Here is a 72,089-nt window from a genome sequence, read left to right on the forward strand (position 1 = left end):
TTGAGACTTGAAGAAGTAATTAGCTGTCAAGAGTAGAAGCAACAAGACTAAGAATATAAACTATGACACGTGACAGTCCTTAGTCTGGGAAGACAACATGGTCAGAGAACAGTGAGCAATATGATACATTGCTTTCAAGTCGACCACAGGTGATTGGATCACTTGAATCAAAATGTGTTGACTGGGTGTTCTCTTCAGTGAGTTTAGGCTCTGAAGGTGAACTCATGTAGACCAGAATGCACTGTCACATCCTTGTGTAAACCTCTGAGATATATCTACAGAGGAAGAATCAAAACAAATTTGACAAAGGAGCAGTCTAGAGATGGCTATACTCTGACATCCCCAACGACAGGAGTAACTGCCCTTTGACCTTTAATTTTAATTTAATTCTCATTTTCTCCTTGATAACAAGACATGAAATCATTTGTTTTTCAAGGGCTCAGATTCATGGTATAAGGCAGACATGAATATAAGTCCTCTATGACAAAACCTCTCCACGATCAGCAGCAATGTTGACCACAATAGTAAGGAAAGTTACACACATTGACTATTGTGTCCTGCTTAGGTACTAAAAGTGTATACACAACCCATTAGGTTTACACTCTTTGAAGAGAAACTAAAATATAAAGAAGTGAAGTTAGCTATTAAGAGCAGAAGCAACAAGACTAAGAATATAAACTGCCCAGGACATGTGACAGTCCTTAGTCTGGGAAGACAACGTGGTCAGAGAACAGTGAGCAATATGATACTTTGCATGAAATCAATCGAAGAAGGACGTAGTGAGTAAGCAGAAAAGCCCAGGCCTGAACTGTGGTCATCTGACTGAACACTTACCCAACTGTTTTCAACCAGTCGCAGTTGCTATAAATCTCTGAGGTTCTGCAGTCACCACTGTTCCTGTCAGACAATGACAAATTCACACTCCAGCCTTTTCTGAGACTCAAACTCCTCATCTCATATAGTGGAAATGGAAACCCAAGGGCTGTGTGTGTGTGTGTGTGTGTGTGTGTGTGTGTGTGTGTGTGTGTGTGTGTGTGATATTTCTGGAGTCACAATATTTGAACAGGAAAGCCTGGAGGTGACACATATGGGAATATTTACTAGGTATGGATGCCTCAGAGTTCCCATTGGTGAGCAGAGAGACCAACTGTCTCTGAATCCCTAAGGAGAGGAAGCATACTGTCAAGAGGGATTTCTATTTCATTTATAGGTTGTCAAAGAAGTTTTCTTGATGATTACACTTACTCGTGGGTGTTAGGACAAATGTTTATAGATTGTTGTTAGGGATTATATTGGTTTAGTAAATTAGTGATTGTAGATTCTCTTCCAATATCTATGACTTCACTAGAACTGAGTAGTTAGCTATGTTTCCAGCTGAAAGAGGGAGAAATAGTCTTACCCAGAAGAGCACACTAATTGCTTATCCACTTCCAAATAGTCATCCCTGAAAATATGCTTATACAGACTAAGGAGGTTGTATTTACAAATACATATTCATATACACATACACACACATGCATGCAATAACAATGAAAAAGGGGCCATAAATTCAAAAGAGAACATGGAGGGGTATGTGAGAGGGGAAAGGAAATGTAACAGAGTAATGTTACAATTATAGTACAGTCTCAAAAAAGTAATAAAATTTTGGTTAGGGAAAATAATATTAATGGCATTCCAGAGGATTTTTATAATTTATGCTTTCATTTGTAGTAAAAGAGAGTTTTGGCAGTTCTAAATACTCAACAAGATTTATATTGTTAGACTTTTAAATTTTATTCATTTAATTTTTGTGGTGCTGGGGGTGGAACCCAGGGCATACTATGTAAGCATTTTGCCACTGTGCTACACCCAGCTCCTCATCTTTTGAGTATGTTGCAGTGTCTCATAGTGTTTTAAATTAATATTTCTTTGTTATAAATTGAGTTTGAACATCTGTTGTGTCATATGGTTAGTGAGATAGCTCCCTGTATAGATTAGATATTCAAATCATTATCTTGTTTTGTTGCATTTTCTCAATTTTTCATTAATTTGAATTGTGCTTATATAGTCTGATTTGATTTCTGAGATAGATGATAAACAGACAGGAATATAGGCAGATAGATAGGTATGTAGATTGGTGATTTCTAGATAGATGATAGATAGATAGATAGATAGATAGATAGATAGATAGATAGATAGATGGAACCTTTTGTAAGATGCTATTTCACTATCTATGTAGTTAGATGAATAATGAGCTTTAAATTTATGTTAGTCTAATGTATGTTTTTTGTCTTATGTGCTGTTCTTGTATTGTTTTTTGTTTTTTAATTTTGATTTTCATTTTTGTTTTGTTTTTTATGAGAGAGAGAAAAGGAACATGAAGTTGGATGGGTACAAAGGTAGGGAGGACATGAGAGGTGTTGGGGGGAGAATGAATATATTCACGATGTATCAACATGAAAGAGAAGAGAAAGGAAAGGGAAAATCTGTTTAGACAAATGTGGACATGCTTCCCCACATTTTTGTCTGGAAGTTTCATGTTTCCCATTTGAGTTTTTGATCTCTTTTGGGTTGTTTTATATAAACAAGAGATAGAGATCTAATTTCTTTCTTCTACTTGTGGCATATGAACATCCAAACTTTTGCTTTTAGGTATCACCTCTCTCTAATATGTTTCTTTACTTTTTGTTTGTTATAATGGGTTATCATTCTGCATCCTAGGCTGGTCTGGAACTTACTCTTATAGCCCAGGCTGTTCCAGGACTCACAGCCCTCCTGCATCAACCTCCTGAGCCTTGGTATTATAGATGTGTGTCATCATACCTGGATCTGTTAAAAAAAATAGTTGAGTATAAATACACACCATTAATCCTGACTTCTCTGTTAAATGAATCAGGTCATGGGTAAAATACATAATTATATACTATCAGAAAAACTTACATTATCTAAGGGTAGTGATAACCTTTTAGATAAGTTCTAAACACACAATCCAGAAAAGCAGGGATTGACAAGCTATGTTCCTTCACTGCTGGTGGGAGTGCAAACTTGTACAGCCACTTTGAAAATTAGAAAATTGGGACTCAATCTACCTCAAGACCCAGAAATACCACTCTTGGGCATATACCCAAAGGATGCTCAATCAAACCACAAGAACATTCCCTCAGCTATGTTCATAGCAGCATTGTTCATAACAGCCAGAATCTGGAAACCTAGATGCCCCTCAACCAAAGAATGGATAAGGAAAGTGTGGTACATTTACACAATGGAGTATTACTCAGTGGTTAAAAAAATGACATCATGAAATTTGTAGGTAAATGCTACAGGCTGCAGGTATATATCATAAGAACTCAGCTGGTTATGGCAAAGTCACTACCTGGAGGGATCAGGGAATTCCTCCAGAGAAAGCCAAATTCCAAGGAGTTTTTGGTGTTACTTGGCTTGTTATATATCAGCTATATTCTGTTGTGAAAATCATGTGTGCCTTCATAGTTTTTCCAATTGACTTTTCCCTAAGAAGAGCTATCAGTGTGAACTGATCAATGTCTGGACATACACATTCCAGGACTTTGGAGAACAGCCTCAGGAAAGGCTTTCTCTAGAATTAGATATCTCTCTTAGCCACTTTTAAGGACTAACAGGATACACTGCCTAGGTTGATGCCCAACTTTCAAGGACCAACAGTGGTAACAGCCCACATGCAAGTCTCCTGACTTAAGGTAAATTCCACAAGGAGACACCACCTAGGTGAGGTGGATGTTAAGTAATAGCTTTACAGAATTTAGCTCAGACCCTCCCTTTTATACCTGGACTTCCAGGGCATGGGGGACAGAGAAGAGAAAAGAGAATGGAAGAACTAGATGGGTAAGAAATTGAGAGGAACAAACTGAGATGGGGAAGAACTAGATTGAAGGGCTAGAAGAGAGTACTAGAGGAACAAGATGGGAGATGAGGAAGAGCCAGATGGGGAAGAACAAGATGAGGAAGAGCAAGATGAGAGAGAAGGAGATAGGAGAGGAGCTGATAAGGGAAAGAACTAGATGGATGAGAACCTAGAAGAGACAGAACTAGATGGAGGAAATAAAATAGAACCTAGAGGGAACAGTAGTTAAGTATAGAGAGAAATCAGGCAAGAAAGGAGCTAGACATGAGAGCAGAATAGAAGCTATGTAGAGAGAAAGCTATCACAGAATAATAAAGTGTAAAATTAGTTATTTGGCACTCTTAACCCACAAGGAACATGTCCCGAAACATGACAAATCCACAGAAGAGTTTTTATTAAGATAGGAGAGAAAGAGACAGACATGAACAGGCCTGTGGGAAACACACGTGGTCAAGAGGAAAGTGAGAGAGGCCAGTGCAAAATGGCGCTGGCTTATAAAGGGTGGGATGGCCGTGCATACAGGAACTCATGTGGCTACTCCACACATGCATGTAGACCATGCAAAGCCACAGGGTCCTAGTCATGCAAGATGTTTTGACCCAGAAATGGCTATTTTGAACTGGAAATAATTAGGCGGAAGTGTCTAGGTCCTCCGGACATGCCCAACCATGGGGGCACGTTGTGAATTCATATCATCCCTGACTTGTTTTTCTCTAAAAAAAGAAAAAAACATGGATGAGTGGGTATGGGGCATCGATTCTCTCAAAGACTGCTTCAGGCTGAATGGTGGGTGTCGGTTGGCTCTTGGGAGAAATGGGGAGGGCTGGCTCCTGAAGTCCTGGGATGAAGTTCTGTTGTCTCTTGTCTTGCAACTGTCCATCCTTTATGGTGTGGCTGGGAACCTTCTGTCTGACAAGATACTTTTAGCTGTTACAGTTTCTTACTTGATGATCTTTGGACTCCGGTTCTGTGATGGTCCTGCATCATTGGCTGAACAGTAACTTAGAACAGGAAACTGGGAAGAGAAAAGCTGTGGTGCACGAGAATTTATTTTTTGAATTAGGGACATGGCAAAGATCATGGCCCTGTCTGTATGCACATGATAAACACAGGCGGTAACTTTAAAGTGAGACAATGAGCTCTTATCTTAATTGGAAATCTTTTTCACTAAGTAACTCTGAAAGTGCAATTAAATCTGGTGATGTAAGTAAGGCTGTCCTCTGTACCCAACAATAGAAAGGAGAAGTGATATCCTAAAACTCCCTGGACTGAGTCAGTGGCTCTGGTGACCAGAAGGAAAGAAACAGATCGCTTCCCTGCTGTGTTATGGGTTCCCTGCCATGTCTGTAGCCAAGCCTAGGTCTGCTGGAGGTCTTAGCTTGGTGTACCCATGCGTCTTGGCGCCTGGGGGCAGGCAGCTGATTGGTTATCTTTCTAGGCAGCATCTTTACAAAGGCTGTTGATGGCCTGGCAGGGCATTTGCTAGCCCATGGCCTTTTTTCACTTAAAACAGGGACCCAACAGCTTTCAGGAGTCAGTGAGTGCCAGCACTTGGCAATTTTATTTTTGGGCTTTTATCTCTTCCCTAGCACACCTTAAATGCCACAGATGACTCTTTTGCCCATAGGGTCAAAAGGAGCCTTGCCCTCCAGATACTTAAGTTTTAGCTGGGAACAAGAGACAGATTTTACTCCATGTCCTGAATTTTTTTCCTGATGATTGGTGGCTTAAGGACAACTTTTTGAAGATCTGCCAGTAGGCAGACAATAAACCGATCCTTTTGGAAGACTTGTCTGAAGCTATACGCTGATTTTTTTTTTTTTTTTTTTGGCTTAGGAGCCATCCTGACTACTGTAAACTTAATTGTATGGATCTTAGCTGTTTTCAGACCTGTCTGTGTTTCTTAAGGCAGATTGAGAATGAGTGGGTGGAGTTAAGGTGAGTTAGGGCAAGAGTCTTTTTTTTTATTATTATATTTGTGTTTTTATTTTACACATCAGTCATGGGTTCCCCTGTCCTCCCCCCTCCCGCACCCACCCCCACATTTCCCCATCCCCTCCCCTCTATTCCCATCTCCTCCAGGGCCAAGACTCCCCTGGGGATTCATTTAAACCTGGTGGATTCAGTACAGGCAGGTCCAGTCCCCTCCCTTCCAGGTTGAGCAAAGTGTCCCTGTGTAAGCCCAAGGTTCCAAACAGCTAGCTCATGCACTAAGGACAGGTCCTGGTCCAACAGCCTGGATGCCTCCCAAACAGTCCAAGCCACTCAACTGTCTCACTGATCCAGTGGCCTGATCCAGCTGGGGGCTCCACAGCCTTTGGTTCACACTTCATGTGCTTCCATTCGTCTGGCTACTCGTCCCCATGCTTTTTCCAATCCTGGGCTCAACAATTCATACTCCCACAGTCCCTCCTCCTTCTCGACACCTGGACACACAGAGCTCCACCTGGGGCCTGGCTGAGGATCTCTGCATCCACTTCCATCAGTCACTGGATTAGAGTTCCAGCCCGACCGTCAGGGTGTTTGGCCATCTGATCACCAGACTAGGTCAGATGATGGCATGTACCTCTTAAACTCTATGGTAGGCAGAGTCCCAAGTTCCATGGACAATGTTTGTTTCTAGTTGCAAAACCTCATCCTTTCATTAAAACATTTCTTTTTGGTAAAGCCAATTGGGAAACACAGATCATCCATGTTCTTCCTCTCAACCCAGCACTGAAAAATCTTCCCAACATTCAGTGAACTTGGATTCAGATGGCATCATTACTAAGGGTATTAAATAACCATGAATAATTGCTGTGGGATGTTCTGTATGTTAAATGTGTTGCTCTGATTAGTTAATAAATAAAACACTGATTGGCCACTAGCCAGGCAGGAAGTATAGGCAGAACAAGGAGAGAGGAGAATTCTGGGAAGTGGAAGGCTGAGGCAGAGAGACACTGCCAGCCGCTGCCATGGTAAGCGAGATGTAAGGTACCAGTAAGCCACAAGCCATGTGGCAACTTATAGACTAATAGAAATGGGTTAATTAAAGATATAAGAACAGTTAGCAAAAGGCCTGCCATGGCCATGCAGTTTGCAAGCAATATAAGTCTCTGTGTGTTTACTTGGTTGGGTTTGAGCAGCTGTGGGCCTGGTGGGTAAGAGAGATTTGTCCTGACTGTGGGCCAGGCAGGACTGGGGAAAACTCTAGCTACAAATAAAGTCTTCCTTGTCTATTTGCAGTTGCCTTGTGTCATTTCTGTTTTGAAGTCCTTTGGGGATTTGTCCTTCTTTATCTCTAAGGCCATAACTCTATGCCTGACTTGTTAGTCCTAGTTGAGTCCCACCACGGGAGGCATTTTCCACTAGTTAAACTTGTTTGTGATGGTGAGCATTCATTTTTGCATTGAATTTGAGTTCTTCAAAAATGTACTAAAAAGACCTGGGCTTTACCTCTGAAGTACCATTTACAAATTACAGTGCTTCCCCAAGCCAACCAGTTTCCTCAGAGCTCTCTTCATGTCCTTGTTCTGCAAGCTACAGATAAAAGGGTTGAGCGTGGGGTGACCATTGTGTAAACAATGGATGCCACTATTCCAGTGTCTGCAGAGTAGGAGGATGATGGCTGGAAACACACCAGAAAGATAGTTCCATAGAATAGAGTGAGTACTGTCAGGTGTGAACCACAGGTAGAGCAGACTTTGTGCTTTCCTTCAGCAGGGGGATCCTGAGGATGGTGTGCATGATGTGGCCATAAGAGACCAGGACACAGATGAGAGGCCCACACCTGAGAGGGCAGCTCCAGCAAACATCATGAGCTGAAAGGTCTGGGTGTCTGAGCGAGCTTGAGGACTGGGAGTAGATCACAGAAGTGTGGGATGGAGTGGGAGGCACAGGAGACATGAACCATCTGGAGTGTGGGCAAAAAGGCCAGGAGGTTGGAGCAGAGCCAGCATGTGGTCACCAGAAACAGGCATCTTTGGGAACACATGATAGTGGTATAGTGTAGAGGAAGGCAAATGGCCACATAGTGATCATAGGCAATCACAGCCAATAGGAAGTCATCCAGCAGGGCCAGGACCATGAAGAAATACATCTGCAGAAGGCACCCAGTGTGGGAAATGGTGTGAAGCTGGGTTTGGATGTTGGCCAATACTTTGGGGACAATGGTGCTGGTGCAGCAGGTATTGATGAAGGACAGGTTGGCCAGGAAGAAGTACATGGATGTGTGAAGGTGTGGGTCAGAGCCAATGGCCAGGATGATAAGCAGATTCCCCAAAAGGGTGATCAGGTACATTGCCAAGAAGAGTGTGAACAGGAGAGGCTGCTGCTCTGGGTCCTCAGAAAAGCCCATAAGCAGGAAGTCAGAGATGACCGTTTGGTTTCTAGTTTCCTTCTAAGGCAGATAAATTAGTAAGGGGTTAAATAATCTGGTCTTTTAAAAAAGTCACAGATTCCAAAGACTTTGTAGCCCCTTGTTCCTTACTAAGGCCACTAAAAATGACTAGTTCTTAAAACTTTTCATGTGTAAATATGTATGACTATTAGGAGTGTGCCTGGTTATGATGAAACAGTCAGAAGGGAGGTCATTGGCTTCGTCATCACTGTATTGCATCAAGTTCTCTCTGAAGACTGAACTGCAGTTTTTCTCATCTACATCCCATCCCCCTCTGTGCGTGTATGAGTGTTCTGCCAGCCTACATGCATGTATGTCTACCATGTGTATGCCCAGTGCCCAAAGAGGCCAGAAAAGGGCACTGGACACCCTGAAACTGGAGCTACTGTGTGAGTGCTGGGCACTGAATTGGATCCCCTATAAGCACATCTAGTGCTTTGAATTGCTGAGCTGCCACTCCAGTCCCCAAACTGGAATTCATACCTCTTCAATCTTGGCTCCTTTATAAAGACACTTAATAATACAGTTTCATCCTCAGTCCCTTAGATCAGAGTTCATATAAGGTCATTTATTTCTAAAACTTAATAGAGAGTACAAAAGATTCTCCTTCTTTCTCCCTTCCTCAGACCCTTCCTCTGTCCCTCTCTTTCTCAGTCTTTTTTTCTCTACATGTATTTTAAGGCAGACAGAAGCAAAATAATTTCTTCACAGAGAAGCTAGCTGAGATAGACATGCTGGCATGCTCTAGCCCCTTGCTTCTGATCACCACTGTAGTGAGTTAATGCAGTGTGAATCTGAAAATACATCATTTCCACTTCATCCTCACCTCACCATCAATACTTTCCACTTTAGGATTAGGATTCCCTAGAGATCAGAAAAGAATCCTCTCTGTCCTCATTTGCAGGCTGACTGTGTGGGCTAGTTTCCTCTCTGAGTCACTTTTCATCCGCATGTATGACTTCTTCACACTGTGCTGTCATTATTGAGACAAGCACCGGATAATTAGGGATGGTGAGCAATTCCTTAAATGTCTTTCAGCCATTTGAACTTCCTCTGTTGAGAATTCTCTGTTTAGTTCTATAGCCCATTTCTTAATTGGTCTGTTGGGCATTTTGATGTCTAATTTCTTGAGTTCTTTATATATTCTGGATATCAGCCCTCTGTCAGATGTGGGGTTGATGAAGACCTTTTCCCATTCTGTAGGCTGCCACTTTGTGCCTGGGATCCATGCTTGTCCTTGGGGATGCCTGGGGTCTAGGCTCCAGATCACATTTGTTTTTTAATTTTATTTTTCTGCCTCTCCACTGCAGACATGGGAAATAAGGCTTCCAACCCAATCAGTCCTTCCTCTCCCTTAGGCTGTCTTCTTGAAGCTTTACTTAAAGATTCCTAAGCTTATCCATCTCTACTGAGAGATGGCCCAAATATGCTTTAGAAAATAACAAAAAATCCTGACATTTCATGGGAGTTATCTAATTTCAGCCAGCAAACAGGCAAATGGAAAGAGTTGCTCTATATCATCGCTTTCTTCTTTCTCACTGTTAAACTGTCTTTTCTGGATTCCTTCTCTCCTATTCATGTGCTCCTAGCTATGCCTAAACTGGAAGATTCTCTGACTCTGGAATCTCTGACTCTAGATGCTGCTATCCGACCTCCGGCTCCCACCCCTATTCCTAAGCCAGTTGTGGTGGCGCACGCTGGTAGGATTTGCTAAGGAGGTGGAGGCAGGAGGATCACGAGTTCAATGCCAGCCTGGGCTACACAGGGCTCTCTTTGTGTCCCTTTCCTCCCTTCCTCCTTCCCCCTTCTCTCTCCCCTCTCCCCTCTGTGTGGTCTCAGTCCCTCTCTCTGTCCCTTTCTTTCTTTCCTTCTTTCTTTCCTTCCTTCCTTCCTTCCTTCCTTCCTTCCTTCCTTCCTTCCTCCTTTCTTTCTTTCTTTCCAAGCAAGAATCCAGTAATTGTACAGTCCACAAGGCTAGGTTTCTCAGCTGGTCTTCCATATACACCAGAATCCAGTAGAAGTAGGCTCTAAGGCTAGTGAAGGAATGGACTTAACAGTGACAGTGAGGGCAAGCAGGCAGAGAGAGAGCTTCCTTCTTCCATGTCTCAATATAGGTTTCCAGTATAAGGTGTGGCCAGATTATAGGTGGATCTGACCACATCAAAGATTTGGATTAAAAGTGGATCTTTCCATTTCAAATGACTTACGAAAAGAATATATCACAGGTGTCTCCAGCCATTTGGGTTTCAGTAAATTCCAGATGCAGCCAAGTTGACAACCAAGAACAGCTATCACAATCTGGAAAGCACTGTACTAAGTAAAGTCACCCAGACCCAGAAAGCTCAAAATTGTATGTTCTGTCTCCCATGTGAATCCTATCTTATGAGCCCCATGTGGGGATGTAAGTGGAGTTGAGTGTGAATGCAGGCCAAGAGACTAGAAAGGAGCCATGAGAGGGTGAGCATGTAAAGGGGCTCCAAAGCAGCTTGACCACACAGCTTCCATGACAGGCCCAGGCACCCAGATCCAGGAAAAGCCATAAGCTGACCCCACCAGGGATCTACCTAGGGATGAGGAAGTACCTGACATCCTAAACATTCCAACCTTTAGATAAAAGGTGCCCAGAAGTCCCTGAGTTTAACACACACCTTGTAGCTGGAGTTTTCTCCTGTCCCGCCAAGCCCCTACTGGCAGGCCACTTAGAAAATAAACACACAGATGTTTATATTATTTATAAACTGTATGGCCATGACAAGCTTATTGCTATCTAGTTCTTATATCTTAAATTAACCCATTTTTATTAATCTATACCTTGTCACGTGGCTCATGGCTTACCGGTATCTTAACATCTTCCCATGGCAGCAGCTGGCAGTGTCACTTTGCCTCAGCCTTCCACTTCCCAGAATTCTCTTCTCTGCTTGTCATGCCTATACTTCCTGCCTGACTACTGGGCAACCAGCATTTTATTTATACAGAGCGATATCCACAGCACTTCCCCTTTTCTTTTTTTTTCAAAAGAAGGTTTTAACTTTCACACAGTAAAGTTACATAAAACAAAACAATTATCAAGCAAGAATTATAGTTACAATATCTAGTCTATTTATAATAACTAGTCTATTTGTATTTGGTAAAATTAAAGAAGATATCCTATCTTATATTTGTGAGTCTAAGGTTTTATATCTAACTTGTCTTTTATCATAACTAAAGAAAATTATAACTATCTAGTCTTCAACTACACCAAAGACCTCAGAAGGAGACATATCCTGAGAAACAGGCAAAGGATGCAAGCACCTTTTCAGAATCTTGTGAGAGTAGACAGGGACAGCTGGCAGCCTGGATAGTCATCCAAAGTTTCTTTGTAAAGTTGGAGCATCTGTCTTCAGCCCACAGGCCTAGAGTCTCTAAGTCACTTTTCTCAGTGTCCTGTATAATGTCTGGCAGTTTCCTCTGCGAAGCAGGAACCTGAAGGACCATTTCACCAATCAAAGTTCAGTAGTCACCTTTCTATGGGTCCTGCATGTCCAGTTGATCAAGCAGTCCAGGGAAGAACAGTTTCTTGCCCAAATGGCTATTTTTGCCAACGTGAAGATAAACTTTATATAGAGTGTCTTTGATGCCCATCCTCCTCTCTTAAGTAAGTTGGTGCTGCCAGGAGCAGACAAGTCTCACTGTCCAGAAAGTCTAAGTTTTTAAAAGTATTTTAAATGCCATATTCTGTAAGTCTTTGAAGTGTTTGAAGATTACCTGTCTATCTGAAATATATTTATATATACCTAGAAAACTTAACTAACATGCTACAAGTTTAACTATCATAGAAGACTAATTATTAATCTGTATTTCTTAATTATCCATTACAATCTAAATGAGTTACATAAACATAGTATCTCAAATGAGAATACAGTATAACAAAATTAAGTTTAAACTTGTATCAATAAACTAAAATCCATAGCAATGTAAAACATTTCAAACAAGTTATTGCTCTTTAAAAGTAGGTTCAATAATCTCCCCTTTCATCCTATCATATCTAAACTATCCCCTTTTCTTCTTTAGAAAGAGATTGCATTTATAATCAACCTGATTTAAATAAAAATATTGGTTTTTCTTTGTCCCCTACCAGAGGGCTTTTCTGATAAGGGACAAAAGAATCTCTCAACCTTGTTTTTTTGTTTTTTTGTTTTGTTTGGTTTTTTTTGTTTGTTTTGTTTTGAAAATGCTTGTGTTTAGAGAAGGAATGAGCCAATTCCATCTCCAAAGCCAGCTTGGTACATTTGGGAATCTGGGTGTAGCTTCTCTTACTACTTCCTGCTGAAGGGTGGTGCTGTATTTTATGGGACAGAAAGAAAATTTTAGGATTATGAAGTAGTCCTTGAGGGTGTATCATCTGAGCCAGTTTCCTTGTAACCATTCTGGATGTTGGGTCATCTGGGCCATGGTGTCATTGGAGACCTTTCAGGGGGTCTTGGCTGATCAAACCTGATGTATCTTAATCTAGAACAAATACATAGCCTCTGGATTTCTGTGGAAACAAAAGCAGAGCCTCCTTTCCAAAGCAACATATCCTTAGGTCCAAATTTTGAAGACAAGGTATCTTTTAAATATACATACACACAGCTTTTATGAACAAATGTTTTTCCGCAGTTAAAAATCCCAAAGACAACACAATCTAGATTCTCTGTGTAATATCCATCTTTATGTGGCTTATTTTTTATACTACCTTTACTGTCTCTTTAAAGACTTTATTTTTAAAAACTATCTATTTCTTTATATAACTGTATATGTTTCTTTTTCTCTCTCTTTCAAGCCTATGTATATTTTTACACACATTGAAAAACATTTAAAGTCTTGTTACATCTGAATCTGTTCTCTTGTGAACCTATTGATTTAAACTGCAGCATTTCTAAGCCTGTGGCTGGTGACTCTACCTACTTCTGCTTCCCAACATGGCAGTGGTACAGTTTACCGCCAGCTCTGGGAGCCATCAACTCTTAGAAACAGCGGGTCTATGCTTTTATCAAAGTAGCGTGTAGCCCAGAAACCTCTGTGTGTGTGTGTGTGTGTGTGTGTGTGTGTGTGTGTGTGTGTGTGTTTAACTAGCAAAAACTATATCCAACACACAGTATAGTGCGCAGTTTGGAGATACCTCTGTAACATAGTGTAGGTCAAGCCCGCACACATGAACACCAGGAACCTGCCATAGAGTAGCTCAAATCTGCAGGCTGCTGCTAACTTGATATGGCACAAAAGAATTTCTTAACCTTCTTGTTTTTTTTTTTCTCTTTTAGCAACATGTTTGGGTTGCCAGCCACCACCAACCTGAGAGAGACAACTAGAAAGCTGTTTTTAGCTTCATTTTAGAATCTTTTTTCTCAAGTTTTAGGTAGAAACTCTTGCCCCACTTTGGCCGCCATTTGTAGCTGGAGTTTTCTCTCTGGTCCCACCAAGCTCCGGTAGTCAGACAGCCCACTTAGAAAATAAACACACAAATGCTTATATTATTTATAAGCTGTATGGCCATGGCAGGCTTATTGCTATCTAGTTCTTATATCTTAAATTAACCCATTTTTATTAATCTATACCTTGCCACATAGCTCATGGTTTACCAGTATCTTAACATCTTCCCATTGCAGCAGCTGGCAGCATCTCTCTGCCTCAGCCTTCCACTTCCCAGAATTCTCTTCTCTGCTTGTCATGCCTATACTTCCTACCTGGCTACTGGCCAATCAGCATTTTATTTATATAGAGCAATATCCACAGCAACACCTATTTTAGTTTTAGAGATAAACCTAGACAAATGTCAGCCAATCAGGGTCCTGAGCACTGGAAATCCCCTCAAACCAAACTCTGCTATGATAAAAACCCCATCCTGCCCAAGCTCAGGGCTCTGCTCCCACTGCTGCATTGGACAGACAGAGAGACCAAGCCCATAGCTTGCAGGTAATAAAGGATCCTTGCTTTTACTTGAGAGATTCGGTCTCTGTGGTGGTCTTTTAGGGGTCCCTGTGATCTAGGCATAACAATAGGGAAAAAAAGGTTCTGGGGAAGTGGAATAGGGGACAAATAGGACACACGTGCCATGAAGGTGGAAGGGAGGGATTGTAGAATACAGAGACAAGGATTTTAGCAGACTTATGTACTGATAATTTTAAATTCTATGAACAACAGTTTTATTTGAGCAAATTTAAGCATTATGAATGGATCTGAGAAAGTGGAAGTACCCTGCCTTGTCCTCCCCAACACTTCACCTCTTACCCAGGCTCTATACACTTGTATTTTTATTTTGTTCCACATCTTCTCCTCTTTTTTGAGGCAGGGTCTCACTATATATCCCAGGCTGGCCTCAAACTCACAGAGATCCATCTGTCTCTGTCTCCTGGGTGCTGGCATTAGAGATGTGCACCACCATGCCCTGCTTTGTTCCACATCTTGATCTTCCTCCTCAATGGCTTTTCAAGGCAGCAATAAAAATATATTTGATTCTTTGAATGTAAAGTATATGATAGTACTATATAGAATTAACCACATCTTTATTTCTTAATTAGTAGTATTGCAAATTGCTGTTATTTTTCCTGTTTGAAACAGATTACTGGAACATCTTTGACTATATCCAAACATATTCTAATATCAGTACATACTTACAGCAGTATTAGTCAGTATACATTTAATATACTCTCTAACAGCTTATAGAGAAGTTTGAGCAACCAAGAATATAGTATACTTATATTTAAATATCCCAGTTGATTTTTTTAGCCTTTTATTTTGCTGTAGGATTGGTTGGATGCTTGAATAGTGTTTCAATAAATGTGAGTCCTCAAATGTTTGAAAACATTATTCTCTGCATATTTCACTCCAAATTAAAAGTTTTCATAGAAACATTGTTTTCTTTGGGAAGAAATTAATATATCACCCACTGTAGTAGGACAGGCCCATAGGATCGAGGAAACTGTCTCAGACCAGTAGCCAAAGCATGTACATAACATACTCTTTTTTTTGCCAGAGCTGAGGATCAAACCCAGGGCCTTTTGCTTGCTAGGCAAGTTGCTCTACCACTGAGCTAAATACCCAACCCCAACATACTCTTTAAGAGCCAACCTGGAGCCTGCCTGAGGGCCTAGCAACAGGAGCTGTCAGAGTTCCTAGTCAATATCAGAGTTTCTGATCATGCTGAGTCTGCTTGAGAACCTAGCAACAATCACTGTCAGAGTTCCTGATCATGCCCAGCCAGTGAAGGATGACCACATAGACTGCATAGACTGGGCACTGGGAGGAGAGTATATAAGGCCTACCTTGTTATTAAATAAATGAGTTCGTTATTTGCTTTCAACAGACTCCCAGTGTCTGAGTCATTGATGCTGTGCCTTCTCACCCCCTCCCCTGAGCAACAACCTACAAATACAAGAAAGACAAAATAAATAAAAGAAGTAAACACTCTAACTCATGACAAATGTGCCTAATGTACTTTTAATAAATAAGAGTCTATGAAGTGAGTGAACAATTGAGTATCTAGAAAGGCCACCTTGTAGAGTTCCCTGGAGGACATGTTCAGATATTAATTTTTTATTCTTTGATAGTTTCATAGGTATATAAAATGAAATATGATAATATGTACTCCCCATTTACGCCTCCAGCTCTCCCCATATTACCCTCCTGAGTTTAAAAAAAAATTATGTGTATAGGTATTTTGTCTGCATATAGGTCTATTACCACATGCATGCCTGGTACCCTACCCCTGCCCCAGAGGCCAGGAGAAAACATTGAAACTGGAGTTACAAATGGTTGTAAGCATCAGGTGGGTGCTGAGAATTGGACCTGGGTCCTCTGGAAGAACAGTAAATGATCTTAACCACTGAGCCATCTCTCCAGACACTCCACCCTAACATTCTTAAAGTTTTACTTTAAATAGAGAAATACACACACACACACACACACACACACACACACACACACACATACACACACACAGGGAGGGGGAGAGAGAGAGAGAGAGAGAGAGAGAGAGAGAGAGAGAGAGAGAGAGAGAGAGAGAGAGATCTTCTAAAAAATAAATGGTTTCAACTATCTGACTACAAGGAAGTGGTTTAAAACAGGATGCATGAACTGTTAATATAAACAACCTGGCCAAATACTTAGAGAATAATACTAAATGAGAAAAAGTCAACACTCTAAAACTTATGTACTATGTGACTCCATTCATAGAAGATTCTTGAAATTAAATTACATAAATGGGGAAGAGTTTGGTGACTAAGGTTGAAGGCGAAAGCCAGAAAGCAATGGATATGGCTGTAAGTAGGCAGTGTAAGAGAACCTAGAGGCTGGATAGATGTTCTGTATGCTGACTGCACAAATGTCAGGAAAATAGTTGTGATAGTAATTTTGAAAGGTTATCTTTGGACAGAAACTCCCTAAACAATAAATGAGATCTCTCTATATTATTTAGTATAATTGCATATATATGTATAATTATATGTGTAATATATATCTTTAAGCCTTCTGCCACCAGCACCTCATTTCCCCATTCCCCACCTCCTCGTTTGAACCTTTCATCCCTCAGTATCCTCCATCTTTAGTTTCACTTTACCTGCATTTTATTTTCCTCCTCCTTTTAGGTGTCTACCTCCAGTGGCCCAATTCTATTTTCCCAGCTCTCACATGTACTACAGGTTACACATACAGAACAAAAGATTCAAAGATAGAATCTGCACATGAAAAAAACATACAATGTTTGTCTTTCTGAGCCTTGGAGACCTCACTCTGTTTCATTTTTTTCAGTTCTATTCATTTACTTGCAAATTTTATTTTTTCTTTATAGTTAAGTAATATTCCATTGTGTATATGTAGCAAATTTTCCTTGTCCATTTATTAGTTGGTGGATATATTGGTTGATTCCACTTCCTAACTATGAATTGAGCTTCAATGAACATGGACGTCAAGTATCTCGGTAGTACTTATAAAAAGCTTTTTTTATATATACCCCAAAATGATATAGCTGAATCACATGACACTTCTATTTTTGGTTTTGTTGAGAAACCACTACAGTGATTTCCACGGAGACTGCGCTAGTCTACATTCCCACCAGCAGTGTATGAGGTTTTCTCCCTTTGCCACATCCATGCCAGTGTTTACTGTCATTTGTATTCCTCATCTTGGCTTATCTAACTGTGAGGAGATGGATCCACTAAAAATATAAATGGGAGCTTCTGATCTCTCAAACAAAAAAAATCAATGAGGGGACTGTAGAACATGGGTAACAGGAAAAGAGAAGGATGTTATAATGGATTAGGTGGAAATAGGGGACTTGAGAAGAGAAGAGGGTAGGAGGGCACAAAAACCAAGAATGTGTGAAGAAGCCTTATAAAACCCCACTAGTTTACAAACTAATTAAAAATGTAACATATACACACATATATTTTAAGAGGAATTTGAATGAAAATAATCTGCATGAGTGGCAGTGCTGCTCAAAGAAAGCACAGGTTATTAAATAAAAAATATATAATCAGGTATAATATATCTCCCTATGAGTTATTGATCGAAGAATCTGGAGAGGCACCCCTCCCTCCCAAAAACAACACAGGCTATTGTTATTACTCTCAGTAGACCACCATAACTAGAGGGTAAGACCCTATTGCTAAAGATGGTTAGTACTTTGGATGAAGGACATAGAGACATCAACCTCAACTGGCCAGGAAATTCTCTCCCTGCTGGCTTGCTCACATAGTATGGAAAGGTGGTATATAAGCTGTAAGGTGAGAAAAGAAATCAGTGGTCTTACACAGCTCTGAGTCCTATATGCTACAACATTGGCCTGCTGACAAGATGTGTACACTGGTACAATAGTGGCATGATGGTTATGGGGGCAACTAACCACTTTTTTAATTGGGTATGAGGCCTGCTCCACAGGAAGGATTACATGCTTGGTTCTGTAAACATGGCCAGAAGCCTATGAGTGGGGAGATCACAGGCCTTGGGTGGAGGTAGCAGCTACTGTTATTGTTTTGCTAAATCATCACATTGTCAAATATCCTTATCAATATTTATGCTTATATTTGTAGATTTATGTTGTTTCCAACTTTGGTCATAAAAAGTTCTTTTTGTAATGGGTAGTGACCAATGCAGAGACTTATCACTGGCCAAAGTACTGAATATAAATAACTCTGAGTGCTTACATGTGTATGGGTCAACATTATCAACCTCCCACCATCAGAGGCTCAGGGAACTTCATGGATAAGGACACAGGAAGAATATTGAAAGTCAGTGAATGGGAGAAGAGCAGTGAAATATTGACTTATTGAGATTACACAGCTGTTGCATGCATCAATTCACAGAAGCATGCTACTTGCAAAAGATCAAGCTAGTCAAAATTCCAGTGCATATGAAGGAGGGGCCCCCATGGTCCCTAAAGGAGACCCTTTTGATGGCTCATGGATGTCGAGAGAGGATTATTGTTCTTTGGGGAATGTGTCCAGTGGTAGACTGTTCATTCCCCAGTGGATGGCCAAATAGCATGTGCATATTGGCAATATTAATTCAACTAATGGATTTGTCAATAACAAAATAATGAAAGAGGACATGAACCTGGGAGGGAGATGTGCTATGGGATGTCTTTCTGTATTCTGTGAATATGGGAAGGCAGCTTAGAGGCAGGCAGGAAATACAAGCAGATTGATAAGAAGAGAAAGGCAGAGTATGGAAGGAGACACTAGCCAGCTGCCCAAGGAGCAAGAGCCAACAAACCAGTAAAGCCACAGAACACATAGCAAAATATAGATTATAGAAATGGGTTAAGTTATAAGAGCTAGCTAGTGAGAAGCCTGCCATAGGCCATGCAATTGGTAATTAATATAAGCCTCTGAATGACTATTTTATATGTGGCTGAAGGACCATGGAGCCAGACAGGACTGGAGAAACCTTCCTACTAGAGAGATGGGATGGAGGACTAGGGGGAATCAGAGAGATGATGGTAGGTGGATATGACTAATATACATGGAGAAGGGAACAAACGAGAAGGAAAAAGCAAAGTAAAAAGAAAGCATGCTATCTGGGAAGAAAGACAAGAAAAGGTTGAAATTAATGGCCAGTGTACCATGACTATACAAGTCTTTAAAATTTTACTGTAAAAATGGACTATTACAGTAAAGAGACATCCATATAAAATACAGATTTGCTTAACTGAGTCTAGATAATTTGAACCAATTTTCTGAATGAGGATAAGTAAAATATTGGTATGAAATGCTTTTAAATACACTCTTGAGAGCACTGCAATCATTAAATAATGAATAATTATAAACACTGTAGAAAGTGTGAACTCAAAACCCAACCAGAATTTGAAGCTGCTCTATCCAGGAAGGCATTTTTCAAACCTTGGGAAATGAGTCATAGGTAACTCCATCCAGATGGATTAGCAAGAAGCACCCTTTGATTTTAAACATACGTTTAGAAAAATGTAAATTCAATAAACCAAGCTTTCACCTGAGAAAACAGGAGAAGAAGTAGCAACAGTTAGAGCAGAAATCCAAGAAGCTGAAAAGGAGACATCACGAGAGAGGGATAACAACACCAAAGGTTGATTCTTTGCAAAAATCAGCAAAATGCACATTTTTTGGAGACAGGGTTTTGTTATGCAGCCCAGTTGTCCTTGAGCTGAGGATCCTGCAGCTTTTACCTCCCAAGGGCTGGGGTTTGAGGCATGAGCCACTACAAGTCAGTGCAAAAATCTATAAAAATGATGTCTCCAATAGGAAAGCTAGACAGAGAGAAGACAGATGAACAAAAGGGGCAGGAAGGACAGGGGCTGGGGAAGGAGAGAAACTGAAACCAAAAGTGGTTAAGAGGCTCAGTACAGACCCATGGGTAACGAAACAAGTAACACAGGGACATTAAAGGAAACTTCTCACCTACACATTGGCTAGCCTAAATGAAATAGACCAATTCCCTGAAAGTCACATTTGCTTAGGCCCACACAAGAGGAAATGGACAAAGTCAACAGATCTGTAGCTATTACATAAATAATGTAACCTTTAATGACTTTACCAAACAGCAGGCATCAGGCCTCAACAGTTTCACTGATAAATTCTACCAAACTTTTAAGTAAAAATTGATACCAGGTCTCTATAATCTCATCTAGAAAATAGAAGCTGAGGGAGTGTAAAGCTATCATCAACACAATACTAAAAACTTGAAAAAGATGACATAAGAAAGGAAAACTACTGTCATCTCTCATGTATTTTGATGCAAAATCCTCCATAAAAAACTAAATAAGTTAAATGCAACACTGAAGCTAGCAGAATTATACACCCTGAGAAAGTGATATTTATCCCAGTTGTCAAAATTACTTAAAATTAGAACAATTATTGTAAATTATCACACCAACAAGCTAAATAATAAAAAAGTCACACAATATATATGAAAAAGTATTAGACAAAATTGGAAATACAAGGAAACCACCTCAATTGGATAATCAATATCTCTGAAAAACCTTAAGATAACATCATACTTAGTGGCCAGTAACTAGCACCTTTCCCACTAATACTAGAAACAGGCATAAAGATTCCCTTTCACCAGTGTTTTTAGTACTGTTCTGGAAAACTTAGTTAATACAATAGGATAAGAAAAGGAAATAAAACATGTACAGATTGGGAAGAAAGAAACAAAACTGTCTTTCTTTGCAGATAACATAATTTGTGAAGAAATTGCTAAGAAACTCATAGAAACATTAAGAAATTATACTAAGATTTATAAAAGGTAATATACAGAAGTTCATTTATTCCTTTTACTGTTTTTTGACATTGTTTTGAACTTGATGTAGCTCATGGTAATTCTTCTTCCTTGGTTTACTGAGTGCTAGGATTGCAGGCATGTGCCCAGGCCATTAATTTCTTTGTTATATGTCAAGAGTGAACAAATGTTATTCAAAATTAAAAACAAATTAGAATTTACATTAATGCAAATCCAAAATGATAGATGTGCACATGTAATAAAATATATAAAAGCTTTTTATGAAAGCTTCATAATTTACAAATAAAAAAGGCAACCATGGTTAAGCTTGGTGAATTTTTATAATCCTAATTGCTATCAGACTAGTTTTAACATAATTATTATTCTCAAAATTTTCAGCACACTTGATTTTCTTCTAATTTTAAGAAACATTTCATGTAAAACACCATAGAATGAATCATGTATAATCAAATACAAAACTGGCACATTGTAGGCACTTAAGAAATGTTGTTTTCTTTGAAAATATCCATTATAATAACAAAAAGTAAATAAATGAACAATGAGAACATAGCATAACATGTATTACTTTGGTGTTTGTCTAAATGGTCATCACTCAATAATATCCTTAGGTTGGTCTTCCAAAATCTTCCTTTACATGGTCAGCACAGTGTGACAAAATGGAAGTCACAGGCCCTGGAATCTCTACCTTGTTTTGGTAATTTATTTATGCCCTAAGTTATAGTTTCACACCTCTCCTTCAAAAGACCTGATGTGTTTAACAATGTGTGATGGTGTAGAGAGCCAACAAATGTTTGTTTCCTTGTTCCTTTGTCTCAATGCTTGTCTCAATGGCTGCAGGATGGGCAGCATACAACTCAGTCCATTGTGGTTGATATGCTGGTTTTAAAAACGAGGATCGAGGCTGGGCAGTGGTGGTGCACACCTCCTTTAATCCCAGCACTCGGGAGGCAGAGCCAAGCGGATCTCTGTGAGTTTGAGGGCAGCCTGGTCTCCAAAGCGAGTTCCAGGAAAGGCACAAAGCTACACAGAGAAACCCTGTCTTGAAAAACCAAAATAATTATAATAATAATAATAATAATAATAATAATAATAATAATAATAGGATTGAGGATGATATTCTATTGTCAGGATGAGTGTTATACTAAGGTCAAGAAAGAGCAAAGCATAAGACCTCATTTCATATCATAGCCTAGAGGAGGTAAATACTCTTATTGTTCTATTCTGAACTCAGAATCACTGACATGATGGAAGGCAGGATTTTGATAACAGTAGTAGGATTAAGCATTAGAGTTATAATTAGAAGACTGCTTTTGCACCACCAAAAAGTTTGCCCAATGCCTTTTTCATGTCTCTATTCCTCAAGCTAAAGATGAATGGGTTTAGCATGGGAATCACAATCATGTACAGAATGGCAGCCCTGCTTTCCCTCTCTGCAGAGTGAGTTGATGGGGGAAGTAAATACACCCCCATCAGAGATCCATAGAAGAGCAGAACAACTGTAAGATGAGAACCACAGGTAGAGAAGGCTTTCCATTGCCCTCCAGGAGAAGGGTGCCCAACACAGCCCCGGAAATGTAGACATAGGAGAAGACAATCAACATGAGAGGAATAGCGAGAAACACCAAACCCATAGTAATGATCATCAGCTCATTAATGCGGGTGTCAGAGCAGGCAAGTTTCAGCAGAGCACTGGGATCACAGTAGAAGTGGGGGATGGCTGTGTGGGCACAGAAAGCCACACGGGTCAGCAGCAGTGTGTGCATCAGGGTGGGACAGTTGGTCAGCACCCAGCACATGCACAGCATTAATGCACAGAGTTGAGGACTCATAGCTATGCTGTAATGGAGTGGCCAGCAGATAGCAACATAGCGGTCATATGCCGTCACAGCCAGAAGACAGTTGTCAAGGCCACCAAACATCAGGAGGAAATATAGCTGGGTAAGGCACCCAGAATAGCAGATTGTGGGTATGAATGTTGGCAAGCATTTTGGGGACTGAGGCAGAAGTGAAACAAGCATCAGTTAAGGACAGATTGCCCAAGAAGTACATAGGCGTGTGAAGGTGTGCATCAGAGCTGATGACAAGGATGATGAGCAGGTTCCCCACCATAGTGACCAGGTACATGCCCAGGAAGATGCCAAATAGAAGAGGCTGCTCCCCTGGCTGCTCAGAGAGTCCCAGAAGGAGAAAGTCTGAAGCACCAGATTGGTTCACTCTGCTTGGCTTTCCCATCCTGTGTAGTTCTTGTGTGTGAATGAAAGGTCTCTGTGTGCCAATATTTAACCATTAGATCAGCTCATAGATACAGATTTGTATGACAATAATTTTGTGGGTTGGAAAGGGGAGAGTATGTGATCCTGGTCCATGAGCATCTCTGGGTACCACTGGAAATAAAATATAAAACATAGAAGAATTAATATAGTCAGCACCCAAGTGCAAATTTTGCTTTCTATTCTGCAGCAGGGTGTAGAGAAAAGTGATCAATTTGATTAGAGAAGTCAGCACAGTCTATTTGAAGGAGGTGGGAATTAAGCATGGCCTTTTGGGAATATTTGAAAAGCTGTGCATTATAGTGAAAAGTCGTGCATTAGAAAGGAGGTGCAAATCTTTATCATCACTCCCCCTCTTCTCCCAATGCATACACACACACACACACACACACACACACACACGCACGCACGCACGCACGCGCACACACACATGCACATTTACACACATGTGTATGTTATAACTTTTTGTAAGGACACTGAAAACAACTTTGAACTTGCCCTATCTGGGAGCATTGAACATCTGGACTGAGGGCAGTGATAGCCCACTCTTGCAGCCACTATTAGGATGTCTCTCCACACCCCCGCCTTTATGTTTCTTCTTCCTTCTTTTCTGTATCTTCCTTTGGTGATCTGGGGACAGGTATTTATGATCCTCTTTCTTCACTCCTATTATCTTGCTCTCTCTCCATTACTTGGTTTTTAACAGATGGAAAGAAAATAAAGGATTTTAGGTCTTTCTTTTCCTTTCTACAAACAACTTCGTATGCTGTTCTTAGATTTAGAGTAGGCTGGTGTTGCACAGCTGTTGTAAAGGTAATGGCCTTAGAAGATTCATGATCATTTCAGTTTCTGTTTGCTTTGTGATTCATAAGAAGCTTCTAATCTTACAAAAAGACTTAGGTTGCATACCCCTAAAATGTTCGTCTATTTGGATGGCAAAGTGTGTGTGTGTGTGTGTGTGTGTGTGTGTGTGTGTGTGTGTGTGTGTGTGTGTGCATTCTTATCCCTTCCAGGTCCTCACCTGTCACAGTGCATATCAATTTGAAGCATCTTCAGATTCTCAAGTTTTCTCCCTAGCTGGAAAATTCTCAGTGAAGATCTGACAGACACCTTTTCTGACTTGGTCAATAAAGCTGGCATCCACTGAGTCTAGTGCTCTTTGAGAACACCAAGGGTGTATGAGTCAGTTTCTGCTTCCTTGGACTAAAAAAGGACAGGGATTTCTTAGGGCTATAAAGCCTCCTGACTGATCATTCACCAACTGAACTTATTAAAGCCAACTTGAGTGTCACTGTAGAGCCTGCTCTGCAGCCAGCTCTGTCTAGGTCCTAGGGGCATTTCTTTCCTCAAGGGTTAAGCTACCAGGTGTCAGGAGTGTGATCCTGAATCTCTTGCTGGCATGTTCTTTAGCTTGACTAGCTAGCCTGCTGGGACTCCTGCCTATGAGTTGGACAACTCACTTTCTAGCCTTTGCCCTCATTAAAATGAGGTAGAAAAGGAAATTGAGAATCTAAGTGAAAATGCAGTCATTTTTTATTGGTCTATATATTGATTTTCTGTTTTGAAATTCTTGTCTCATATATTACATCTGACCACAGTTTCCCCTCTCTCCTCCCCTCCCAATCTCCCTCCTATCTCTTTCCCATCCACTTTTTCTCCTTTCCCTTCAGAAAAGGACAGGCCTCCCAAGGATATCAACCAAACATGGTATATTAAGTTTCAACAAGACTAGGCACCACCTCTCTAAGGCTGGATGAGGCAACCCACTGAGAGGAAAGGGTCCCAAAAGTAGGCAAAAGAGTCAGGGACAGCCCCTGCTCCCATTGTTAGAAGACCCACAAGAAGACTAAGCTACACAACCACAACATAAATGCATACGTCAGACCTATGGAGGCTAACACGGCCATTTTTACTTCCCTAAACAAAAAAACATTAATGTAAGACACTCCCTCAAAACATCCAAAGCCTTGAGTGAGGCCCCATACGTAAAGCACATTGGCCATAGTGAGGCAACGTACATAAAGCACATCAGCCATATTAGCAATGGCACAAACGTAAAGCACTCCAACAGAACCAGCTCACATAGCAGCTGCTAGGAAAGCTATTCCTATCTTCCATGTTCCTGTTAGCAACCAGCTCTTCCTGAGCAGTCCAGTACACAATCACAAGTAATAAAGCAAGCTTCAGGTGTTGGAACTACAGTACTGCCCCTTGCATATGGGAAAATGAGTGTTCATTTTCTTTGATAATTTGAGTGGAATTCCTCCTGGTGTCTACTCACATCTAGATACCAACCCCTTAACTACTATACATCACCCCAGCACTACTGTTTGGAAACTAGGATTTTGATCAAATTATTAAGGATTTAATAAGTAAAAAAGATGCAAACTAAAAATCTTTCATATCTCCCCTTACTAGTAACAGTAAAATTCACTTTATTTAAATTTCCTTTGCAATGCAAGGGAACAAATCCAGGCTCTCATAGGTGCTAGGCAAGCACTCTGCCACTGAGCTATAGCCACAGATTGATTTTCTTGATTTTTTGAGATAATTATTTCTCTTAATTTTTCTTTTACTATATTTGTTTTTTCCTACTGCAGTGTTTGTATCTTTTAAAATGGATATTAGTAATAATAAGATGAAATAAGATCTCTCCTGATCCTTATCTTACATACAGATTTTTTCATAAAGGAGTTTTGTAGCTCTAATTGCAAGTGTTTTGCTTTGTAATTTCTCCCCATCTTCATACTAAAAATAATCCTGTCCAACCCACTGAATGGGACAATTCTACTTAATTATTTCCTCTAAATTTTGTTTTTTTATTTTTAAATCATTATTGTACACATACAGATGTTTTGCTTTCAGGTATATCTGTGCATCACAAGCATGCCTGGGGCTGGCAGAGATCAGATGAAGGCATCAGATTTCCTGTAACTGGAGTTGCAGATGATTGTGAGCTGCCATGTGGGTGCTGGGAACTGTACCCAAGTCCTCTGGAAGAGCATCCAGTGCTCTTAACCACCTCTCTTCTAAATTTTAAACATTGCACTTAAATATATAGGTTAAAGAGTTAAAATGGAAAATTGGTTCTGATAGAGTGGGAGGGAGAAAATCTACCTGCAAAAATAGCTATTTGTGAAACAGAGCCCACCCACACCCAATTGGACTAAGAGGTGAGTTTTTATCCTCATACCAAAAACCCCAGGCCCTAGGCTTCGGGTCCAGGGGCACAACCCTGCACCCCTACACCACCACCCAATGCAGTCCCAGTTTCAGGCCAGTTGGCAAGGCAGGCCTCCTGCAGACAGGTCAGACTACTACCATCTACCATGTGCCAAGACTGCAGCTACTCCCTGAGACAGAGCCCATTAGTGCCAATTGGACTAAGTGCTGCTCCCTGAGAAAGAGTCCATCAGCATCAACTAGAACAGGGGCTTCTACTGGACCAAGAGTATTGATCAGAACAAGAGAGGCTCCCTCAGACACAGACACCACTTTCACCAAGTGGAGAAAGAGATGGGTAGACGTCAGTGTAGCATGAATCTTAAAGGTACTTATTAATAAAATCAAACCTGAGCCAGGTATTGGGGTGAATGTTGGAAGATCAGAGAAGCAGAATAAGCCACAGCTACCTCACCTTGCCAGTTCCTCAGCTGATCCTGTTTCTTCAGACTAGAAGCCTCTGAGTCCTCATCCAGAATGGGTCTCAGCTGAACTGCTGTTCAAAGCCTGAAAGCTTAATCAGCCAAATGCTTAACCAGCCAAATGCTTTTAGTTTCTGGTCTTTATGCCTTATATATCTTTCTGATTTTTGCCATCACTCCCTGGGATTAAAGGCTCACTTCTTGGGATTAAAGGCATGTGTCACCATGCCTGGCTGTTTCTAATGTGACCTTGAACTCACAGAGATCCAGAGGTATTTCTGTCTCTGGAATGCTAGGCACACCTATCAGAATAACACCTGAATTCTCAAGGGAGACTCTAAAAGCGACAAGGTCCTGGACAGATGTTGTACAGACATTAAGAGACCATGGATGCCAACCCAGACTATTATACCCAGCAAAATTCTCAATCAGCATAGACAGAGTAAACAAAATATTCCATCATAAAACCAGTTTTAAACACTATCTCTCCACAAATCTAGCCCTACAGAAAGCGCTAGAAGGAAAAATCCAACCTAAGTAAGTTAGATACAGCTATGAAAACACAGGCAATAGATAGTCCCACACAAAAATAAAAAAGAAGGGAAAAATACAATACTATTACAAAAAAAAAACAAAAAACAAAAAACAAAACAGGAGTTAACAATAAGTAGTCATTAATATCCATTTATATCAATGGTCTCAATTCGCCTATAAAAAGACACAGGCTAACGGAATGGATACAAAAGCAAGACCCATCCATTGCTGCATACAAGAAACACACCTCAACTTCAAAGAAAGACACTATCTCAGAATGGAAGGCTGGGAAAAGACTTTCCAATCAAATGGATTTAAGAAGCAAGCTGGTGTAACTTTCCTAATATCTAATAAAATAGACTCCAAATTAAAATCAACCTAAAGAGATTGGGAAGGACATTATATATTTATCACAGGGAAAATCTGACAAGATGAAGTCTCAGTTCTGAATATTTATGCCCCAAATACAAGTGCACTTACATTCATAAAAGAAACATTACTAAAACTTAAATCGCACATCAAACCCCATACACTAGTATGGGAGACTTCAACACCCCACACTCACCAATGGACAGGTCTGCCAGACAAAAACTTAACAGAGAAATAAGGAAACTAACAGATATTATGACTTAAATGGACTTAATAGATATCTACAGAACATTCCACCCTCACACAAAAGAATCTACCTTCTTTTCAGCACCCTGTGGAAACTTCTCCAAAATAGACAACAAGCTTGGTAACAGAGCAAATTTCAACAGATACAAAAAAACTGAAATATCTTTATCTTTATCTTATCAGACCACCATGGCTTAAAGATAGATTTCAACAATAACAAAAATTACAGAAAGAGTAAAATCTCATGGAAACTGAATAATGCCTAATGGGTCAAGGAAGAAAGAAAAGAAAATTAAAGATTTCCTAGAATTCATTAAAAATTAATGTAAAACATACCAAAAATTATAGGACACCATGAAAGCAGTGCTAAGAGAAAAATTTATAGCTCCAAATGCCAACACAAAGAAATTAGAGAAATCTCCCACTAGTGACTTAACAGTACAACTAGAAGCTCTAGAACAAGAAGAAGCAAACTCACCCAGGAGAAACAGATGCCAGGAAATAATCAAATTGAGAGCTGAAATCAATAAAATAGAAAAAAAGAATCAATGAAACAAAGAGTTTGTTCTTTGAGAAAATCAACAAGACAGGCCCTTATCCATTACCCAAAAAGCAGAGAGAGTGCATCCAAAATAACAAAATCAGAAATGAAAAGGGAAACATAACAACAGACAATGAGGAAATCCAGAGAATCATCAGGTCATACTTCAAAAATCTGTACTCCACAAAATTGGAAAATCTGAAAGAAATGGATGATTTTCTGGATAGGTACCACATACCAAAGTTAAATCAAGACTGGATAAACTATTTAAATAGACCAATAACCACTAAGGAAATGGAAAAGATCATTAAAAACCTTCCAATCAAAAAAAGCCCAGGACCAGATGGTTTCAGCACAAAATTCTACCAATTTTTTCTAAGAAAAGCTAATATCAATACTCTTCAAATTGTTCCACACAATAGAAACAGAGGGAACTTTATCAAACTCTTTTTATGAGGCTACAGTTACCCTGATACCCAAACCACACAATGATGCAACAAAGAAAGAGAATTACAGGCCAATCTCCCACATGAACATTGATTCAAAAATACTCAATAAAATACTGGCTAACCAACTCCAAGAACACATTAAAAACATTATCTACCATGATCAAGAGGCTTCATCCCAGAGATGTAAAGATGATTCAATATAGGAAAATCTGTCAATGTATAAACCATGTAAAAACACTGAAAGAAAAAAAAACCACATGATCATCTCATTGGATGCTGAAAAAGCCTTTGACAAAATCCAACACCCCTTCATGAGAATGGTTCTAGAGAGATAAGAAGTACAAGGATCATACCTAAACATAATAAAGGCAATTTATAGCAAGCCAACAGCCAACATCAAAACATCTATTAAATGGAGAGAAACTCAAAGCAATTCCACTAAAATCAGCAACAAGGCAAGACTGTCCACTCTCCCCATTCTTATTTAACATAGGACTTGAAGTTCTCGCTAGAGCAATAAGACAATAAAAGGAGATCAAGAGGATACAAATTGGAAGGGAAGAAGTCAAACTTTCATTATTTGCAGATGATATAATAGTATACATAAGTGACCACAAATATTCTACCAGGGAACTCCTACAACTGATAAACTCCCTTAGTAAGGTGACAGGATACAACATAAACTTAAAAAAAATCAGTAGCCCTCCTATATACAAATGATAAATGGGCTGAGAATGAAAACAGAGAAACATCAACCTTTACAATAGCCACAAATAGTATAAGATACCTTGTAGTAACTTCAACTAAGCAAGTGAAGGACCTATATGATAAGAATTTTAAATCCTTGACTTGCCTTTGTAATCCTTTGCAACCCCCCTGACTCCGTACCTAGAACCATCATCTCCTTTTGCCCCAACAACTGTCCTTTTTTAAAATTTTTTTTATTTTATAATTTAATTTAACTTTATATATCAGCATGGATTCCCCTGTCCTCCCCGCTCCTGCCCCTGCCCCCACCTTCCCCCCAGCACAACCCCCATTCCCATCTCCTCCAGGGCAAAGACTCTCCTGGGATTTAGCTCAACCTGGTAGATTCAGTCTAGGCAGGTCCAGTTCCCTCCTCCCAAGCTGAGCAAAGTGTCCCTGCATAAGCCCCAGGTTCCAAACAGCCAGCTCATGCACTAAGGACAGGTCCGGGTCCCACTGCCTGGATGCCTCCCAAACAGTTCAAGCTATTCAACTGTCTCACTTATCAAGAGGACCTGATCCAGTTGGGGGCTCCTCAACTATTGGTTCATAGTTCATGTTTCCATTACTTTGGCTGTTTGTCCCTGTGCTTTTTCCAATCATGGTCTCAACAATTCTTGCTCATACAATTCCTCCTCTTTCTCACCAATTGGACTCCCAGAGCGCCACCTGAGGCCTGGCCATGGATCTCTGCATCCGCTTCCATCAGTCATTGGATGAGAGTTCTAGCACGACAGTTAGGGTGTTTGGCCATCTGATCACCAGAGTATGTCAGTTCAGGCTTTCTCTCAACCATTCCCAGTAGTCTACAGTGGAGGTATCTTTGTGGATTTCTGGGGACCTCTCTAGCAATTTGCTTCTTCCTATTCTCATATGGTCTTCATTTATCATGGTCTCTCTTTCCTTGTTCTCCCTCTCTGTTCTTGATCCAGCTGGGATCTCCCACTCCCCTAAGCTCTCTTTCCCTCAACCCTTGTCCTTCATTACCCCCTCAGGTCCAAGTTGTTCATGTAGATCTCATCCATTTCTCTGTCACTGTGTGATCCCTGTGTCTTTCTTAGGGTCCTGTGTTCTAGGTAGCCTCCCTAGAGTTGTGAGTAGCAGTCTAGTCATCTTTGTTTTACATCTAGTATCCTCTTGTGAGTGAATACATACCATGTTTGTCTTTCTGAGTCTGAGTTACCTCACTCAGGATCATTTTTTCTAGATCCATCCATTTGCTGCAAATCTCATGATGTCATTGTTTCTCTGTACTCCATTGTGTATATGTACCACATTTTGTTTATCCATTCTTCAGTTGAAGGGCATCTAGGTTGTTTTCAGGTTCTGGCTATTACAAACAATGCTGATATGAACATAGTTGAGCATGTGCCCTTGTGGTATGATTGAGCATTCCTTGGGAATATGCCCAAGAGTAGTAGTATAGCTGGGTCATGGGGGAGATTGATTGCCAATTTTCTAAGAAAATGGCATATTGATTTCCAAAGTGGCAGTCCCACAATGCAAGCTTGTACCATTGTCCCTTTTAAATTATGTTCTCAATCTAAGTTTAGATATATGATTTCTGGTCACTTATTGTTTGTTTTTGTCAGTTATGATTATGACCTGCAATTCCAATTCACAGAGTCTGTCATGAACACTGTGCATTCTCCTTGGGATTAGGGAGCATTTGCATTGCTTTCTGTTCACTGACTAGGGTAGAAGTAACAGTGAAACTTGAGTCAAATAACTCAGGCTAGCACTACTTTGTCTACCATCCTGAGCCAACTCTTAACCTATTTTGACTGACATAGTAACAGAAGAAACTGAGGATAAGTAAAATTTCTTATCCTTGGATGTGTGTGTGTGTGTGTGTGTGTGTGTGTGTGTGTGTGTGTGAGAGAGAGAGAGAGAGAGAGAGAGAGAGAGAGAGAGAGAGAGAGAGAGAGAGGCTTCCCCAAGTCTCCAGATGCTCTTCATTCGTGTTTCAAAAATCTATATAGTTTTCTGAGGCCACAAATATTACAATAAGGGTAAACTTTTTCAAAGAAAGAGTGAAGTGTAGGGTACCAGTACCAAATGCTTGAACAGAATTAACAAGAGAAGGCAAATGCTGGCATTAAGGTGCATTCAAAGAATTTGGGAGGTTGTTCCTACACTAATATTTCATGCCATAGACTGAAAAACACCTCTATACAGCAGTGGGCTGACCAATACACTGCATGATGGCACAGCGAATACAAGACTCATTGTTCATTCCTAAAAAGATTTATAATTTATTTCAAAAGACTCAATGGAAATGAATGAACTTCCCTGCTTGCCCCAGCCAGCGGGGTATCAACGGGGCGACCCACCTGTGGGAGAGAATGAAAGGGAAGGGCGACACAAGAGACAACAGCAAGACAGGATTCTGATCAAGCCGCCAATCTTTATTTCTCTCCGCATGGCTTATATAGCATAGGAGGGGAAGGGGCAGGAAGGAGGGAAAGGGAAAAGGGGCGTGTAGAACATGGAAGGGGTGCAAGACGTGTGAGGCAGATCGTGCAACTGTGAGATGTCAGCTAAGATCACTGGTCAGGGGCAGTTTACTCTGTTGCTAGGCTACCTGACCATGGAATGCTCTTTACATTCGGTTGCCATGGCACCTGACTGTGGGATGTTCTCTTATCTTTGGGGGCCTCTGGTTACTGCTCTGGGAAGGGGCTTATGACTTGTTCTCTGGTCTAGCTAGTACTTTCCATGGTTCATGTTTGGTTCCTGACATCTTGGTCCCTAACATCTCCCCCTTCTATACATATAGCAAAACAAAGAAAGGAGGCCCAAATGTTTTGCCATGACGGGGGAGGGGTGACAGAGGCTCCATCCCTGATAAGTTTTGAGTTCCTTTGTTAATCGGTCGGTTCATGTAGGCATCCCCACATGACCGGAAGAAAGCTGGAACGATGCAGTTTTTTTACAGGGGGCAGGTTTTAATCCAGGAGGGAAGAGTATAGGGTCTGCATAACCGCCGTGCAATAGAGCATGTCATCCAAGGCACCCAGGATGGTGGAGCACTTTAGTCTCCCTGCCTTCTGTAGTCCTGGCTGCACCCTCAATCCCCTAAGCAGTGGGCTCCAGCTCCCAGGCACAGGTGCATCCTCCCCTGGGCAGAGGGGTCTGTGCTGATCTGGAGTCTGTATCTGGTTCATTGAGACCATGTTCATGGAGGTCGAGGTGATGATGGCAATGAACCTGAATTTGTTTTGCCTGAAGTTCAGCACACAAATTGAGTTAGTGGAGACAAATCCCAAGGGCCGAATGTCAAGACAAGAATGAGGCCAACCAAGTGTCCCAGGAGGGATGGCAGGAGGGTGGTTAGCAAGGGAGATGTAGAGAACCAATTTTGGAACCAGCCTAGCTCTTGATCCCTCTCTTTTTTGAGCTTCTCTAAGCCTTCACGGACCTTAGCCATGCTATCTCTTGCTACTCCTGTGTGATCAGTATAGAAGCAACACTCTTCCTTAAGAGCGGCACAGAGGCCTCCTTGCTGTAAAAAGAGGAGGTCAAGCCCTCGGCGGTTTTGGAGGGCCACCTCTGAAAGGGAGGTGAGGGAGGATTCAAGGGCAGAAATGCCTCACTCGAGCTGCGCTATATCTTCATCTATGGAAATTCTAAACTCTGAATAATGTTGATTAGATAAGACCAGGGAGGCTATGCCCATACCGGCCTCTGCAGCCCCCACCCCCAGGAGGACAGCTAAAGTGACTGCAGTCACAGGCTCCCCTTTCAAGCAATGGGGGCACGCAAGGGCAGCTGTCTCTGCCAGAGTCTTCTCTTCCCATTTTTCAGAGAATTGATCTGGAGAATAATAGGTTAGCCAATATGCAAAATAAGGGGGCAGAGGGATTATTTAAATGAAGAGAAATGCATGGTGTTAGAGCATCAGTACAGGCCCACCAAGTATCATTGGCAGGGAGAAGATATCCAGACTTAAGGGAAGTACTTAGGTTGTCTGTGACATTGCAAAGTGGTTGATAAACAGGAGGAATGATAGCGCCTCGGGTGACAAGGCAGTGGCCTGAGCCCATAACTTGGGAGAGTGTAAGGCGAGATGTGGGTGGCTGTTGCCAGCGATAATCATGTGGGTCAGTGGTTAGGGAGAAATCTAAATCAACAACCACTCCTTCATAAAATGGTGGGGCAGAATGATTGCAAAGCCAGCAGGAGTCAACCAAATCAGGCTTGGAGGTATTAAGTACCTGGTAGGTTTTTTCGATAAGGGTGGTAATCATATCTTTGGTAGTTGGTGGGGGAGGTGGGAACATGGGAAAAAAAACCCATGGATGTCTGAGATTTATTGGTTGTAAGAAAATCATTGTTGCCAAGAAAAGAGTTGGGACTGATGGCAACAGCATTAGGGGAATTAACAGGCTGTTTTAAAAGTTTGATGAAGTATGTGACACCTGAATTATGGCCATGTTGGTAGAGTAAGAGGCCCCATTCATAGCCCCACTCCCAATTGGTAGCCTTCTTTCTGGGGTCAGTAAATTGGATCCTAAGAGGATGACTCCATGAATTAATGCACTCAGGTCTAATAGTCCAGGGATTCTTAGGGCGGGAGTAATTGGCCCTAACAGTTATAAGGTCCCAGGATGAGGAAGGGCCCCAGTACATATCACTGGTGGTTTCACAGCCCCAGGCCTTGCAATGGCGCTCAGGGCGACCACCACAGGTGTAATGACAGGGACGATGGTAACCAGGGCAGACATAGAGGGTGGGCCTAGTGAGGCGGGAGCGACTGAAGGCGTTGCTGCATCCAGGCAGGGCACAGGCCTGTAGGGGGCAGTTAGGCAGTGTGTAGGGAGGTGGGGAGTCGTTTTCTAGACCCCAAGGGGCCGTAGAGCCTGATACGAGCTTACAGAGGTCCAGAAACAGGTCTGACTACCAAGGGCCAGGGGTGACTAGGGAGGTTTGCCAGATGACATCCTGTCACTCCGTCAGCACCTGCCAGGTATGGTTTAGGGGCTGGTGGCCATTGGTGTTTTGGGACAGGCTAGAGAGGCTGTGGCTCAGGAGGAGGAGTATGAGACCCCAGGCAGCCAGCTGACTCACAATGGTCAGCTTTGTGGGTGATCTCCATCTCTTTGAGGTCTCAGTCTTTGATGGTAGCTTTAGCATCTGAAAGAGAAGGAGAGTCCTCAGGGGGAACAGCCTGTCCCCTGGGAATGTTAGGTAAATTTACAGATTGGACCAGGCGCTCAGGGAGCAAGCGTGGGGCATCATGTGCCTGGTCAAGGACGCAAGCAGAGCCATGGCCCCAGATAAGTACAGGATCTGGACCATTTCAAACACCTGTAAGGGGGTCTCACCACATGGCCAAAGGGCGACTGGCATCTGCTGAGGGGTGCCAATGATGGTCAGCTGCTGATCGACCTTCACCATCCAGGGTGAGGAAGTTAAGGACAAAGAGAGCATGGCTCAGGCAGTCTTGAGAGGAGACAAAGGAAAGCTCGGACATCTTTAATCAAGAGAGCCATGTTTTTAAGGTCTGGTGGGCCTGTTCTACAATGCCCTGACCTTGAGAGTTATAAGGGATACCAACAGTGTGAGAGATCTCAAATTGTTGGAGGAACCATTTAAGTCCTCCACTTGTGTAGGCCGGGCCATTGTCTGTTTTTATGTGTTTCGGGACACCCAAAGTAGAAAAGCAGACCAGGAGGTGAGCAATAACATCCTTGACGGCCTCACCAGTATGAGGGGAGGCAAAAATAAAACCGCTGAACGTATCAACAGAAACATGGAGATATTTTTGTCTACCGAAGTCGGGAACATGTGTAACATCCATTTGCCAGATCATATTAGGCAAGAGCCCTCAGGGATTAACTCCAACATGGGGGACAGGATGGGAAACTACACAAGAAGGGCATTGTTTTACTATGTCTCTAGCTTGTTCTTTTGTGATTTTGAACTTTAATTGAAGGGTTTTGGCATTAAGATGGTGGAGGCGGTGGGCATGAGAAGCCGACAGGATGGGCTCCTGTAGAAGTGGAAAAACCTGATGAGTGGCTTTATCGGCCAAAGCATTTCCCTCTGTGAGGGGTCCAGGAAGCTCCCCATGAGCACGAATGTGGCCAATGAAAACAGCATGGGAGTGTTCTCTAAGTTTTTGTTGAATTTGAGTGAAAAGGGGAGTGGCATTGGAGGTGGGCTTAATGAAGGGGGCTGTATCAAGAAGGGGAATTGAATGAGCGATATATGCACTATCAGTGTAAATGTTAAGGGGGGAGTCATGGAAATCCTGAAAACCTGTAAAACGGTGAAAAGTTCAACCAGCTGGGCTGAACAAAAGGGCAAAGGGAAGGAAAACGAGCAACCTTAAAGGCATAAGCCACAGTGCCATTGGCTGACCCATCTGTAAAAACAGTCAGGGCCTCAGGCAAGGGGCTGGGGGAAATGACTTTTGGGAAAATAAGGGGATGAGTGGATGCAAAATGAAGGACTGTGTCATCGGGGAGGTGATTGTCAAGAAGGCCCAGGAACCCTGCAAAGGCAACACCCCAACAATCCAGTGTCTGAAACAAAAATTGAGTTTGTTCGTGGGTGTAGGGGTTTAAGATAGAATCGGGGTCCTTACCAAAAATCTGATGTGAGGTCTGGCGGCCACGCATGATTAGGGAAGAAACAAGTTGGGGATAGGTGGGAATGACCTCAGTATGACTGGCAGGCATATGAATCCATAAGAGGGAATGACCCTTAAGTTTATCCTGGGCCCTTAAGGTAGAAGGGGAACTCTGCCAAAGGACCCTGTGGGCACATGGGGAGTGGATAAGACAACAAAAACCAGTGGGAGGGAATAATCAATCTGAAAAGAGGCTTGGGAGGAAATGGCCTTGGTGATTAAAGATAGAACCTTGTGAGCAGCCGGGGTCAATTGACAGGGGGAGGTAGGCTCGCTGGGGCCCCGAAGAATGTCATAGAGGGGTAGAAGATCAGCAGTAGGGAGGTTTAGGTATGGTCGAAGCCATTGAATGTCCCCGAGAAGTTTTTGAACATCATTAAGGGTGGTAAGGTTATCTGGATGCGCCAGACCAAGACTCGATTGGTATGTAATTCAAGGCCCAGATAACTAAAGGGCTCAGATCACTGGATCTTATCAGGGGCAAGCTGTAAGCCAGTAGCACAAAGAGCCTGTGACAGATCTTGGAAAGTTGCTTCTAGGATGGAGGAGCTAGGGGCAGCCAAAAGAAAGTCATCCATGTAATGCAAAATATAAGTAGAGGGCCATTTTTGGCATATGGGATCGACTGCCTGGGACACGAACTTTGGCAGAGAGTCGGGCTATTTGCCATTCCCTGGGGTAAGACACGCCAATGAAAACAGAGCATGGGGCCCTGGAAATTAACCAGAGGGAGGCTAAAGGCAAAATAAGCTCGATCATCAGGATGTAGGGGAATGGTAAAGAAGCAATCTTTTAAATCAATAACCACTTTATGATAGGCCTCGGGGATGGCGATGGGTGAGGGCATGCCTGGTCAGAGGGTGCCCATGGGCTGCATAACCTTAATGGCTCGCAGGTCTTGGAGGAGTCTCCATTTCCCAGATTTTTTTTTATGACAAAGATGGGCATATTCCAGGGGGAATTGGATAGTTCAATATGACCGGCAGCAAGCTGTTCCTCTACCAACATCTCTGCCACCTGTAGTTTTTCTTGTGGCAGAGGCCACTGGTCTACCCACACAGGTTCTTGGGTAAGCCAAGTGATTTTATCTGCATGGTGTACAGGGGGAGCAGTGGCCTCAATTAAAAACCCTCAAAACCAAGATCGAGCCTATCCGTTTTATTAGTGGGAGTGACGGGTTGGGTTCGGCCCTGTTGAAGTTTACCAAGACCCTATCCTGGGATGAAGCCCATGCGTAACATTTGTTGGGTAACCACCTCATTTGGGCTACAGAGAATGACCTTCATTTGGGAGAGAATATCTTGACCCCAAAGGTTGACAGGGAGCCCAGGGACCACAAAAGGGGTGACAGTACCCTGATTACCCTCTTCATCTGTCCAGGCCAGGACTTTAGAGAATTGGAGGGTGTTACTGGATTGACCTATGCCCTTGAGGTCAGTGAGGGAGGGGGTAAGAGGCCAAGAGGTGGGTCAATGGTCTTGGGAGATTACAGTGGCATCAGCGCCAGTATCCAAAATCCCCTGGAATTTTTTGCCATCTAGTTTAAGGGTAAGTGTGGGTCGAGAGTGAGAAATAGGCTGAACCCAATAAGCCTCTGATGAGCCAATCTGAGCAGCTCCTCTTGGCTGGGCGACTGAACGGGGTTATCAGAGGAAAGCGCAGGGAAAGTAACCAGGTGGGCAAGGTGGGTGCCGTGGGAGATGGCAACAAGACCCTGGAGTGCCAAGGCCAAAATCTTAATCTCTCCTGTATAGTCATTATCAATAATTCTGGGGTAGACCTGGACACCTTTTAAGGTGGATGAGGCACGGCCAAGGATAAGGGCATGGGTGTCTGGGGCCAGGGGGGCCCAAATCCCAGTAGGGATGACCTGGGGACCCTGTAATGGATCTAGTATTGTGTTGGTGGTGGCACAGAGGTCCAGTCCTGCTTGCCTGGAGTTACCCATTGGAGGGAGCAGACAGTTGGGGAGTGGCCTGTGAGGACCCATGGGGCACTCCCCGGAGCAGAGGGGCCAGGGGCTGGCCCTGAAGAAAGTTTACTGACAGGCGGAGAGGGAGCGGGCAGGGAGGAAGCAAGTGACCATGAGCATTGGTTTTAGATTTACATTCCCTCGCCCAATGAAAACCATGCCACATCTAGGACATGGGGTGGTTGGTAGCGGCTGCGTGGTGACCCCAAGCTGGAGCACTGAGGCTGTGCCCCCCGAGGGGTCAGGGATCCGCTTGGGGCATTCCCACACAAAATGTCCCGGTTGTTTACAGGAAAAGCAAAGACGACTTTGTTGGGATCTCAATTCTTGGGCGCCCATGGACTTTAGGGCTGCACCAATAGCCAGACCGATGGCGTGGGCGGAGCCAACTCCTGCACAAAGGCGGACATACTCAGAAACCAAGCCTCGCTCTGGTTTTCAAGCAATGCAAGGGTAAAAGGAGCTGTGGGGAAAGAAGCAGCAAGGTCACTTCACCACCGACCAGACACTGCAGCCCTTGCCGCCGCCTGCCACTGCGCTGTTTTAGTCCAGCGCTCGGGCTGGCTCAGCTCTTTCAGCACAGGCAAAGAAGCCGCGCTCTCATTCCTCAGCCCTCCCGGCTCCCTCCCCCCTCTGCCTTTCACTGCTCGTGCGCCAACAGACACACACACACACACACACACACACACACATACACAAACAAACAAACATCCCGCACACTGCACAACTCACACCCTGCCAGAGCTGCTGGCTGCCTTCTCTCTCTCTCTCTCTCTCTCTCTCTCTCTCTCTCTCTCTCTCTCTCTCTGTCTTTTTTTTCCAGCATTTTTCATTAATCTCCCTTCTTGGGGAAACAGTTACAACAATCCTCTAGGTGACTAAAGAATTTTATGAGGTCTTTTTATTATGAACCCTTATCCCTTGTGTCTGGAGGGCATCTTTAACGCCCTTTACAAACAAGTCCTGAGAAGTTCCCTGTCCCATGGTGAAGTCTATAGCTCAGACTCACCTCATCCTTCCCGCCCCCCCCCCAATCACCAGGATGCCGGAGTTGCGTGTTCTCGACGGGTGATCGCTTCAAATCTCCACCAGACTTCTGGACTTTCCTGGAGAAGGACATTCAGCTCCCAAGGAGGCAAGGGTCGAGCCGCACATTGGGCGCCAGATGCCCCGGCCAGTGGGGTTTCAACAGGGGGCAACCCACCTGCGGGAGAGAATGAAAGGGAAGGGCAACACAAGAGACGACAGCAAGACAGGATTCTGATCAAGCCGCCAATCTTTATTTCTCTCCGCATGGCTTATATAGCATAGGAGGGGAAGGGGCAGGAAGGAGGGAAGGGGAAAAGGGGCGTGTAGAACATGGAAGGGGTGCAAGACGTGTGAGGCATATCATGAAACTGTGAGATATCGGCTAAGGTCACTGGTCAGAGCCAGTTTATTCTGTTGCTAGGCTACCTGACCATGGAATGCTCTTTACATTCGGTTGTCATGGCACCTGACTGTGGGATGTTCTCTTATCTTTGGGGGCCTCTGGTTACTGCTCTGGGAAGGGGCTTATGACTTGTTCTCTGGTCTAGCTAGTACTTTCCATGGTTCATATATATATATATATATATGTATATTTTATATATAATACAAAGATATATAATGCTTGCTTATATACCCATCATCTTAATGAAGTTTCATTTCATTGAGTGTTAAGAGAATTCTTTCTCATTTTAGAATTTGATTATGTGTTAAATACCAGATTGTAGCCTATATGTGATATGGTGTTCCTCATCATGAGATTGAGTTGGAAAAGAAACAGCTTTCAGCTCTTTCTGATCTTTCTGGAAGGCTGTATAATTCTGAGGTGTTATCCAACTCAGTTAGTGTAGGATATAGGAAGAGAGAAATATGTAAGCATTTTCAGCTATCCCTCTGGCTAACATAGGAAATAAATGGAAACAGTGAACTATGAACCAAAAGCTGTGGAGCCCCCAACTGGAGCAGGCCCTCTGAATAAGTGAGACAATTGAATAGCTTGAACTCTTGGGGAAGCACCCAGGCAGTGGGACCCAGACCTGTCCTTAGTGTATGAGCTGGCTGTTTGGAACCTGGGGCTTATGCGGGGACACTTTGCTCAGCCTGGAAGAAGGAGACTGGACCTGCCTGGACTGAATCCACCAGGTTGAGGTGAATCCCCAGGGGAGTCTTTGCCCTGGAGAAGATGGGAATAGCGGGACTTGGAGGGGAAGGCGGAGTTGGGGGCAGGAAGGGGGAGGACAGGGAAACCTATTACTGATATGTAAAATTAAATTAAATTTAAAAAAAACAGGCTTCTTAATAAACAAAAATGAATAATATTTAGATATCTCTTTTTGTTTCCAGGTAAATTGTTTTTAGGTCTGGACCCCCACTAATGAAAAGTGGGGCCAATCCTGACTCAGTAGACAACCAATTGAGAGCCTAACAATAAACTATGACTTTTTACTCCATGTATTCTAATGAATATTGAAAACTTTTTAATCACCTCACACTTGAACTTAAATTTATCTAGCTGTGACTCAAACACACATGTCAAACATAAAAAAAAAAATCTAAACAAATGCTTAAATATCAGACTACTTGAGGAACTACTTGAGGTTTCAAGGACAGTTTTGCAGACTGTATCATAGAAAATATTAGTTTAATAGTTCTCAATGAAGGGTAAAATTTTATATTTTTAACAAGCCTTTGATGTGGTTTTGATAAGCCAGCTTACTGCCAAAGGTTATGAATCTTTCTGCCAGCTGATCTCTCTACTCAGTTCTTCAACATCTACTAAATGACTTTTGCTCTACTAAAGTCAAGGAGACAAAAATAGTGGGGGACAGAGACACAAAGCTGTTGAACTAGGAATCCTGAGAGGTAAAGATGAATTTAGTGATAGAGAGCTACTCTCTTTGTATTGATTAATGACCAAGCTCCAATTATATCTGTATTTATGAGGGGTGGGTGCCTGTGAAAACCACTCAAACACCTACACCCTTACCCTTGGGAGGTAACAGTGCTAGCCTCTGTGCCTCAGTTCACTTGACGATGAAGAGAGTCTGTGTAAGTACTTAACAGAGCCTGACACTTAACAAGTGGCTAGAAATTGTTACCTAAAAGAAGGTAATGCCAAGGGCAAACCTCATATTCAGAATTTGACATTTTATGTCAGATAAAGTGATAAAAATAAGTAGACAGAAGTTATTTAGACACATACCCTTTAGTAGAAAAGGAATTTTTCTCTTTCTCTGCATATGTGTGTGTTAGATCATTTCCTTAAAAAACATATAATTATCCCACCCCAGCATATTCATAAATACACCATTTTGCACTAACCTAGGCTAAAGCTTGATAATCCTAGAGAGACCCTTGAAGATCATGCTGTGTATAAATGTCTGATATGGAGAAGAGGGAGTATGAGAGTCATCAAAAGGACGAGAACATGAAAGAAGTGGGGTCATGCTGCAAGTGAAGAGAGTGACATTAAATACAGACTTGGGTATTAGACAGCTCAGAAGCCAGCGCCTGCAGCTTAAGACTCAATCCTACATTCTGACTATCTTTTCTGACCCATAGATGCTTTAGGCTCATGGAAAACCACTCCAGAATCTCAGAGTTTTCCCTGCGAGGAATATCAGGGTTTCCAGAGCAACAACAGCTACTCTATGGGCTTTTCCTGTGCATGTATCTTGTCACCTTGACTGGGAATGTGCTCATCATCCTGGCCATTGGCTCTGACCCACATCTCCACACTCTTATGCACTTCTTTTTGACCAACCTGTCATTTGCTGACATGGGTTTAATATCCTCTAGTGACCAAGATGCTGTTTAATGTTCAGACTCAGCACCATAACATCTCCTATACTGGTTATCTAACACAAATGTACTTATTCATGATGTTTGGTGATCTGGACAGCTTCTTCCTGGCTATGATGGCCTATGACTGTTATGTGGCCATCTGCCACCCTCTCCATTATACCACAATCATGGGTGCCCGATTCTGTGTGCTGATGCTTGCCCTGTGCTGGGTTCTCACCAACATAGTTGCCCTGACTCACACTCTCCTCTTGGCTCAACTGCCCTGTGTTGTTGGGGAAATATCTCACTTTTTCTGTGACATTACTTCTGTCCTGAAGCTATCGTGCTCTGACACTCATGTCAATGAGTTAGTGCTTTCTGGCTTTGGAGGCCCACTACTCATAATCTCCTATGTCCTCATTGTATTCGCTGTCCTTAGGGTTCAGACTTCTGGTGGGGGTACAAAGGCAGGCCTTTTGTACCCATGGTTCCCACCTCTGTGTAGTCTGTGTTTTCTATGGGGCTCTCTTTAGTGTCTATCTGTTCCCTCTCTCTGTAGAGTCCACAGAGAAGGATGTTGCAGCTACTGCAGTGTATATAGTAGTGACTCCTATGTTGAATCCCTTCATCTATAGCCTAAGGAACAAGGACATGAAGTAGGCCCTGAAGAGGTTTCTCTGTCATAGGAGAATTTTTTCTTCTTAGATATAGCAAGAGCAATGTTTAATGAAGAGACAGAGCTGGAGTCAGATAACTGGCTTCCAGTTTGGGAATAGTCACCTGCTAGCCAAGAGGCTATTGTCCAATTTATTCAACTGCAATGAACTTTAATCTTGTCATAAATAAAATTAAGACTGTGGATAATGTAGAGATTCTTTCTGAGTGATTTGTTTGTTTGTTCATTTTGTTTATTTGAAGTAGAGTCTTTTTTATACCATAGCTCATAGTAGCCTGAAATTCCTAACCCTCCTGCCATAGCCTTCTGAATTCTGAGATTACAAGCATGCACCACTCCAGCTAACTCACAATTTTCTATTTAATGAGTCGGAGAATTAAGTAAAACACATCATAAAGTGTTTATTAGTAATACAGTCACAAATAGTAAATAATAGGTATTCAAAAATGATGGCTGCTGCTGTTGTCCCTCCCAAGGTCCCCTCAACTCACAAGTAACCCTTCTCTGAAATTCATTTATTCAGCAGGTATTTGCAGAGTATTCACTGTGTTCCTGGGGTGAAGATCTAGCTCTCACATTGCACTGAATAGGTAAAAATCCCTGCTTTTCTTGACATTTCAGACCAGGTAGGTGGTTCTCAACCTTCCTAGTGTTGTGACCCTCTAAAACAGTTCCTTTTCTTGTGGTCCCCAACCATAAAATCATTTCATTGCTACTTCATAACTGTAATTTTGCTACTGTCATGAATCATAATGCAAAGATCAGATATGTGATCCCTAAAGGGGCTGCAACCCACAGGTTTAGAACCACTGTTCTAGACTATTGGTTAGTAGATGAATCAAAAGCAAGAAGTACCTGTCATGTTTATAGGGTAAGTGGAGGTTAGGAGTGAAGAGGCCAAGAATGTCAGTTACATTCCAGGAGAGACAGAATAGATGAAGGACTGACCAACAAAGAAAATTCAATGTTTAGGTTTCTGTGGTGGTTGTCCAAGAGCTCAAGGAGGATGATGTTGGAACTTTTCAACTGCTGGTCAAAACTATAGCTTCCTGGGACCACTGGGTAAGAATCATGAGAGGCCCTTCCTATATTTGTTTATAGCTTTGTCTCTATATCCAAAATGCATTCCAGCAGTTTAAAATCATTTGAGAAATAGAAAAAATATTCAAAGACATATGAAACTGATATTTCTGTCTCCAGGGATTTTAGAAATACTAACTTTTAAAAATATGAGTGAAATAATTTTGACATTTGATGTGGCTACTGCCCACTGTTACCTATGTCCCTCCTTACTGCTGTCTCTATTTTCAAGCTGGTCTTTCTAAATAAAGAGCTTTGCATCAGCAAATGTTAAATTGATTTAGTTACTTGTTTCTTCTACAAGGGGAATGCATAAACAGTACAGTTATACACAGCTTGGGTTCCCACATTTAAGGCACTTTTGAAGAATCACCATTCTCCTGTGCTTTAATGTAATTCAGAATATAAACATCTAGCTATGCTAGATTTTTGGAAAACTCTCTTGCAGACTTAGGTGAGTTTTCTTTCATCTCTAAGAGTCCACTGCAATCACAGAATGCAAAACACTTGCCACTTAACTAAGGGGATTTATTTAGCAGCTTTACTCTCTGGCCGGGGTTCAAAATGTTACAGCAACTCTGAAGATTCGGGTGTCCTGTGGGAGAGCAAGGCATCCCTCAAGGGATTTTCCAGCACATGCAGTTGATTTTGGCCTAATTTATATTAATTCCTTTAGAAAAGATTTCAGGATGGCCTTTTTGAAATATTACCAAATTATGTAAATGAAAATTCTCTGAAAGTATCATTACTTTACTCAACACTGACCAACCTGCATTTACACACTTACTGGCTTCCTAAATGAGAACTGAGAAAGAAAACTCAAATGCATAAGCATTCTTAGAGAGCTTGCTTTATACTGAATCCAGTCCTGAGATATACAGGCACAAATTCTGAATCAGTATTTCTGGGATGGATTCCCAAGACTTTGCATAAGTTCCTCAGGGCCCTAAAGAAGTGGACACTGCAGAACAGTGTTCTCTTTCTCCATGCTGATTCTCAACCCACCCATAGTGTAATATACATCTTAAGTCATTTGAAATACAACTTGTTTCCCACAAACTCAAAACCAACTAAAAGAGCTAAGAGTGTATTGGATGTGTTCTTCCAAGTACTACTGTGGTGGTAAGGAGTTCTGTCAGTTCAGAGCATAGAGGGGACCACCAAGGGACACTGATGGCCATCACTATTTATTATTCTAACACTCCAGATTCTTCTCAGTCAAAATAACTATCAATGGGTTTGAAGTTCTGAATTTCTCCCTTGATATTGTAGAAATAGCCACCCTAACAAGAGCAATCTACTGATTCAATGCAGTATTATAAAGGTTAAAGGAGAATAATGGAAGAGGAAGGCTTAAATCAGGCTGGGATAGGGCATCAGGGTAGAGTAGGGGATACACTGAGAGATAACCAATATTAAAAACCTTTCAAAAAAGTCATATGGAAACTTACTATTATGGAAGCTTCTGAAAATACTTACATATACACATTTAAAATAATTTAAATGGAGTTATCCTACAACCAGGTAATAATGCCCTCCTCCACACCACAGGTTACAAATAAAAATCCCAGTGCTAGGAATGGGTTACATCTTTGGGAGTTATTCAGTGAGGGTCCATGGACCCCTAAACATCACAGGCTATTACCAATGCTCTTGTTTACCTTCCAGAAGGTGACAATAGAATCTTACTGCTAAAGATACCACATATTTGAAATCATGGGAAAAAAATCAAGCTGGTGTTCACTTGGAGCTTCACCCCACTGGCTAGCTCTCATAGTGCTGGAGGTGCTAGCATACCACTGGAGGAGAAAGTCATCATTTCTCTTACATCGCTATGAACCCTGAGAGCTACAGTAATGAGTAACATGGCAAGACATGTCCATTGGTGCAATGGTGGCAAGAATGTCATGGGAGTAACTAATCACTTTCTGGTTGGATTTAAGATCCATTCCACAAGTTGAAATTCATACCTGACACTATTATCAGGGCCAAGGACCTAGGGGAAAAGCTACTTATTATTGCTTTGCTAAATGGGCACAGTATTAGATTGACTAATGACTTAATGAGCCTTTAAGGCCTCATCAGAATAGCCCTTTTTTTGAAGCAGATAGTAATGAACACAGAGACCTGTGGCTGACCAAGGTGCAAAAAATAAGAAAGTGCGGAATGCTCAGCCATAAAGGGGACATGTGCATCACCCCGACCCTCTGGAGACCCCTGCAGAAGAGCAAGTGGAAAGACTGTAAGACCCGGGGATGCACATACAAACTCACTGTGCTTGTAATAGAAAGCATGAAACTTGCACAAGCTCAATCCAGACCAAATCCCAGTGAGGAGGAGGGAGGTGATCATGACATTCCATCCCTAGCTAAGGAGCTATTGGTAATTGATAGCTGTTAAAAAGTGTCAGTTTTCCTCCAGGAGTTGGGCCCTGAGAGGCTGCTTGTGCTCCAGTAGATAGTTTCATATCCATGTACACAGAGGCAACCCACAATGGACTCAGTAGGTTTGGGGGATAAAGAACACATAATATTAGGAGAGAAATGTGGTGGAGAGACTGGTAAGAGATTAGAGGAGATGGAATGGGGGTAGATTTTTATCAAAGTCCATTATACATATATGGAAATATCCAAGCAATATAAAAAATCTATTTGGTTTTATAAGACACAAAAGAAATTTATTTTAAAGCAATTCTTTGTTATACATATATTATTTATCATTTATTAAAGACAAAAGAAAATTTGCATTCTAATGAGGTAGCTATGATTCTTGGTACAATACAAAAAATACAAAACAAAAACACTGATTTGATACTTACATGTTGAAGTATTATGGTAGGAAAATATTGTCTTTTTATTTCTGTAATTAGGCCATTACATTTCTATAAGAATAGAAAACTATATATAGTAAAATTCTGCAATTTATAGCATATAGCAATCTTGAATATGATCTTTAATACAAATCCTAATTGATCTTAATAAAAACCCAGAGCCAGATGTCAAAGTGAAAGCTAAAATATCAGAGAAGTAGACCAGCCAGCCACTTCTTAAATCTACTGAATCCTCAAACTAAAAGGGCTCCAGATCCACTTTATATTCTTGTCTCCACATCCTTAGGCCTGGGATTTTAAAGGTGTGAGCCACTACCACCACCTGGTTCTGTTTCTCTTTTAGATTGGATCAATCTTGTGTACGCAGGGTAGCCTTGAATTCACAGAGATCCATCTGCCTCTGCCTCCTGAGCTCTGGGATTAAAAGTATGTGCGACCACTATCTGGCCTCTATAGTTAACTAATGGGTGGTTGCACACTTAAATCTTCAGGCAAGCTTTATTTGTTAGATCATAAACAAAATATCACATTTTCCTTTTTGTCTAAAATAAAAGAGGTTATAACTAATATAATAAGCATAAAAACTATATACAATACATACAGGCAATAGATATAACAATGTCTAGTCCAATAACATTTGAGAAAATGCTCCATTATTTATCTGATCTTGGTAAGTCAAAAATGTTGTATCTAATTCATTTTCTTTTCTAACTTTCATAAGCAAAACAATCGTTTAATGTCTCTGAACGCTATACACTTTATACCTCTTTAGTGAATTTCTTTTCTGAATCTAGTAACAAGGAAAACTATAACTATAAAGTCTTCAACTCTATCAGCGAGCAGAGAAGTAAATAATATTACCTGAATAAGCAGGAAGTGTAAGCAAGTGACTTCCAAAAAAAAATATGAGACATGACAGAAACAGCTGGCTACCTGGACAGTCACCCAAGGTTCCTCTACAGTGTTGGACTATCCACATTCAGCCTACAGGTCTACAATATCTGACAGACTAATCTGTGAAGCAGGATTTTCCAAAGGGATGTCCTATCTTGTTTTGGCAAAGTGCAGCAGTCCTTTCTTTTGTGTCCTGTTGGTCTCATTTGGACAGTATAGTATCAGTAGTTGAGGAAAGGGCACTTTCTTGCTCAGTGGCTATTTTTGCCACAAAGAAAGTAAACTACATGTGGAGTTTCTTTGATGCCCATCATCTTCTCTGAAACAACATGGTACTGCAAGGAGCAGACATGTCTCATTGTCATAAAATATCTATATCTACAGCACATTCCATCCTACAAAAGAATACACCTTCTTATCAGCACCCAATGGAACCTCCTCTAAAATTGACCACATACCTGGCTACAAAGCAAATCACAACAAATACAAAACAATTGGAATAACCTCCTGTGTTCTCCAAGACCACCATGGTTTAAAGTTAGACTTCAACAACAACGACAAAAACTACAGTAAACCTACAATCTTATGGAAATTGAATAATGCTCATCTGAATCACCAATGGGTTAAGGAAGACATAAATAAAGAAATTAAAGACTTCCTAGAGATCAACAAAAATGAATACACCACATACCCAAACTTATGGACACTATGAAAGCAGTGCTAAGAGGGAAATGCCCACATGAAGAAGTTGGAGAAATCTCACACTAGTGACTCAACAGCACACCTGAAAACTCTGGAACAAGAAGAAGCAAAGTCTACCAAGAAGAATAGATGCCAGGAAATTATCAAATTGAGAGTTGAAATCAATAAAATATAAACAAAGAGAAAAATACAAAAATTAATGAAACAAAGAGTTGCTTCTTTGAGAAAGTCAACAGGATAAACAAGTACTTATCCAAACTAACAAAAAGACACAGAGAGAGCATCCACATTAACAAAATCAGAAATGAAAAGGTGGACATAACAACAGACAATGAGGAAGTCCAGAGAATCATCAGGTCATAATTCAAAAATCTCTACTCCACAAAACTGGAAAATCTATAAGAAATGGACAATTTTCTGAATAGGTACCACATGCCTAAGTTAAATCAAGATGAGATAAACCATTTAATTATTTATTTTTTATTATATTTGTGTTTTAATTTTATACATCAGCCATGGGTTCCCCTGTGCTCCCCACTCCCATCCCTGTTCCCCCACATTCCCCCCCTCCCATCCCCCCCATTCCCATCTCTCCAGGGTCAAGAATCCCCTGGTGATTCATTTAAACCTGGTGGATTCAGACCAGGCAGGTTCAGTCCCCTCCTTCCAGGCTGAGTAAAGTGTCCCTGTGTAAGCCCCAGGTTCCAAACAGCCAGCTCATGCACTAAGGACAGGTCCCAGTCCTAGAGCTTAGATGCCTCCCAAACAGTTCAAGCTATTCAATTGTCTCACTTATCAAGAGGGCCTGATCCAGCTGGGGGATAAACAGCCTTTGCTTCATAATTCATGTGCTTCCACTCGTTTGAATATTTGTCCCTGTGCCTCTCCAATCTTGGTCTAAACAATTCACGCTCTTACAGTCCCTCCTCTTTCTCCACATTTGGAACCTGGGGCCTGGCTGAGGATCTCTGCATCCACTTCCATCAGTTATTGGACGAGAGTTCCAGCACGAATGTTAGGGTGTTGGTCCATCTGATCACCAGACTAGGTCAGATCAGGCTTTATCATGACCATTGCCAGCAGTCTACAGAGGATGTATTATTGTGGATTTCTGGGGACCTCTCCAGCACTCTGCCTATTCCTGTTCTCATGTGGTCTTCATTTATCATGGTCTGTTATTCCTCATTCTCCCTTTCTGTTCTTGATCCAGCTGGGGTCTCCTGATCCCCTGAGCTTTCTTTCCCTCAAACCTGGCCCTTCATTACTCCCACTGTCATCCAGGTTGTTCATGTAGATCTCATCCATTTCTCTGTCATTGGGCAATCCCTGAGTCTTCCTAGGGTACCGTTTTCTAGGTAGCTTCCCTGGAGTTATATAGCACTCTAGTCATCCTTTGTTTTCCATCTAGTATCCTCTTATGAGTGAATACACACCATGTTTGTCTTTCTGAGTCTGGGTTACCTCACTCAGGATCATTTTTTCTAGATCCATCCTTTTGCCTGCAAACCTCATGATGCCATTGTTTTTCCCTGCTGAATAGTACTCCATTGTGTATATATACCACATTTTCTTTATCCATTCTTCAGTTGAAGGGCATCTAGGTTGTTTCCAGGTTCTGGCTATTACAAACAATGCTGATATGGACATAGCTGAGCATATGCCCTTGTGGTATGATTGAGCATTTCTAGGGTATATGCCCAAGAGCGCTACAGCTGGGTCTTGGGAGAGATGGATTCCCAATTCTCTAAGGAAGCACCATATTGATTTCCAAAGTGGCTGTACAAGCTTGCATCCCAACCAGCAGTGGAGGAGAGTTCCCCTTGCTCCACATCCTCTCCAGCATAAGCTGTCTTCAGTGTTTTTGATCTTAGCCACTCTGACAGGTGTAAGGTGGTATCTCAGAGTCATTTTGATTTGCATATCCTGGATAATTAGGGATGTTGAACAATTCATTAAATGTCTTTCAGCCATTTGAACTTCCTCTGTTGAGAATTCTCTGTTTAGCTCTATATCCCATTTCTTAATTGGACTGTTGGGCATTTTAATGTCTAATTTTTTGAGGTCTTTTTATATTCTGGATATCAGCCCTCTGTCAGATGTGGGGTTGGTGAAGCTCTTTTCCCATTCTGTAGGCTGTCGTTTTGTCGTATTGATTGTGTCCTTTGCTCTACAAAAGCTTCTCAGTTTCAACAGGTCCCATTGATTCATTGTTTCTCTCAGTGTCTGTGCTACTGGTGTTATATTTAGAAAGTGATCTCTAGTGCCAATACATTCAAGGCTACTTCCTGCTTTCTCTTCTATCAGGTTCAGAGTAAGTGGATTTATGTTGAAGTCTTTGATCCACCTGGACTTAAGTTTTGTGCATGGTGACAGATATGGATCTATTTGCAGCCTTCTACATGTTGACATCCAGTTATGCCAGCACCATTTGTTGAAGATGCTTTCCCTTTTCCATTGTACATTACCAACACAATTCCTCAGAGATCTGGGAAGAATAATACTCAACTTAATATGGAAAAACAAAAAAACCCAGGATAGCCAAAAGAATCCTGTACAATAAATCAACCTCTGGAGGCATCACAATTCTCCACCTCAAGCTCTACTATAGAGCTACCATAATAAAAACAGTTTGATTCTGGCACAAAATCCGACATGTGGACTAATGGAAACCAATTGAAGACCCTGACATTAACCTGCAAACCTATGAACATATCATTTTGACAGATAAACCATTTAAATAGTCCAATAACCCCTAAGAAAATAGAATCAGTCATTAAAATTCTCCCAACCAAAAAAAAGTCCAGGACCAGGTGGTTTCCCTGCAGAATTCTACCAGATCTTCAAAGAGAGCTAATATCAATACTCGTTAAATTATTTCACAAATTAGAAGCAGGAGGAATATTACCAAACTCCTTCTATGAGGCTACAATTACCCTGATTCCTAAACCAAACAAAGATGCAACAAAGAGAGAACTACAGACTGATCTCCCTCATGAACATTGCATCAGCAAAAATACTCTATAAAATACTGGCAAACAGACTCCAAGAACACATCAAAACAATTATCCACCATGATCAAGTAGGCTTCATCCCAGGGATGCAAGGGTGGTTCAACATACAAAGTCCGTAAATGTAATACACCATATAAACAAACTGAAAGAAAAAAAACCACATGATCATCTCACTAGATGCAGAAAAGGCATTTGACAAAAACCAACACCCCTTCATAAGAGAACTTGTCTTGGAGAGATCAGTAATACAGGGAACATACCTAAACATAATAAAGGCAATTTACAGCAAGCCAACAGCCAACATCAAATTAAATGGAGAGAAATTCAAAGCAATTCCACTAAAATCAGGAACAAGGCAAGGCTGTCTGTTCTCCCCATATTTATTTATAGTAATTGAAGTTCTAGCCAGAGCAATAACACAACATCAGGAGATTAAGGGGATACAAATTGGAAAGGAAGAGGTCAAGCTTTCCCTATGTGCAGATGACATGATAGTATACATGAGTCACCCCAAAAATTCATCCAATACAGCTTATAAACACCTTCAGCAACAGGATACAGGATCAACTCAAAAAAATCAGTAGTCCTCCTATATGCCATCGACAAACAACTGAGAAGGAAATCAGAGCCACAAATGATATAAAAATACCTTGGGGTAACTCTAACTAAGCAAGTGAAAGACTTATATGAAAATAACTTTAAGTCCCTGAAAAAAGAAATTGAAAAAGATGTGTGCAAAAGGAAAGATCTCCCATGCTCATGGATAGGCAGGATTAACATAGTAAAAATGGCAAACTTACAAAAAGCAGTCTACAGATTCAATACAATCCCCATCAAAATACCAACACAATTCTTCACAGACGTGGAAAGAATAATACTCAACTTCATATGGAAAAACAAATACCCAGGATAGCCAAAAGAATCCTGTACAATAAAACAACTGCTGGAGGCATCACAATCACTGACCTCAAGCTCTACTATAGAGCTACAGTAATAAAAACAGCTTGGTACTGTCATAAAAATTGACATGTGGACCAATGGAATTGAATTAAAACACTGGAATTAATCTGCACATCTATGAACATATAATTTTTGACAAAGAAGCCAAAAATGTACAATGGAAAAAAGAAAGCATCTTCAACAAATGGTGCTGGCATAACTGGATGTCAATGTGTAGAAGGCTGCAAATAGATCCATATCTGTCACCATGCTCAAAACTTAAGTCCAAGTGGATCAAAGACCTCAAAATAAATCCAGTTACTGTATATTGGATAGAAGAGAAAGTAGGAAGTACTCTTGAACGCATTGGCACTGGAGATCACTTTCTAAATATGACACCAGTAGCACAGGCACTGAGAGAAACAATCAATCAATTGGAGCTCCTGAAAATGACAAGTTTTTATAGAGCAAAGGACACGGTCAACAAGACAAAGCGGCAGCCTACAGAATGGGAAAAGGTCTTCACCAACCCCACATCTGACAGAGGGCTGATATCCAGAATATATAAAGAAATTCAGATATTAGACATCAAAATGCCCAACAGTCCAATTAAGAAATGGGCTATAGAGCTAAACAGGGAATTCTCAACAGAGGAAGCACAAATGACTGAAAGACATTCAAGGAATTGCTCAACATTCCTAATCATCAGTGAAATGCAAATCAAAATGACTCTGAGATACCACCTAACACCTATCAGAATGGCTATGATCAAAAACACTGAAGACAGCTTATGCTGGAGAGGATGTGGAGCAAGGGGAACTCTCCTCCACTGCTAGTGGCAATGCAAGCTTGTACAGCCACTTTGGAAATCAATATGCCACTTTCTTAGAAAATTGGGAATCCATTCCCCAAGACCCAGCTATATCACTCTTGGGCATATACCCTAGGAATGCTCAATCATACCACAAGGGCATATGCTCAGCTATGTTCATATCAGCATTGTTTGTAATAGCCAGAATCTGAAACAACCCAGATGCCCATCAAATAAAGAATGGATAAACAAAATGTGGTACATATACACAATGGAGTGCTACTCAGTAGAGAAAAACAATGGCATCATGAGGTTTGCAGGCAAAAGGATGGATCTAGAAAAAATGATCCTGAGTGAGGTAACCCAGACTCAGAAAGACAAACATGGTGTGTATTCACTCATAAGAGGATACTAGATGTAAAACAAAGATGACTAGACTGCTACTAACAACTCCAGGGAGGCTACCTAGAACACAGGATCCTAAGGAAGACTCAGGGATCGCCCAGTGACAGAGAAATGGATGAGATTTACATGAACAACTTGGACCTGAGGGGGTAATGAAGGGCAAGGGTTGGGGGAAAGAAAGCTTATGGGAGCAGGAGATCCCAGCTGGATCAAGAACAGAAAGGGAGAACAAGGAATAACAGACCATGATAAATGAAGACCACATGAGAACAGGAATAGGCAGAGTGCTATAGAGGTCCCCAGAAATCCACAAGGATACCTCCACTGTAGACCACTGGGAATGGTTGAGAGAAAATCTGAACTGACATACTCTGGTGATCAGATGGCCAATCAACCTGTTGTGCTAGAACTCTCATCCAATGACTGATGGAAGTGGATGTAGAGATCCATGGCCAGGCCTCAGGTGAAGCTCCAGGAGTCCAGTGGTGAAAAAGAGGAAGAATTGTTTGAGTGAGAATTGTTGAGACCGAGATTGGAAAAAGCACAGGGACAAATAGCCAAACTAATGGAACCACATGAACTATGAACCAATAGCTGAGGAGCCCCCAACTGGATCAGGTCCTCTGGATAAGTGAAACAGTTGAATAGCTTGAACTGTTTGGGAGGCACCCAGGCAGTGGGACCTGGACCTGTCTTTAGTGCATGAGCTGGCTGTTTGGAACCTGGGCTTATGCAGGGACACTTTGCTCAGCTTGGGAGCAGGGGACTGGACCTACCTAGACTGAATCTAGCAGGTTGAGCTGAATCCCCAGGGGAGTCTTTGCCCTGGAGGAGATGGAAATGCAGGATTGGGGTCGGGGAAATGTGGGGACTGGGGCGCGAGGGGGGGAGGACAGAGGAACCCATGGCTGGCATGTAAAATTAAATTAAAAAAATAAAAAACTATATTACTAAAACATCTTAAATATCATATTCTGTAGGTCTCTGAAGTGTTTGAAGATGACCTGTCTATCTAAATGTATCTGTTTTACCTTGATAACATACCAAATATGACTACAAGTTTGATTGTAAAAGGTGACTAATTACTAACCTGCATTTTCTTTTCTTTTCTTTTCTTTTTTTTGGGGGGGGGAGCTGAGGATTGAACCCAGGGCCTTGTGCTTGCTAGGCAAGCACTCTACCACTGAGCTAAATCCCCAACCCCTGCATTTTCTTATTATCCTAAATATTTGAACAAAAATTTTGCATTACATTGTTAAACAAGTTGTATAAGTACAATACCTTTAACAAAATTAAAAATGTATTGTACAGTATGTTCTAACAAAATTAATCCTAAATTTGTATCAATATACAAAATTTGTAATCAATATACAAACATACATTTCAATATTGTTGTTGGGCCTAATGGCTCTCTCCAGGGAGCAGGTGAGAAGGCACAGCATCAATGACACAGACATCAGGAGTCAGGTCAAAGCAAATAATGAACACCTTTAGGCGATCCTGAAAAAAAAATTGGGTTAATTTTCAAGTTCTGGGAGAGGTAGCTGCATTCTTTGTTGTCCAGTCTCTGAGTAATGGAAAGTGCAGAGCTTGTCTCAAGTCCTGTCTAGAGTAGTCTGTGAAGCTGGATCATCTCAGCCACCTTGATATTGTTCTGAGCAGTTTCGAGTCCAAAGCCAATCTTTAGGTGGTGTTTGTCAGCTTAGTGGTATTATCATAGGCCATGTGAAATTGTCATTGTGAGATCCCATAATCTTTCTGGAGACTTCAGAGATTGCATTAAGCCAGATTATATCTTTTCCTGTTAATTTTTTTCTGGGTAGTTCTCCCTTCTTCTTTGGATGCTTATTTGTCCAAAGGTCTTTAAATTCCTCAAGATGGTTGTTTTTATTTTCCTGGAAATAGCAAAACGAAACCCTTTCCCAACCCTAACTTTGGGGAGTTTCCTTTTTAGCAAGTTATATCTGATCAAATGAAAAGCATTTGTTAGTCTTATCACCTCTTCTAATCAAGAAGTCTTTCTTGTTCAAATCTAATCTATCAGTTGCTCTGGGGAGGAGTTTCCTCCATGATGACAGGAAACAACTGAACCAAATTTGACATGGGGCCTTCAAGAAGCCCCCTAAGGCATTTCCCAACAGCAAAGGGTTACCTTGCCTGTCCCTTGTTGATCTATATTTGTTAGTTCAATGCCTGCCTTTGCCACACCTTCTGCATAATCCAGAAGGGAGGGGCATTCTGTTGGGATTATTCTTAGCAAAAACATTGTTTCTAGGAATGCCCTGTTTACATCCCCCCCTTTTTTTCTGAGACACTGTTTCTCCATATAGTTTTGGTGCCTGTTCTGTTTGGTGATCTGCCTGGTTCTGCCTCCTGAGTGCTGGGATTAAAGGTGTGCACTACCACAGCTTAACTACAGTCCCTTTTTAGGTGACTTTATTTACCACAATTGAAACATTTGACATTTCAATTTTTCTTCAAACCTCTGGAAATCACCTCTCCTATCCAAGCATCATCATAGTTATGAGATTCAATATTGATTATATCTCAGATCTGTTCCTCTAAGGGTGTTGATCTTTCATTTAATGGCCTAATTACCCTTTTGCATTGTGCATTAGTATCTTCAAAAGCCAGTGATTCGACTATTATTTGTCTAGCTTCCGAATTTGGTATCATTCTATTTACTGCTGAAGCTAATCTTTGTAAGAAATAAGTGAAAGTTTCTTTGGGGCCCTGCATGAAATTAGTAAATGTCTCAGTTTTCTTTCTTACTTTTTCAATTCTGTCCCAAGCATTCACAGCTGCTGCAAGCAGGATAAGGCCAGGGTGTGGTCATCATATAGAGATTGCCTTTCTACATTAGCATAATTTCCCTCTCCAAGAAGTTGGTCTTGGGAGATTTCAAGACCTCTAGCCCTTCTTTGTTTTTCAATGGTCTTAGCCTCATGTTCCACCAGGTCCTCCACTGTAACTGAGGATCAGCCTCCAAAACTGCTGTAACCAAATCTCTCCAGTCTTAAGGGATAATTCTATTACAATTTGACCAAGTGTTTAACATCTGCTTCACAAAAGGGGAATGCATTGTATATGAGACTATTGCTTCCTTGAATCTCCTCAGATCTAACATTTGCACAGGAGTCTATTCAGCTCTTACACAGTCTGGGGGATGTGTATCATTTGCCATTTCCTTTAAGGTCATTGGATAAATTATGGTTGGCTGTTTGAAAACCTTAGGCTGTTTCTCTGTAACCTTGTAATGCAATGCTGAGACTGGTTCTTTAAATTCCTCTGTCTGGTCTGAATATCTCTATGAACTGTTTTAACAAGTTTTTCTAAAGCTTTTATCTTGGCACTCATATTAACCAACTTTTTAAATGATAAAATGAAAATGAGTAAACAAATAACATTTATAATTGACATTATGCAAATCCCATCTACATTAATTATCCTCTCATTTAATTGCTTCACTTTCAAACTGCCTAGTGTATTATCAAACAGAGACCTAATTTCCTCCATTGTAAAAATGTTTCCCATTTTTTAATGTGGGAAAAATTCTGTCTTTTTTTTTTTAACTAACTCCACCCTTTAAGAAATCCCAATCAACTCACCAAATTACTGACGATGATTCAGATGACAGTGAAATGAAGCAGCCACCTAGCATAGCAGCATCCTGAGGAGGGGGTCCAGTAAAAGCTACAACCCACCAGGAGAGGGAGGCAGCCAAAAAGCCAGCAATTTGCACAGGGAAGTATGCAGAAGTGGCTAACTCCTGTGACTTTTGTAGCCCAAGAGCCTGTGGAGTCTGCTGCAGAGAGTCTACTACAGAAAAAAGCCCCAGACTCCCTCACAGGGCTTTGGGATGAAAAGGAAAATCTACATGGCCAGGTAGTGAGTCTAGCTGCATGTAGCTCTGGTCTGAGCTGGTGGCTGTAAAGCCACAGGCAAGCAGCTTTTTCCATGAATTCCTGCCCCACAAGTTGGACACCAGCTATTGCATGACTCCTAACTGGTCTTAATAAAAACACAGAGCCAGAAATTGGGGTAAGTGCTGAAATATATGAAAAGCAGAACAACCAGCCTTCTTACCTCTACCAAATCCTCAGCCTGAAAGGGGCCCCAGATCCTGTTTCTACCTCCTTAATGCTGGGATTAAAAGTGTGAGCCACCACTGCCTGGCCTCTATGGTTAACTATTGGGTGGGTCCACACTCTGATCTTCAGGCAAGATTTATTAGTTAGATCACAAACAAAATATCACCACAATGAGCTAAAGTGTTTGGGGGCAGTGTTTGTTGGCTTTATGTGGCATGATACAAAAAAAAAAAATGCACGTGCAGTGTATTCAGCACCAAAGCTGCAGTGTAGCAGTGTGATGTGAGTCAAGCACTACCAGAAACTCCTCACAGTCATTGCCCATTTGGTTTTGAATTAGTTTTGGTTATTGCACATTCAGGAACCTCTTACAGTCACCTAACTTGGCACCACCCTCACCATCAGTTGTGTGCTCTCCCACAACTAAAGAAACTGTATTTGAAATCATACTGCAAAGCAAGGATTTCACAATCAATGGACAAAATTCTCTCAAGGAAGACAAATTTCCAAGTCCTGTAAAAAACTGGGTCCAAAGCACATAATAATTGTATTCTATTATTCTAACTCTTGATGACATTTGGCTTAGTTTTGTATCCTATGGTATTAACTGGGTAAAGGGATATTGATAGGGATTCAATTGACTTTTATTTTTCAAAGGAGCAATCTTTTCTCTCATTATAAACAATATCTTGTGCACATAAGCAGTTAGTCATAAGGTATGTGTGTGTGTGTGCGTGTGTGTGCGTGTGTGTGTGTGCGTGTGTGTGTGTGTGTGCGTGTGTGCATGTGTATGTGTGTGTGCGTGTGTGTGTATGTGTGTGCATGTGTATGTGTGTGTGTGCGTGTGTATGTGTGTGTGTGTATGTGTGTGTGTGTATGTGTGTGTGTATGTGTGTGTGTGCATGTGTGTGTGTGTGTGTGTATTTGTGTGTGTAAAATTAATATTAACATCTCTGAATTGGGAGACATTTACTCTCACAATTATCCTATATTGTCACATTGGCCATGTTGTAGCAACTCTTTTAAACCAGAATACAGAGGGGTATATCTAATGAATCATCCACTGTAAGTTCTGTATATTTGTGCACCCTTGAGTAGAGTATGGTGGTACATGCCTTTAATCCCAGCACTCAGGAAGATCTTTATTCATCTAAGGCCAGCCAGGTCTGCATAGTGAGTTCCAGGCCAGCATGGTCTATGTACAGAGATGCTCTTGATGCAAAAATTCTACTCTACTATCTCTCTGCAGTTGTCCTGATCTCACATCCCTTCCCCATCATCTAGAAAACAGAATGACAGGCTGATTGACACTTTCAAGGTTATTTTCTAGAAAAATACTATTAGAATTAAGACCTTTAATCATAATGATGCATTAATAATTTTAAGCTTATAAAATTAAGCTTAAATTAGATATGTAAATCTTAGGCATTAAAATAGTAGTAAAATTATGGTCTTCAAAATAATGGTCTTTAAATAATGACACGATTTGAAACATATAGAATGAACTAAAATTTTGAGATTTTATAAAAATTGTCTACAGTGCAGTAATGAAAGATGAAAGAAAACCTTTTATTTATATGTGTAAGGGAAACAATGAAGGTGTAGTATTAAGAATATATTCTGGAGAGACCTAAGCCTACCCTGCACTGGACTGGTGGGAACAGTCCACTGGTTGGGGACAGGTAAATTCTCATCTCTGGACTGGGCAGACCAGATCCCTAGCCTCTAGGCCCCAGGAGCACATTCTGTACCCCTCCCCAATGCCATTGGAGCCCGAGGGAACAGCCAGCTGCCCCTTTCCCTACCTCCTTTCAAAAAAAAAAAAAATACAGCCCCCTATGACACCAGTGAAAACTGGAGATAAGCACACCCTGCACTGATAGGGAACAGATTGGATCAAGAGCCTGGATTAGACCAAGAGCTCCCATTAGACCAAGAGTATTAACTAGAACAAAAGAGGCTCCCTCAGACACAGACAGCAGTTGCACAGAGTGGAGGAAGAGATGGGTAGATGTCAGTGCAAAAATACAGTCAACAACATAAAGACCAATAAAGCAACATCAGAACTTAGTGGTACTACATCATCAAGACCTGAACATCCCAAAGCAGAAGAAATAGATCTTAAAAATGACTTAAAGATAATAAAAGCTTTTAAAGAGGAAATGAAAACTACCCTAAAATAATTTGAAGAAAAGACAAACAAAAATTTGAAAGAAATCAATAAATCCCTTAAAGAAAGTTAAAAAAAAAAAGCAATTAAATAGGTGAAGGAAACAGTCCAAGATTTGAAAACTGAAATAGAGGCAAGAAAGAAAACACAAACTGAGGGAAGCTAGAAATGGAAAAAAAATCTGAGTAAATGGACAGACTCTACAGATGCAAGCATAACCACCAGAATGCGAGATATAGAAGAGAGAATCTCTGACATTGAACATATAATAGAGGAAATAGATTCATCAGTCAAAAAAAAAAAAACCACTAAAGCCAAAAAAGTCATAACTCAAAAAGTCCAGGAAATTTGGGACACTGTGAAAAGATCAAACCTAAGAAAAATAGGGATAGAAGGAGAAGAATACCAACTCAAAGGCACGGAAAATATACTCAACAAAATCATAGAAAAAAGCTTTCCCAACTTAAATAAGGAAATGCCTATGAAGGTACAAGAAGCTTACAGAATACCAAATAGACTAGATACAAAAAAAAAAAAGTGACCCCTCGCCACATAATAATCAAACTATTAAACACAGAATAAAGAAAAAATATTAAGAGCTGCAAAGGAAAAAGGCCAAGTAACATATTAAGGCAGACCCATCATAATAACACCTGAATTCTCAATGGAGACTCTAAAAGCCAGAAGGTCCTGGACAGATGTTGTGCAGACACTAAGAAACCATGGATGCCAACCCAGACTATTATACCCAGCAAAACTCTCAATCACCATAGAGGAGTAAACAAAATACTCCATGATAAAACCAGATTTAAACACCTATCCACAAATCCAGACCTACAGAAAGCACTAGAAGAAAAAATGTAAACTAAGGAATTTAGATACACCCATGAAGACACAGGCAATAGATAATCCCACACCAACAAATACCAAAGAAGAGAAACACACAACACTACCACCAAAAAATAACAGGAATTAACAATCACTGGTTATTAATATTCATTAATATAAATGTTCCCAATTTGCCTATAAAAAGACACAGGCTGACAGAATGGATACATAAACAAAATCCATCCTTTGCTGTATACAAGAAACACACCTCAGCCGGGCCGTGGTGGTGCACGCCTTTAATCCCAGCACTCAGGAGGCAGAGCCAGGCGGATTTCTGTGAGTTCGAGGCCAGCCTGGTCTACAGAGCGAGATCCAGGAAAGTCGCAAAGCTACACAGAGAAACCCTGTCTCGAAAAACAAACAAACAAACAAAAACAACCACACCTCAACTTCAGAGACAGACACTACCTCAGAATAAAAGGCTGGGGAAAGACTTTCTAATCAAATGGACTTAAGGAGCAAGCTCGTGTAGCTATCCTAATATCCAATAAAATATACTTGAAACTGAAATGATTTGAAAGATATCTGGAAGGACATTACATACTTATCACAGGAAAAATATACCAAGATGAAGTCTCAATTCTGAACATTTCTGCCACAAATACAAGAGCACCCACATTTGTTTTTTTTATTTGTGTTTATTAATAAATTTCTACTCACTATACATACCACCCATAAATCCCACCTCCTCCCTCCTCCCTCCTCCCTCTCCCCTCCTCCTTCCTCCCACCCCAAGCCTTCCCTCCCAAGCCACTCCACATCCCCACATGTCCCAAATCAAGGTTTCCCATGGGGAGTCAAGAGAGCCTGACACACTAAGCCTAGCCAGGTCAAAGCCCCTTCCCACAGCACCAAGGCTGCGCAAGGCACTGGGCTCCCAAAAGCCGGCCCATGCACCAGGGACGGATCCTAATCCCCCTGGCTGGGTGCCCCCGAAGCATTTAGAGCCAATCAACCATCTTTCATATTGAGAGGGCCTAGTCTAGTCCCATGGAGGCTCCACAGCAACTAGTCTACAGTTCATGGGCTTCCACTAGTGTGGCCCACTGCACGTCTTCCCATCATGATCTTCGACGTCCCCTTCTCTCTAACTGATTGGATTCCTGGAGTTCAGCCTGGTGCCTGACTATGGATCTTTGCATCTGCTTCCATTATTCACTGGACAAAGGCTCTATGATGACAGTTAGGGTATTAACTAGACCAGTCACCAGAATAGACCAGTCCAGGCACCCTCTGGAACACTGCCAGCAGTCCAAGACGGGGTCATCCTTCTGGATTCCTGAGAGCCTCCCCAGCACTCTGCCTCTTCCTCTTCCCTTGATGTCCTCATCTATCACGGTATTTCCCTCCTTGTCCTCCCGCTCTGTTCCAGTTCCAGCTCAAACCTCCCATTTCCCTATGTTCTCATCCCCCACTCCTTGCCCTCCACAAGCCCATTACTTCAAGTGTGCTCATGTAGATTTCATCCACTTCTCCTTCACTGGGCCATCCATGTGTCCCTCCTAGGGTCTTTCCCTGTTAGCTAGCCTCTCTAGAGCTGTGGGTGGTAGTCTGGCCATCCTTTCCTTCACATTGGGTATCCACTTATGAGTGAGTACATACTATGTCGTTCTGAGTCTGTGTTACCTCACTCATGATATTTTCTAGTTCCATCTATTAGCTTGCAAATTTCATAATATCATTGGTTTTGTTTGTTTGTTTGTTTGTTTGTTTTTTTACTGCTGAGTATTACTCCATAGTGAATATGTACCACATTTTCTTTATCCATTCTTCAGTTGAAAGGCATCTAGGTTGTTTCCAGGTTCTGGCTATTACAAATAATGCTGATATGAACATAGTTGAGCATGTTTCCTTGTGGTAAGATTGAGCATTCCTTGGGTATATGCCCAAGAATGGTATAGCTGGGTCTTGAGGAAGACTTACTCTCAGTTTTCTGAGAAATCACTATACTGGTTTCCAGAGTGGCTGTTTAAGTTTGCATTCCCGTTGACAGTAAAGGAGTGTTCCCCTTGCTCCACATCCTCTCCAACATAAGCTGTCTTCAGTGTTTTTGATCTCAGCCATTCTGACAGGTGTAAGGTGGTATCTCAGAGTCATTTTGATTTGCATTTCCCTAATGACTAAAAATGTTGAGTAATTCCTTAAATATCTTCCAGCCATTTGAGATTCTTCTGTTGAGAAATCTCTGTTTAGCTCTGTAGCCCATTTTTTAATTAGATTGTTCACTATTTTCAAATCTAGCTTTTTGAGTTCTTTATATATTTTGGAGATCAGCCCTCTGTCAGATGTGGGGTTGGTGAAGCTCTTTTCCTATTCTGTAGGCTGTCATTTTGTCTTACTGACTGTGTCCTTTACTCTACAAAAGCTTCTCAGTTTCAGGAGGTCCCACTTATTGTTTCTCTCAGTGTCTGTGCTACTGGTGTTATATTTAGGAAGTGTTCTCCTGTGCCAATGCATTCCAAACTAATTCCTACTTTCTCTTCTATCAAGTTCAGTGTAACTGGATTTATGTTGAGGTCTTTGATCCACTCAGATTTGAGTTTTGTGTATGGTGACAGATGTGAATCTATTTGCATTCTTCTGCATGTTGACATCTAGTTATGCCAGCACCATTTGTTGAAGATGCTTTCTCTTTTCCATGGTATAGTTTTGGCTTCTTTGTCAAAAATCATGTGTTCATAGGTGTGTGGATTAATGTCAGGGTCTTCAATTTGATTCCATTGACCCACATGTCACTTTTTAATGCCAGTACCAAGCTATTTTTATTGCTATAGCTGTATAGTAGAGCTTGATGTCAGGGATCATGATGCCTCCAGAGGTTGCTTTATTATACAGGATTCTTTTAGCTATCCTTGTTTGTTTTCCATACAAAGTTAAGCATTGTGCTTTCCAAGTCTGTGAAGAATTGTTTTGGGATTTTGATGGTGATTGCACTGAATCTGTAGATTGCTTTTGGTAAGATTGCTATTTTTACTATGTTAATCCTACCTATCCATGAGCATAAGAGATCTTTCCATTTTCTGATATTTTCTTTATTTCTTTCTTCAGAGACTTAAAGTTCCTATCATACAGATCTCTCACTTGCTTAGTTAGAGTTACCCCAAGGTATTTTATATTATTTGTGGCTATTGTAAAGGGTGATGTTTCTATGATTTCTTTCTCAGCCCCTTCTTCATTTGTATATAGGAGAGCTATTGATTTTTTTAATTAATAAATTAATCTCATATCCTGCCACCTTACTGAAGGAGTTTATCTGCTGTGGGAGTTCCCGGGTAGAGTTTTTGGGGTCACTTATGTATACTATCATGTCCTCTGAAAATAATGAAAGTTTGACTGCTTCCTTTCCAATTTGTATCCTCTTGATCTCCTTTTGGTGTCTTATTGCTCTAGCTAGACCTTCAAGTCCTATATTGAATAAGTATGGAAAGAGTGGCAACCTTGTCTTGTTCCTGATTTTAGTGGAATCACTTTGAATTTCTGTCCATTTAATTTGATGTTGGCTGTTGGTTTGCTATAAATTGCCTTTATTATGTTTAGGTATGATTCTTGTATTTCTGATCTCTCTAGAACCTTTATTCAGAAGGAGTATTGGATTTTGTCAAAGGCTTTTTCTGCATCCAATGAGATGATCATGTGGGTTTTTTTTCTTTCAGTTTGTTTATATGGTGTATTACAATGACAGATTTTCATATGTTGAACCATTCTTGCATCCCTGGGATGAAGCCTACTTGGTCATGGTGAATAATTTTTTGATGTGTTCCTGGATTCAGTTAGCCAGTATTTTATTGAGTATATTTTTTGCATCAATGTTCATGAGGGATATTGGTCTGTAATTCTCTTTTTTAGTTGCAACTTTGTGTTGTTTGTGTATCAGTGCCGTGACCGCCTCAACCAGCAAGGAAAATGCAACACCAGGCTCTTCTTTCAGCAGTTTATTCAGGAACCTTGAACAATCTTCTGACCCCCGGGGAAAACCACTCACAGCCTTAAGTAATCACTGGGTAGCTAAACCTGATATGCCACGTGGGCACTACCAATAGGTCCAGGTGCACGGAAGCAAGCCAGAATCTTTGCCTTAGCCAAATATGGAGTTGTTTATCGCAGAGAGCGCTCACCATTGGGAAGGCGGAGGGCGGAAGCTGGCGCCATCTTTGAGGCACAGCTGTACGCAGCTCTCTACATATCAGAGTAACTAATAGCCTCATAAAAAGAATTTGGTAATGTTCCTTTTGTTTCTATTGTGTAGAACAATTTGAAGAGTATTGGTATTAGCTCTTCTTTGATAATCTGGTAGAATTCTGTGCTGAAATCATCTGGTCCTGAGCTTTTTTTGATTGGGAGACATTTAATGACTGTTTCTATTTCCTTAGGGGTTATTGGTCTATTTAAATACTTTATCTGGTCTTGATTTAACTTTGGTATGTGGTACCTGTCCAGAAAATCATCCATTTCTTTTAGACTTTCCAATTTTGTGGAGTACAGGTTTTTGAAGTATGACCTGATGATTCTCTGGATTTCCTCATTGTCCATTGCTATGTCTCCCTTTTCATTTCTGATTTTGTTATTTTGGATGCACTCTCTTTTCTTTTAGGGGATATTTGGATAAGGGCTTGTCTATCTTTTTTATTTTCTCAAAGAACAAACTGTTTATTTCATTGATTCTTTGTATTGTTTTCTTTGTTTCTATTTTATTGATTTCAGCTCTCAATTTGATTATTTCCTAGCATCTGTTTCTCCTGGGTGAGTTTGCTTCTTATTGTTTTAGAGCTTTCAATTGTACTGTTAAGTAACTAGTGTAAGATTTCTCTAACTTCTTTATGTGGGTATTTAGAGCTATGAATTTTTCTTCTTAGCATTGCTTTAATGGTGTCCCATAAGTTTTGGTATGTTGTACATTCATTTTCATTGTATTCTAGGAAATCTTTAATTTCTTTCTTTCTTTCTTCCTTGTCCCATTGGTGATTCAATTGGGCATTATTCGATTTCCATGATGTTGTAGGCTCTTTGTAATTTTTGTTGTTTTTGAAATCTAACTTTTAGCCATGGTGGTCTCATAAGATATAGGAGGTTAATCCATTTTTTTTTTTGTATCTGTTGAAATTTGCTGTTACCAAGCATGTGGTCTATTTTGGAGAAGTTTCCATGGGGTGCTGAAAAGAAGGTATATTCTTTTGTGTTCTGGTGGAATATTCTAAAGTTATCTATTAAGTCCATTTGTGTCATAATGTCTGTTATTTCCCTTATTTCTCTGTTAAGTTTCTGTCTGGCAGAACTGTCCATTTGTGAGAGTGGGGTTTTAATGTCTCCCACTACTAGTGTATGGGCTTTGATGTGCAATTTAAACTTTAGTAATGTTTCTTTTACAAATATTTGTGCCCTTGTATTTGAGGCATAACTATTCAGAATTGAGACGTCATCTTGTTGGATTTTTTTGTGACAAATATGTAATGTCCCAACCTCTTTCAATTGATTTTAGTTTGTGGTCTATTTTATTAAATATTAGGATAGCTACAGCAGCTTACTTCTTAAATCCATTTGATTGGAAAGTCTTTTCCCAGCCTTTTAATCTGAGATAGTGTCTTTCAAGTTGAGGTGTGTTTCTTGTATGCAGCAGTGGATGGGTCCTGCTTTTGTATCCATTCTGTTAGCCTGTGTCTTTTTATAGGCAAATTGAGACCATTGATATTAATGGATATTAATGACCAGTTATTGTTAATTCCTGTCATTTTTTTGGTGTTAGTGTTGTATGTTTCCCTTCTTTGGTATTTGTTGGTGTGGGACTATCTATTGTCTATGTTTTCATGGGTTTATCTAACTTCCTTAGGTTGGATTTGTCTTTCTAGTGCTTTCTGTAGGGCTGGATTTGTGGAGAGATATTGTTTAAACTGGTTTTATCATGGAATATTTTGTTTATTCTGTCTATGTTGATTGAGAGTTTTGCTGGGTATAATAGTCTGGGTTGGCATCCATGGTCTCTTAATGTCTGTATAACATCTGTCCAGAACCTTCTGGCTTTTTGAGTCTCCATTGAGAATTCAGGAGTTATTCTGATGGTTCTGCCTTTATATGTTATGTGGTCTTTTTCCTTTGCAGCTCTTAATGTTTTTTCTTTATTCTGTATGTTTAATAGTTTGATTATTATGTGGTGAGGGGACTTTTTTTTATCCAGTCTATTTGGTATTCTGTAATCTTCTTGTATCATTATAGGCATTTCCTTCTTTAAGTTGGGAAAGCTTTCTTCTATGATTTTGTTGAGTATATTTTCTGTGCCTTTTAGCTGGTATTCTTCTCCTTCTTCTATCCCTATTATTCTTAGGTTTGGTCTTTTCATGGTGTCCCAAATTTCCTGGGCATTTTGAGTCATGATTTTGTTGGCTTTAATGGTTCTTTTGACTGATGAATCTATTTCCCCTATCAAATCTTCAATGCCAGAGGTCTGCTCTTCCATCTCTTGCATTCTGGTGGTTATACTTGCATCTATAGTTCTTGTTCATTTACTCAGATTTTCCACTTCCAGTATTTTCTGTTTGTGTCTTCTTTCTCTTTCTTGCCTCTAATTCAGTTTTTATATCTTGGACTGTTTCCCACACTTGTTTAAATGCTTTCTCTTGGCTTTCTTTAAGGGATTTACTGATTTCTTCGAATTTTTTGTTTGACTTTTCCTGATTTTTTAAGGGAATTTTTCATTTTCTTTTTTAAGATCTCTATCATCTTCTTAAGGTCATTTTCAATGTCAATTTTTTTCTGTTTCTTCTGTGTTGGGATTTTCAGGTCTTGCTGATGTAGGTTCTGATTGAGCATATTGGTTTTTATGTTGTTGGCTGTATTTTTGCACTGGCGTCTACCCATCTCTTTCTCCACTTGGTGCAAGTGGTGCCTGTGTCTAAGGCAGGCTCTCTTGATCTGATCAATACTCTTGGTTCAGTGGGAGCTCTTGGTCTAGTCAATGCTGATGGACTCTTTGTCTTAGGGAGAGCTCTTAGTTCAATTGGCACTGGTGGGCTCTGTCTCAGGGAGTAGATGTAATCTCTACATGTGGGTGGGTTGGGAGGGGTGGGCCTTGATGGTTATAGTGTCTGGTGGGGGATGCCAGTAGTTTGACCTGTCTGCAGGAGGCCTGCCTATTGGCTTGAGACTGAGATTGCAATGGGTGGTGGTGTGGGGGCACAGGGTTGTGCCCCTGGGCCCCACTTAGACTAAGAGTCACCTCTTAGTACAATCTGGCACTGGCAGGCTCTGTCTCAGGGAACACTTGCAGTCTTGGAGGGTGGGTAGGATTTGGGAGTGGTGGGGCTTTTGGGTTTCAGGGTCTGGTGGGGGATGGTGGTAGTCTGGCCTGTCTGCAGTAGGTCTGTCTCTGCCAACTAGCCTGAAACTGGGACTGCAATGGGTGGTGTTGTAGGGGTACAGGGTTGTGTGCCTAGGCCCAAAGCCTAGGGGCTGGGGTGTTCAGGTATGAGGATAAAGACTCACCTCTTAGTTCAATCAGGTGCTGGCAGGCTCTGTCTCAGGGAACAGTTGCAGTCTCAGAGAGTGGGTGGGAATTGGGGGAGGTGAGGCTTGGGTTACAGGGTCTGAGGGAGGATGGTGATAGTCTGACCTGTCTTCAGGAGGTCTGCCTCTGCTGACTGGCCTGAAATGGGACTACAATGGGTGGTGGTATAGGGGTGTAGGGTTGTGCCCCTGAACCCAAAGCCTAGGGGCTGGGATGTTCAGGTATGAGGATAAAGACTCACCTCTTATTTCAATCAGGTGCTGGCAGGCTCTCAGCACCCTTGTAAAAGAAACATTACTAAAGCTTAAATTGCACATCAAACCCCACACACTAGTAGTAGGAAATTTCAACACCCCACTCTCATCACTGAATGGATCTGCCAGACTAGAACTTAACTGAGAAATAAGGGGCCTAATGAAAGTTATTATTCAAATGGACTTAATAGGTATTTACAGAACACTCCACCCCAACACAAAAGAATATACCTTCTTCTCAGCACCCCATGGAACCTTCTCTAAAATTGACCACGTGCTCAGTCTCAAAGCAAATCTCAACAGAAACAAAAACAAAATGGATTAACCTCCAGTATTTTATCAGACCACTGTGTCATAAAGTTAGATTTCAACAACAACAAAATTTACAGAAAGCCTACAATCTCATGGAAACTGAAAAATGCCCAAATGAATCATCAATGGTTCAAGGAAGAAATAAACAAAAAACTAAAGGTTTCCTAGAATTCAATAAGTACAACATACCCAAACTTATGGGACACTATGAAAGCAGTGCTAAGAGGAAAATTATTTATTTATGTGGGCTCTAAATGCCACATAAAGAAGTTGGAGAAATCTCACACTAGTGACTCAACAGCACAACTGAGAGCTCTAGAACAAGAAGAAGCAAAGTCTCCCAGGAGGAACAGATGCCAGGAAATAATCAAATTGAGAGCTGAAATTGATGAAATAGAAACAAAGAGAACAATACAAAGAATCAATTAAATAAAGAGTTTGTTCTTTGAGAAAATAAAACAGATAGATAAGCCCTTATCCAAATTACCCCCCCCCCCAAAAAAACAGAGAGAAAGCATCCAAATTAAAAATCAGAAATGAAAAAGGAGACACAACAACTGACAATGAGGAAATCATCAGGTCACACTTCAAAGATCTGTATGTAGCTGAAGTTTTCTCCAGTCCTGCCCAGCCCCACAGACCCCACAGCCACTTATAAGATAATCACTCAGAAGCTTATATTAATTGAAACTGCTTGGCTATTAGCTCAGGCCTACCACTGACTAGCTCTTACATTTAAACTCAGCCCATTTCTGTTAATCTATATGTTGCCACATGTTCTGTGGCTTTACCTATGAGCTGTTACATGCTGCTCCCTGGACAGCAGGCTGGTGTCTACTGTTCCACTTCCCAGAATTCTCCATGTCTGTTTAACCCACTTATACTTCCTGCCTGGCTACTGGCCATTCAGTGTTTTATTTAACAACCAATCAAAGCAACATATTCACAGGATATAGAACATCCCACAGCACCTCCCCTTTTCTATCTAATCAAAAAGGAAGGGGTTTAGCTTTAACACAGTAAAATTACATATAACAAAATAATAATCAAGCAAGAATTACAGTTATAATATCTAGTCTATTTGTATTTGGTAAAATTAAAGAAAATATTGTATCTATCTTATATTTGTGAGTCTAAAGCCTTATATCTAATTTATCTTTTATCATAACCAAAGAAAATTATAACTATCTAGTCTTTAACTACATCAAAGACCCCAGAAATATAAAATATTACCTGAGCAGTGGGAGGAGGATGCAAACAACTTTTGGGAGTCTTTTGAGAGTAGAGAGAGATAGCTGGCAGCCTGGACAGTCATCCAAAGTTCCTCTGTAAAGTTGGGACATCTGTCTTTAGCTCACAGGCCTAGACTCTTTCAATCACTTCTCTCTGTGTCCTATAGAATGTCTGGCAGTTTCTTCTGTGAAGCAGAAACCTGAAGGGCCATTTTGCCAAGCAAAGGACTTATGGGACCTTTATGTCCAGTCCATAAGTAATTTTGTCAAGCAGTCCAACCAAGAACAGTTTCTTGCTCAAATGGCTATTTTTGCCAAGAAGAAGATAAATTCCATATAGAGTGTCTTCCATGCCCATTGATATATTTGTTGCTGCCAGGATCAGATGCATCTCATTTTCCAGAAAAGTCTCAGTTTGTGAAACATTTTAAATTCCATATTCTGTAGGTCTTTGAAGTATTTGAAGATTAGTTACCTAACTAAAATGTATCTATGTATATCTAGAAAACTTAACATGACTGTAAGTTTGACTATCAAAGAAGACTAACTGTGATCTGTACTTCTTAATTATCCATTATATTCTAAATGAGTTACATAAATATAATACCTCAAACAAGAGTAGAAATATATATACAGTATAACTAAATTAAGTTTAAACTAGTATCAATAAACTAAAATCCATAGCAATGTAAAACATTTCTAAACAAGTTGTTGCTCTTTAAAAGTGGGATACAAGATTAACTCAAAAAAATCAGTAGTCCTCCTATATACAAATGATAAATGGGCTGAGAAAGAAATCAGATACATCACCCTTTACAATAGCCACAAATGATATAAAATACCTTGGGGTAACTTTAACTAAGCAAGTGAAAGTCCTGTACGATAAAAACTTTAAGTTTCTCTGAAGAAAGAAATGAAGAGGATATTAGAAAATGGAAAGATCTCCCATGCTCATGGATAGGTAGAAATAACATAGTAAAAATAGCAATCTTACCAAAAGCAATCTACAGATTCAATGCAATCACCATCAAAATCCCAAAACAATTCTTCACAGACGTGGAAAGAACAATACTTAACTTTGTATGGAAAAACAAAAAAACAAGGATAGCTAAAAGAATCCTATATAATAAAGCAACCTCTGGAGGCATCATGATCCATGACCTCAAGCTCTACTATACAGCTATAGTAATAAAAACAGCTTGGTACTGGCATAAAAAGTGACATGTGGGCCAATGGAATCAAATTGAAGACCCTGACATTAATCCACACACCTATGAACACATGATTTTCGACAAAGAAGCCAAAACTATACCATGGAAAAGAGAAAGCATCTTCAACAAATGGTCCTGGCATAACTAGATGTCAACATGCAGAAGAATGCAAATAGATTCACATCTGTCACCATGCACAAAACTCAAATCTGAGTGGATCAAAGACCTCAACATAAATCCAGTTACACTGAACTTGATAGAAGAGAAAGTAGGAATTAGTTTGGAATGCATTGGCACAGGAGAACACTTCCTAAATATAACACCAGTAGCACAGACACTGAGAGAAACAATCAATCAATGGGACCTCTTGAAACTGAGAAGCTTTTGTAGAGTAAAGGACACAATCAATAAGACAAAACAACAGCCTACAGAATGGGAAAAGATCTTCACCAATCCCACATCTGACAGAGGGCTGATCTCCAAAATATATAAAGAATTCAAGAAATTGGACATCAAAATACCTAACAGTCCAATTTAAAAAATGGACTACAGAGCTAAACAGAGATTTCTCAACAGAATAATCACAAATGGCTGAAAGACATTTAAGGAATTGCTCAACATCCTTAGTCATCAGGGAAATGCAAATCAAAATGACTCTGAGATACCATCTTACACCTGTCAGAATGGCTGAGATCAAAAACACTGAAGACAGCTTATGTTGGAGAGGATGTGGAGCAAGGGGAACACTCCTCCACTATGGTGGGAATGCAAATGGGTACAGCCACTTTGGAAATCAGTATGGCAGTTTCTCAGAAAATTGGGAATCAATCTTCCTCAAGACCCAGCTATACCATTCTTGGGCATACACCCAAGGAATGCTCAATCTTACCACAGGGACACATG

The 72,089-nt window shown here is 40.9% G+C and overlaps 1 protein-coding gene and 2 pseudogenes across 1 annotated transcript; 1 reads left to right on the top strand and 2 right to left on the bottom strand.

Moving 5' to 3' along the window:
* Nucleotides 1-7,308: 7,308 nt before the first annotated feature.
* LOC118581286 lies at nucleotides 7,309-8,138 on the bottom strand (annotated as a pseudogene).
* A 14,124-nt stretch (nucleotides 8,139-22,262) lies between these two features.
* LOC118581391 (olfactory receptor 1N2-like) lies at nucleotides 22,263-23,198 on the bottom strand. The gene is given in 3 exon segments (XM_036183450.1): nucleotides 22,263-22,519; nucleotides 22,522-22,931; nucleotides 22,933-23,198. Coding segments are annotated over 3 exon segments (933 nt in total).
* An 18,778-nt stretch (nucleotides 23,199-41,976) lies between these two features.
* LOC118581374 lies at nucleotides 41,977-42,890 on the top strand (annotated as a pseudogene).
* The last annotated feature ends 29,199 nt before the right edge of the window (nucleotides 42,891-72,089 follow it).

Source organism: Onychomys torridus, chromosome 4 (assembly GCF_903995425.1).
Source record: "Onychomys torridus chromosome 4, mOncTor1.1, whole genome shotgun sequence".
Taxonomy (NCBI): domain Eukaryota; kingdom Metazoa; phylum Chordata; class Mammalia; order Rodentia; family Cricetidae; genus Onychomys; species Onychomys torridus.